Source organism: Elephas maximus, chromosome 10 (genome assembly GCF_024166365.1).
Source record: "Elephas maximus indicus isolate mEleMax1 chromosome 10, mEleMax1 primary haplotype, whole genome shotgun sequence".
NCBI classification, from domain to species: Eukaryota; Metazoa; Chordata; class Mammalia; order Proboscidea; family Elephantidae; genus Elephas; species Elephas maximus.
Genome location: NC_064828.1, coordinates 89,626,282 through 89,698,101, shown reverse-complemented (window position 1 = coordinate 89,698,101; position 71,820 = coordinate 89,626,282). Strand labels below are relative to the sequence as shown.

The following is a 71,820-nucleotide window of genomic DNA, read 5'->3' as shown; positions in this document are numbered from 1 at the left end:
GAGGGGTTAGGGGGAGGGGGGATAACCGAAGATACAGAGAGAATTGTTGAAGATTTTTGGTAGAAAACTTCCCTGATATTGTGAAAGATGAGAAGATACCTATACAAGAAGCTCATTAAGCCTCACACAAGGTAGGTCCCAAAAGAAAGTCACCAAGACATATTATAATCAAATTTGCCAAAACCAAAGATAAAGAGAGGATTTTAAGAGCAGCTAGGGATAAACAAAAAGTCATCTACAAAGGAGAGTCAATAAAACTAAGCTTGGGGTACTCATCAGAGACCATGTGGGCAAGAAGGCAATGGAATGAGATACCCAAAGCCTTGAAGGAAAAAGATTGCTAGCCAAAAATTATATATCCAGCAAAACTGTCTCTTAAATATGATGGTGAAATTAGGGCATTTCCAGACAAACAGAATTTTAGGGAATTTGTAAAAATCAAACCGAAACTACAAGAAATGCTAAAGGTAATCATTTGGTTAGGAAATCAATAACATCAGATAAAAACCCAAGACTAGAACACAGGGCAGAACAAACAGATATCAGCCCAGATAGGGAAGTCACAAATAAATCAAAGCTAAAACACTGGAAAATAAGGAAACAGGTCAATATATAAAAAATGACAACATTAAAACAAAAAAGAGGGACTAAGTAATGTAGTCATAGATCTTTCATATGGAGAGGAAGTTAAGGCGACATAAAGAAATAAAACATTGGTTTAAACTTAGAAAAATAGAAGTAAATATTAAGGTAAACACAAAGGAAACTAACAATCCTACACATCAAGATAAAAAACAAGAAAAACAAAAAGACTCAGCAAATACAAAATCAACGACAATGGAAAGGATAAAAAGAAAATACATACAGAAAAATGACTCAGCACAGAAAATTAAGTGGGACAAAGAAACTGACAACAACACACAAAAAAATACATCAAAATGACAGCACTAAACTCATATCTATCAATAATTACACTGAATGTAAAGGGACTAAATGCACCAATAAAGAGACAGAGAGTGGCAGAATGGATTAAAAAACATGATCTGTCTATATGCTCCCTACAAGGGACACGTCTTAGATTTAAAGACACAAACAAACTAAAAATCAAAGGATGGAAACAAAATATATGAAGCAAACAACAATAAAAAAAGAGCAGGAGTGGCAATATTAATCTCTGACAAAGTAGACCTTAAAGTAAAATTCACCACAAAGGATAAGGAAGGACACTGTATAATGATTAAAGGTTCAATACACCAGGAGGATATAGCCATGATAAATATTTTACACACCCAACGACAGGGCTCCAAAATACGAAAAAACAAACTCTAACAGCATTGAAAAGAGAAATAGACAACTCCACAATAATAGTAGGAGACTTCAACACACCACTTTTGGTGAGGATAGAATGTTCAGAAAGCAGCTCAATAAAGGCACAGAAGATCTAAATGCCGCAATCAACCAACTTGATCTCATAGACATATACAGAACACTCTACCCAACAGTAGCCAAGTATACTTTCTTTTCCAACACAAGTGGAGCATTCTCCAGAATAGACCCATGTTAGACCATAAAGCAAAGCTTAACAGAATCCAAAGCATGGAAATATTACAAAGCATCTTTTCTGACCATAAAGCCTTAAAAGTAGAAATCAATTACAGAAAAAGCAAGGGGAAAAAAAAAAATCAAACACATGGAAACTGAAAACACCTTGCTCAAAAACTACTGGGCTATAGAAGAAATTAAGGATGGAATAAAGAAATTCACAGAATCAAATAAGAATGAAAATACATCCTACCAGAACCTTTGAGATAGAGCAAAAGCAGTGCTCAGAGGGCAATTTATAGCAGTAAATGCACATATCCAAAACAAGAAAGGACCAAAATCAAAATAGTAGGCTTACAACTCGAACAAATAGAGAGCAGGAAAAGAAGCCCTTGGGCACCAGAAGAAAGCAAATAATAAAAATTAGAGTAGAGTTAAATGAAATAGAGAATAGAAAAACAATGAAAAGAGTTAACAAGACCAAAAGCTGGTTCTTTGAAAAGATCAACAAAATCGATAAACCATTGGCCAAGGTGACAGAAGAAAAACAGGAGAGGAAGCAAATAACCCAAAAAAGAAATGAGATGGGCAATATCACAACAGACCCAACTGAAATTAAAAGAATCATAACAGAATACTATAAAAAATTGTACTCTAACAAATTTGGAAGCCCAGAGAAAATGGACAAATTTTTAGAAACATGCTACCTACCTAAACTAACACAAACAGAGGTAGAACTAAAGAAACTTATAACAAGAGATTGAAAAGGTAATTAAAAAAACTCTCAACAACAACAAAAAAAGCCCTGGCCCTCATGGCTTCACTGGAGAATTCTACCAAACTTTCAGAGAAGAGTTAACACCACTACTACTAAAGGTATTTTAGAGCATAGAAAAGGATGGAATACTCCCAAACTCATCCCATGAAGCCAGCAGAACTCTAATCCTAAAACCAGGTAAAGACACCACAAAAAAGAAAATTATAGACCAATATCCCTCATGAACATAGAAGCAAAAATCCCCAGCAAAATTCTAGCAAATAGTATTCAACAACATACCAAAAAAATCACCACGACTAAGTGGGATTCACACCAGGTATGCAGGGATGGTTCAACATTAGAAAAACAATCAATGTAATCCATCACATAAATAAAACAAAAGACAACAACCACATGATCTTATCAATTGATGCAGAAAAGGCATTTGACAAAGTTCAACACCCATTCATGATAAAAACGCTCCACAAAATAGGAATAGAAGGAAAATTCTTAAACGTAATAAAGGGCATTTATACTAAAGCCAACAGCCAACATTATCCTAAATGGAGATAGCCTGAAAGCACTCCCCTTGAGAACAGGAACTAGACAAGGATGCCCTTGATCACCACTCTTATTCAACATTGTGCTGGAGGTCCTAGCCAGAGCAATTAGGCTAGAAAAAAAAATAAAGGGCATCCAAATTAGTAAGGAAGAAGTAAAAGTATCTTTATTTGCAGGTGATATGTTATACACAGAAAACCCCAAAGAATCCTCAAGAAAACTACTGAAACTAATAGAAGATTTCAGCAAAGTATCAGGATACAAGATAAACATACAAAAATCAGTTGGACTCCTCTACATCAACAAAGAGAACTTGGAAGAGGAAATCACCAAATCAATACCATTTACAATAGCTCCCAAGAAGATAAAATACTTAGTAATAAATCTAACTAGAGACATAAAAGATCTCTACAAAGAAAACTACAAGACACTACAACAAGAAACCAAAAAGAGACCTAAATAAGTGGAAAAACATACCTTGCTCATGAATAGGAAAATGCAACATTGTGCAAATGTCAATTCTACCCAATGCTATCTATAGATACAATGCAATCCTGATCCAAATTCCAATGGCATTTTTTAATGAGATGGAGAAACAAATCACCAACTTCATATCGAAAGGGAAGAGGCCCTGGATAAGTAAAGCATTACTGAAGAAGAAGAACAAAGCGGGAGGCCTCACACTACCTGATTTTAGAACTGATTATACCACCATGGTAGTCAAAAACAGCCTGGTACTGGTACGACAACAGATACATAGACCGGTGGATCAGAATTGAGAATCCAGATGTAAATCCATCTACCTATGAGCAGCTGATATTTGACAAAGGCCTTAAGTCCCTTAAATGGGGAACAGACAGTCTCTTTAACAAATGGTGCTGGCATAACTGGATATCCATCTGCAAAATAATGAAGCACGACCCATACTTCACACTATGCACAAAAACTAACTCAAAATGGATCAAAGACCTAAAATATAAAATCTAAAACAAAAAAGATCATGGATGAAAAAATAGGGGCAACACTAGGAGTCCTAATACATGGCATAAACAGAATACAAAACATTACTAACAGTGCACAAACTGGGAGCTCCTAAAAATCAAACACTTATAAGCTCATCCAAAGACTTCACCAAAAGTGTAAAAATACAAACTACAGACTGGGAAAAAAATTTTGGCTACAACATATCCGATCAGGATTTAATCTCTAAAGTCTACAGAAACCAAAAAACCAAACCCACTGCCATTGAGTCAATTCCGACTCATAATGACCCTATAGGACAGAGTAGAACTTCTCCGATAGAGTTTCCAAGGAGCGCCTGGCGGATTCGAACTGCCAACTTCTTGGTTAGCAACTGTAGCACTTAACCACTACACCACCAGAGTTTCCCTAAAATATACAGGATACTGCAAAACCTCAACAACGAAAAGACAAGTAACCCAATTTAAAAAAATGGGCAAAGGATATCATCTTAGACATCTAGTGCTGCTATAAAAGAGATACCAAATATGGATGGCTTTAACAAAGAGAAATTTATTTCCTCACAGTAAAGTAGGCTAAAAGTCCAAGTTCAGCTCCAGAGGAAGGCTTTCTCTTTCTCTGTCAGTTCTAGAGGAAGGTCCTTGTTATCCATCTTCCCTTGGTCTGGGAGCAACTCAGCACAGGAACCTCAGGTGCAAAGGACGCGCTCTCTTCTTGGCACTGCTTTCTTGGTGGTATGAGGTCCCCAACTCTCTGCTTGCTTCCTTTTCCTTTTCATCTCTTGAGAGATAAAAGGTGGTGCAGGCCACACCGCAGGGAAACTCCCTTTACATTGGATCAGGAGGTGCCCTGGTAAGGGTGTTATAACCCCACCTTAATCCTCTTTAACATAAAATTACAATCACAAAATGGAGGACAACCACAGAACACTGGGAATCGTGGCCTAACCAAGTTGATACACACATTTTTGGGGGCATAGTTCAATCCATGATAGATATGAACAGGCACTTCACCAAAGAAGACATTCAGGTGGCTAACAGATACATGAGGAAATGTTCATGATCATTAGCCACTAGAGAAATGCAAATCAAAACTACAATGAGATATCATCTGACCTAAACAAGGCTAGCGTTAATCCAAAAAACACAAAATAATAAAGGTTGGAGAGGTTGTGGAGAGACTGGAACACTTACGCATTGTTGGTGGGAATGTAAAATGCTACAATAAAAAGCTAGAAATAGAACTACCATACGATCCAGCAATCACTCTCTTTGGAATATATCCTAGAGAAATAAGAGCCTTCAAACAAATAGATATATGTGCACCCATGTTCATTGCAGCGCTGTTCACAATAGCAAAAAGATGGAAACAACCAAGGTGCCCATCAATGGACGAATGGATAAACAAATTATGGTATATTCACACAATGGAATACTATGCAACCATAAAGAACAATGACGAATCCACAAAATAACTCATAACGTGGATGAATCTGGAAGGCATTATGCTGAGTGAAATTAGTCAGTTGCAAAAGGACAAATATTGTATGAAACCACTATTATAACGACTCAAGAAAAGGTTTAAACACAGAAGAAAACATTCTTTGGTGGTTACGAGGGTGGGGAGGGAGGGAGAGGAGTATTCGCTAACTAGATCCAAAAACCAAACCAAACCCATTGCCGTCGAGAAGACTCCAACTCATAGCGACCCTAAAGGACGGAGTAGAATTGCCTCATAGAGTTTCCAAGGAGAGCCTGGTGAATTCCAACTGCCGACCTTTTGGTTAGCAGCCGTAGCACTTAACCACTATGCCACTAGGGTTTCCACTAACTAGGTAGTAGACAAGAATTATCTTAGGTGAAGGAAAGGACAACACACAATACAGGGAAAGTCAACACAACTGGACTAAACCAAAAGCTAAGAAGTTTCCTTAATACAACCAAACACTTTGAGGGACAGAGTAGCAGAGGCAGGGATCTGGGGACCATGGCTTCTGGGGACATCTAAGTCAATTGGCATGAGAAATTTTATTAAGAAAATGTACTGGATCCCACTTTGGTGAGTGGCATCTGGGGTCTTTAAAGCTAGCAAGCGGCCATCTAAGATGCATCAATTAGTCCTAACCCACCTGGAGCAAAGGAGAATGAAGAATACCAAAGACACAAGAAAAATATTAGCTCAAGAGACGGAAAGGGCCATATAAACCAAAGACTCCATTGGCCTGAGAACAGAACTAGGTGGTGCCCGGCTACCACCTATAATTGCCCTGACAGGGAACACAACAGAGAATCCCTGATGACACTGTAGAAAAGTGAGGTGCAGAACTCAAATTCTAGTAAAAAGACCAAACTTAATGGTCTGACTGATACTGGAGGAACCCCAAAAGACATGGCCCCTGGACTCTCTGTTAATCCAGAACTAAAACTGTTCCCAAAGGCAACTCTTCAGACGAAGATTAGATTGGACTATGAGACATAAAATGATACTCGTAAAGAGTATGCTTCTTAGTCCAGTAGATACATGAGACTAAATAGGCAGCTCCTGTCTGGAGGTGAGATGAGAGGCAGAAAGGGACAGGGGCTGGTTGAATGGAACACAGGAAATCCAGGGTGGAAAGGAGGAGTGTGCTGTCACATTATAGAGAGAGTCGTTAGGGTCACATAACAATGTGTGTATAAATTTTTGTATGAGAAACTACATTGAGCTATAAACTACACTTAAAGCACAATAAAAAAAAATTATTGTCATTTCAATCTCATATAGGTTATTCTTCAATAGGGTGCAAAGCTCAAGACAGACATTATTTACTGAGCTAAATTGTTACTAGGTTTAAAGATGCCTTCATGAGATAGTTTGGGCTCAGTGTTCAAAAGTTGTTTCCAAGGAGCAGCTGGTGGGTTCGAACTGTGGACCTTTTGGTTAGCAGCCAAGCTCTTAACCACTGTGCCACCAGGGCTCCACATATGCCTATAGATACATCTGTCTATACACACATATATATCCATATAGTCATACCCATACACATATGCCTATATACATATTTGTGTAACCATTCACATATTTTTTGTTTGTTGTTGCAAAATCATATTTGTCGTATCCTTTACCAAAAACGTCCTTTTCTGTTATACACTTACTGACATCATTTACCTTGGTCAAGCTGTGTGTACACTTCACCCACATTCAATGCCCCCTTTCGCGTTACCAAAAATAACAAGTATCTGCTAAGGGGTCACTGTCGGTCAGAACCGACTCCATTCAACGATACCTAACAACTATCTCGAGAGTGCTTTCTGCTCCCACCCCTGCCAATTCTGCATTCAGCTCTGCCATTAATAAAGCTGACCAGTGTGCAAGCCCTGCTTCACTGCTTCTACCTGTTCTGGATGGGCCAAGCGCCCTAAGGGGAAGAGGAGTGAGTGCACTCCCTCATACCTTCCGCAGTCCACTAAGATGGCTATCAAGGCAGTGGGAGAAGGAAGTACAACATTCAGAGCAAGGGAGGTAAACAGTCCCAGTGAACACAATAGAGTTTTGTGTTCCATCTTAGGACTACCTTTTAAAAGAAACTCTTGAGCAGATCCTGGGAGCAAGTCCAGGAGGAAAGAACTAGAATGATGTCACATGATGCACAATTACAGGAAGTGAGAGAAGAATGAACATTTGTTGAGTATCTGAAATGTTAAGGCACTTTGCTTAAAGGTCTCTAATCACCCTAGAAACCCTTGAGAAAAGCACATTTATCCTGATTTAACAGGTGAGCAAACAGGTACTCAAAGTACTTAAGAATATCTCCTAAAGTCAGACAGGTTAGGAAGAGATGGGGCTGGACTTAGAGTTGGGGTCTGTCTGACTCCCCAAGTCTCGCTCCAATGCTGCTTCTCCATAAAAGAATTTTGCCCGGAGAAAGCTTTTGAAGTACCTGCTGGTTGCCTACCCAATACCCATTCTCCCTTTCTTCTTTATCAAAGCACCATCATCGTTTTATTTGAGGCAGCAATGTGTCTAGATTTAAACAAACAAAAGGTAGCCTCTTTTCTTTTGCAACTTGGGGAGGTCATGTGACAGTTCTGTGCCCACAGTCTAACTAATCACCTATGGTTGGTTGAGGCCACATCGTTCAATTTCTGCCTCTGTGGTCACATTGCCTTCTCCTCTTCCATCTGTGTCAGTCTCCCCCTACCTCTCTCTTACAAGGACACATGTGATTGCATTTAGGACCCAAGCAGAAAATCCAGGATAATCTCCCCACATCTCAAGGTCCTTAACTAAATCACATCTGCAAAGAACTTTTTCCAAGTAAAGTAATATGAACCAGTTCTAGGAATCAGGACCTGATAGCTTTGGGGGCCATTATTCAGCCCATTACAGTGTGTGATGAGGTCATAAAAGGCACTGCGGCTCCTTGTTCTTTCTTGGATTGCTCACTCTGAAGTTGTGTGCAGCCCTGTGGAGAGGCCCAGGTGGTAAGGAACTGAGGTCTCCTCCTGCCAGCAACGATGAGAGCGAGCCATTTTGGAAGCAAGTCTTTCAGCCTCAGTCAAGCCTTCAGACAGCTTGACTGCAACCTTATGAGAGATTCAGAACTAGAACCACCCAAACGAAGCTGCCCTCAGATGACTGATCCTTAGAAACTATGTTTGTTGTTTTAAGCCACCAAGTTTTGGGGCAATTTGTCATGCAGCCATAAAAAATTAATGTACCACTTTCCAAATTACCCTCCAAACCTCTGCCAAAGTTGTTTTCCAAAAGTGAAAATCTGATCAATTCATCTTCCATCTAAAATCCTGTTGCTACCCAAAATTTTCAAGCTAAAGTCCTAAGTGCTTTGCTTAGCACATAAGGCCCTTCTATATCGTACGTGGTCTCTCTGCCCAGCTCCCAGGCTTCATTTCCAGCAATCCCCTGCACTCTCCTTCATCTAGAACAACTAGCAGTTCCTTCCCAGGTCATGCACTCCTTGGGCCTTTATTTAAGTTGTTCTCTCTACCTGGATTGCCCAAAATTTTCCTCTTTCTTCAACTAACTAACAAACCAACCAGCCAGTTAACTAGCAAGAAGGGCTTAGAAGCTGGTGGATCCTGAGCTCTGCCAACCCTTGGGGTCTGTGACAGGCAAACTCTAGGTAGCCTCCGTTGACTTCTGCCTTTTGATATTCCCACCCCTGGGCAACCCCCTCCCCTTGACTGTGGGCAGGACCTCTGGTTTGCTTCTAACTAAGGGAACATGGCAAAGAAGGTATTGAGGGTACCTAGAAATGAATTCCTGATCTGAAACCCTTTGTGACTTGCTGAAAGATAACCGTGAGATGCTGGTTGGTTGTTGGGCATAGTTGGCTCAGTAACTGCTCTCAAGTCAGTTCATGTCTGTGCATTTTATTTCCATAGCTACAAGCTCCATGGTGATATCTATTTATTTTAGCCTTTCCTCCCCTGCCATGGGAAACCCTCAGTGAGACAGACTGACACATCGGCCACAACAATGGACTCAAACATACCAACAGTCATGAAGGTGTCACAGGACCAGGCAACATTTCATTTTGCTATACGTAAGGTCGCCAGATCTGACTCAAGGGCAACAAACAACAACCCTGTCCAAGTATGACTTAAAATCAAAACAAAAAACTATATTTCAAACAAAAAGAAAAGGTTCTGGTGCTTAGAAATAAAAACGGTAAAAATACAGAGAGGAGTTTCCTTGCTCCTCCCTTTCCCCACCTGCTGTCACCCCCGGCTGTCCCACTGCTGGGTTTTCTCCACATGTGCCGTTGGCAGTGCCTGGGCCGACAGGGTGGGAGCTGCTGCGAAGTGTGGACGGTGGGCTTGTCACCCAGGATTCTCCGAGCTGATGGTGAAGGATTCCACATACAAGCAATTGTGGCAATGGAGGCTGAAAAAGTGCCACACAAGGCCATGAAATGGGACCAACACTAGGAAGCTTGTGTTCAATTTCATAGCATAAAGCCTGGCACTTAATCATTAATTTTTAAAATTAGATAAATTGCCAAGTGAGTAGTGGGGGCAGAAGGTCTTATGGGTTCCAGGGAAGGAGCAGGAGCTATGACCTGGGATGACAAGGAGGGCTTGGTGGAGGACGGTTCCGAGCTGGGCTGGTAAGATAGCAGAGGGGACCAGAGTTAGGGAACCGCCGGAGGCTGGGGATGGGAGCGTTTTGCCCCACCCCTAGCACTGTCTCCCCCAGTGGCACCTTTTAAAGTAATATGTTGACATTATGGTTGCCAAGACCGAGATGGGAAGACATCTGGAGCGGAGCTTCTCCAGCTCTCTATGGCAAAGGGCCAGTTTTTTTCTTTTTAATTTCTAATTAATCATGGGCTGATTCTTTTGTAAAATATAGTACAAAAGAATTACTAGAAAAATGAAATGAAAAAGAGGCATACAAAATACAAGCCAATTTAAAAATTATCATTAGATTAAATTTACATCAAATTACTCTGTCAAAGTGCTATAAAAGTACCTAAATGCTTCTTCACCATTTCTGTACTTACCTCACCCTGGGCCTGCAGCAGGCACTTTGCAGATGGGAGGACCACACTTTGATTAGTATTCAAGATGGTGAAAGATTCAGAGAAGGTGGCCAAAGGGTGGGGCCTTGAAAACATCACTTCCCAGCCCCTCTACCTGGCCCCCTGCCTGTCCGGGTTTGCTCCCCCATGGTGGAATCTGGCTACCCTTCTGGGAGGACAGGCTTCTGGGGAGGCAGCTGGGCCAGGCTGAGAGGTGTGGTGTCCTGGTACGTTAATAAGTCAGAATGCCACCACACTAGTGGAGTCCCTGGGTGGTGCAAACGGTTAACATGCCCAGCTGCTAACTGAATGGTTGGAGGTTTGAATCCACCCAGAGGTGCCTTGGAAGAAAGGCCTGGTGATCTACTTCCAAAAATCTAGCCATTCAAAACCCTAAGGAGCACAGTTCTACTCTGACATACAAGGGAGTAGAGTCGGAATGGACTGCATAGCAACGGGTACTGGTCAAAAAAAAAAAACTGGTCAAGCTGCTATTATTTAAGCATTTGTTCAACGTTTGTTTGGAGAGGAAGCTGAGCCCTGCACAAGGCTGGGGGGTGCGGGAGTGAGGGTTGGGAGGTGCAGGGTGGAGGAGGGGAGACTGAGCCCTGCACTGGGCGGGGGTGAGGAGGACACATAGGGTAGAGGAGGAGGCAGCCTCCGTTTCTCCTCTACTCTCCTCAGCAATTTGGCTCTGCCCCAAGCTTGCTGAGCCCTCTCCACAAACAAATGCCCTGCGGGAGACACGACATCCTCCTTGGAAGACGGTTTATGGAGGAGCTCTTGTATTGAGCACATCCCTTGGTGAGGGCCTCTCCCGGCCCCCAAGTAGCTTGTCAAAGTGGGCCCTCCAGCTGAGAACAGCCCTCCTCCAGGGCCAGACAAGCACGGGCAAATAAACCTCCTCCATGCCATTACAGGACTGGTGCTGTTTTAGCATCCCTGGGGAGCATCCGTAGTGAACAATTTCACATTTTTTTACCACATCAAAGATTCCCCTTCTAGGTATGGCTGACATCTGTCTTTCTCCCAACCCCACAGCACCTTCGTACAAAAAAAAAAAAAAACAAGAAAAATCCAAACCCATTGCCATCGAGTCTATTCTGACTCATAGTGATCCTGTAGGACAGAGTAGAACTGCCCCATAGGGTTTCCAAGGAGCGCCTGGTGGATTTGAACTGCCGACCTTTTGGTTAGCAGCTGACCTCTTAACCACTATGCCATTGGGATTTCCAGTTTACAATCCATGACAGGAATGGATGACCCAGTAAGCAACGTAACCAGGGGCTTACTTGTGTTTACTTACTACTCCATATGATCTGGTAAGCAAGGTAAGCACAGTGCTCACCTACCTATTGGATTATCCACCCTTGTCTGGAACAATGATATCAATAACAGCACTGACTCTTCGCCAGGCGCTGCACTCAGCATTTGACAGGCACCATCTCCGCTCAGTCTCATGACCACCCTAGGAAGGAAGGTTGGGTATTGGGCCCATTTTACAGACAAGCAAACCATGGCTCAAAGTTTTAGGCACCCTGCCCAAGGTCACATAGGTAGTAGATGGTGGAGGCAGGTAAACACAATTCTAGCTGACTCAAAGGTCGTATTCAGAGCCAGATCTGGAGGTCTGGAGCAGGCAGAAAAGAGAGCCCAGAGCAGTATCCTGGTGAGTTTCTCTGAAAGGAGCTGGGTGGAAGACAGGCTGCAGAGCAGCTAGGCAGTTCTCCCCGCCTTTGGGGAGGGTGCGGGGCCTTGAGACGTGTGTCTTCTCCATTTCCTTGGAAGAGGAAGGGGCAGCTGTCAGCCTATGCCCTCTACAATTCATAATTTGGCTTTGGGCCCAGGCTTGCTGCACAGGACGGTGGCAGGTACTGAGCACACAGTCCTGACTTCCACCAGGTGATTTTCCACTCGGTCCCTCTCACTGGGTGGTGAGATGACAGTCAGTCCTCGCTGATAAGCTCACTGTACCCTGTCACCCTAGGTCCCTCCTCAGCATGGAGCTGCATAACAATGGATAACGTTGTCAAAGGTTAAAGATACAAAGATTTGGGAGAAATGATTGGGCAGCCCTAATTGTCCCCTTCCTTTGCCCTTTGTAGGACAACACGTCCCGCTCAACCATCACTGTGAGACAAAATTCCAAACCTATGTGGCGCTCATAGGTTGTACCCAATTTCTAGATAGCCGGGAGGGCATTAGAAAAAGGGCCCCAATAACTAATGTGGATTGCTCCCCAAGTATCACATCCTTCCCGTCCCAGCCTGAACACACATTACCCATGGCTGTCGAGTCCGTTCTGACTCATAGAGACCCTGAAGGACCAAGTAGAGATGCCCCATAGGGTTTCCAAGGCTGTAATCTTTATGGAAGCAGATTGCCACATGTTTCTCCTGCGGAGCGGCTGGTGGGTTCGAACCGCCGGCCTTTCAGTTAGCAGCCGAGCGCTTAACCACTGTACCACCAGGGCTCCTTGAACACACGTTAGCACATGGAAAGTAGCTTTTATTACTTACAAGAATCAGGCAGTTTATGACAGGAAAAGTTCCATCACCATCTGTCTCCCCTTCAAAAGCTGTCTGGATAGAGATGACAACCCTTCCTTGCACACTCTACTTTGTGTCCGGTCTCCCCCTGGTGGGTAGGTCCACTTAGGTGGACTGTAAACTTAGGTTATACATGCCCCATCTGCACCATACCTGAGGAGACTCCCAAAACTTCCTCTTCCAGCTAGTTTATACCACCAACCTAAGTGACTAACTGTATCTTTTTTTTTCCCTCACAGGTTCCTCCAGATAGTTTCTTTTGTTTTTTTAAATTGTATTTAGGTGAAAGTTTACAGAGCAAATTACTTTCTTATTCAAAATTTTATACACAGATTGTTTCACGGCGTTGGCTACAATCCCGCATTGTGTCAGCACTTTCCCCCTTTCCCTGTCCACCTTGGGTTCCTGTCCATTCATCCAGTTTTCCTGTCCTCTTCCGTCTTTGTTCCCAGGCCAGATGTTGCCTACTTGATTGTATATTTGATTGATGTAATAAGCACGTTCCTCATGGCTGTTATTGTTTCTCTTATAGGCCTGCCAGTCTTCGGCTGAAAGGTGAACTTCGGGAGTGGCTTCAAGTCTGAGCTAGAAAGGTATCTGGAGGCCATAGTCTCAGGGGTTCTCCCAGTCTCTGTCAGACCAATAAGTTTGGTCTTTTTTTAATAAATTTGATAGTTTGTTCTACATTTTTCTTCCACTCTCTCTGGGACCCTTTGTTGTAATCCCAGTCAGAGCGGTCAGTAGTGGTAGCTGGGCACCATCTAGTTCTTCTGGTCTCAGGGTCATGTAGACCGTGATTTATATGGTCCATTAGTCCTTTGGACTAATTGCTCCGTTGAGTAATTAGTTTTTTTCCCCTCTCCTTTGCTCCAGACTAGAAAAGACTGACAGTTGTATCTTAGATGACTGCTCAAAAGTTTTAACACCCAAGACTACTGACCAAAGTAGGATGTAGAACGTTGTCTTTAAGAACTGTGTTGTGCCAGTTGATGTAGATGTCCCTCCATGATTGTATCTTTTTAACCCTGCTGTCAAACGTCCTACTGCATTATGCCCCCCGACTGCCTGAGGAGGGGGTAGTCACCTCAGAACTGTATCTTTTTAACCCTGCTAACAAATATCTGGCCTCAGTGTGGGGAGGGGAGGTATTTTTTTCCTAAGGCCTAAAGATGCCCGCAGGGAGAGGAATGGAGATAACCATGGCTGTCTGGCTTCTCTGAAGGCCTTATTCCTCACACCCTCTTTTCCACCAATTTCCAGGATAGATAAGGTCATTTGGTCAGGGAGGAAGAAGGTAGCTGGAATAACTGGGCATAGGGTGGAGATATTCTCTTCTCTCCCCTAACCAGAAACCAGTTGTTGTCAAGTTGATTCTGACTCATGGTGACCCCATGTGTGTCAGGGCAGAACTGTGCTCCATAGCTGATTTTTTGGAAGTAGATCACCAGGCCTTTCTTCTGAGGTGCTCCTGAGTAGACTTGAACCTCCAATCTTTTGGTTAGCCGCTGAGTGAGTTCACCGATTATACTACCCAGCGACTCCAGCTAGGTCAAATTCTTGGAAGGAGGGATACTGGACTAATTGCTCCAGTTATGTTTGGATAACCAAGAGTAGAGGGGCCAGCACCCTGCTTCCTGGCTTCACTCTGGGAGGGCAGGCAGCCCTAGAGAATTCCTTGTGCTGCCATGGATTATGTTAGTGATGCCTGCGTGGGGACCTGCACAGGGGATGTCTTAGTCTGAGTTCTCTAGAGGAGCAAAACCAGTGAGACATATAATCATATAAGAGAGAGATTTACTTCCAGGAAATGGCTCATGCAGTTGTGGGGGCTGGTAAGTCCCAAATCCATAGGTCAGGTGGCAGACGGGAGACTTCTGCAGGCACTGGAACTGGAGTCCTAGGAACTGGGGCTCAGACAATGAGAAGAGTGCAGGATCGAGAGAGAACGACCTTTGCCAGAACATACATTTATGTACTAGAGGCAAGCCACACCCTCAAGGAAACTCTTCTTTTGACTGATTGGCTGCTCACGTTGGATCACGGCATGGAACATGATTCCATTACATTACATTATGGAAGGGCAACCAGTCCAGAATCTGCCAACCCCCTGAGAATCATAGCCTAGCCAAGTTGACCCATAACATTAACCATTATGGGGGGCTTAGGCAGCCCCACTGGAGTCCTTGCACATCCCCATGGGATGCAAAGTTCTTTCTGTGTGAACGAGCCTGATGCACATTTGATGCCGAGGGCTGGAGGGTCTCTATGAGGGAGGCAGGTCAGGGATGGCAGCGCGAACCCACACAGGGCAGAGCGGAGACCCAGCTGCGGCCCCTCCCCACACCAACCCTCTGAGAGAGGATCAACCACCAATTAGAATGGGGAGGAGCAGGGTGAGGAGAGAAATCTTGACTTTAATGGCTTGTTAGCATGAAACATCAGGGGCATCAGTCCCTGGAGAAGGCCATCATGCTTGGCAGAGTATAGGGTCAGCGGAAAAGAGGAAGACCCTCAATGAGGTGGATTGACACAGTGGCTGCAACAATGAGCTCAAACATAACAACGATTGTGAGGATGGTGCAGAACTGGGCAGCGTTTCATTCTGTTGTGCATGGGGTTGCTGAGTCGGAACTGACTCGACGGCACCTAACAACAATAACAACAACAAAGCATGAAACAACCTTGAAATCATTGCAGCGACCAAGCTTGTCTAAAAGTCACTAGATTAAATTTTATGTTATCAGAAAGAGTGCAGGGTTAAATGTGGTTTAGGATAAAAACTAAGCTTTAGTAATGGGAAACAGAAGAGTTACATGTTTGCTTGCCACAGTGTGGGGACTGTAGAATGGTTCAGTCTGAGGAGAGGGTCCCTCCAGGCTGGGGCTTCTGCCCACCCCAAGATGCCCACCCCAAAATCCCTGTCTGAGTTTCCTGGTGGGGCCATAGAAGAGATAACACAAGTGGGTGGCTTTAAAGAACAGAAATTTATTTTCTCACAGTTCTGGACATGTCTCTGAAAGTCTAAATTAGGGACAGAAGGTGGGGGTGAGCCAGTCTCTGCCAGGGAGGCCAGGCTTTGCGAGTCTGGCTTCCAAGAATGAGGCCAGGCTCCAGGCAGGCCCAGAAGCTAAGCTCTAACCCTCCTACAAGGGCACTGGGCTGGGCCCCCCTCCAGCCTCCCCGGCCCTGGCCCAGGACCCAAGGCCTGCTCCCCTCCTGCCAGCTCCTTTCCCGGCACCGCCTGACTGTGGACCAGCTGTGAGCTGCAGGAAAGACAGCGGAGCAGCTGGCTGGCCTCTGGAGGTGGGAACCAGGAGTTGGGCCAGCCCAAGGAGGGCGGCTCAGGGAGCAGGCAGCAGTACTCTGGAGGAATTGCTGAATTACCTACTGCCGGAAGACCATAGCCAGAGCAGGCCTGGGCTGGCTCTGCTGGTTGAAGCCCTTGAAGAGCCCTTTCTCCTGGCTCTGAGGCCTCACCACCACTGCCCTCCCCTTCCCTTCCTCACCCTCCCCTCCACCCTGCCTGCCTCAGAACCAACCAGCGGCCTCTTCCAACTAGGAGGAAGGGAAGGTCAGCTAGCTAGCTCCCTCTACGACAGTTGGTGGAGGAGGCCACCGGGGAAGGGGGTATCCTCCCCACCCTGCCCTTCTTTCTTTCTTACTTGCAGCCTGCTGAGATCAGTGCTGTTCTTCAGATCCTACCAGGCTAGTCAGGAGGCCACCTCAGAATTGTTGAGGGGAGCCTGGGGCGGCGGGGGGAGTGGGGGGAGAGGATGGGTTGTCTGTGCCCTCCAAGTCTCTTTCCCAGAGAGAAAGGTCCCTTGTGATAAATGTTCTAAATCCCAGACAGGACTGGCTACAGAATTTATGGGGCCCAGTGCAAAGTGGCAGGAGCCCTGGTGGCGCAGTGGTTAAAACGCTCTGCTACTAACTGAAAACTTGGCTGTTTGAACCTACCAGCCACTCTGCTGGAGAAAGATGTGGTAGGCAGCTTCTGTAAAGAGTTACAGCCTTGGAAACCACATGAGGCAGTTCTTCTCTGTCCTATAGGGTCGCTATGAGTTGGAATCGACTAGACAGCAGTGGGTTTGGGTTAGTGCAAAATGACAAGGAGGAGCCACTTGTTAAAAAATTATTAAGAATTTCAAGATGGTGGCAGCAGAACATTGAGCTACGTGGAGCTCTATGAAACTGGCCCTTCCCTTCTGGGCCCCACCCATCTCCCCTGGAATAGAGAACGTGTCTTTGAGACCTTGGCTGTGGGTCGGTCAGAACAGACACCCAGCCCCTGCTCCTTCACTTACACTGTCCTCTGCGGCAGTGTCTAAAGTCCTTCCTCTCAGGGAAACTGAGGCAGCAGGAAGCCTGGGTCTTCATGAGCCCATGCAGTACTACCATCCAGAGCACCAGGGACTCCCATCGGCTGCCCATTGCGGGCCAACCCCATGTTCTTGGAGTGGTGGGTCAGGCTGCAGAATTCCTACCCTGTCTTTTATTGTCCGTTGGCACCCATCTTACCTGTGAGGAAGGAGCGGAGGGCGTCCAGGTTTGCTTTGCCAGTTCAGACCAGTCCCTCTGGGCAGCCAGGTCTCAGCAACTTTATTCTTTGCCTTGGCCTCTGCACTGTGGCTAGCTCAGCAAGGCTGGGTGGGGTGATGGCCTTTGCAGCTGGCAGGTCTCCAAGCCAGAGGGAGGGTGGGACCAGGGGAAGATCCAGGAGTGGACTGATGAGGAGTGTAGCACTCTGGCACTGCAGCTGGGCCAAGGTCAGGGACAGCAGCAGGCTCTGCCCTGGGCTGGAAACCACCCTTCCAACTGCAGAGAAATGCCAGGCCTAGAGGGCAGGTGGGCCTGAGGAAACCTCCCCAGCTCACAGCCCCCAGCCTGATAGGTCCCTTAGGGTGCAGTCCCCGCTGAGACACTTCTTTCTACAGCTTCATCCCCAGGCTCTGGAGGCTTACTACCAGCTTTGGGATGATACCAACAACCCCTCCGATTGTTGTCGTTAGCTATTGTCAAGTCAGCCTAATTCATGGCAATCCCAGCTTATGGCGACTCCATGCACAACTGGACGAAACGACCTGAGCCTACGCACAACAAACCAAAATGCTGCCTGGTCCTGTGCCGTCCCCATGATCAGTGGCAGATTGGATGTTTGTGATCCATACGGTTTTCATTGGCTGATTTTTGTAAGTAGATCACCAGGCCTTTCTTCCTAGTCTATCTTAGTCTGGAAACTGTTGAAACCTGTTCAGCATCACAGCAACGTGTGAACCTCCACTGACAGATGGGTGATGGCTGCACTTGAGGTGCATTGGCTGCAGTAGAACCTGGGTCTCCCACATGGAACGTGAGATTTCCACCACTGAATCACCAGGCCCCAGATCTCTCCCGTTAAACCAAAACCTTCTGCCAGTCAAGTTGATTCCAACTCATAGTGGCCCTATAGGACAGAGTAGAATTGCCCCATAGGGCTTCCAAGGAGCAGCTGGTGGATTTGAACTCTGGACCTTTTGGTTAGCAGCCATAGTGCTTAACTGCTGTGCCATCAGAGTCCACTTCTCCCATTAGGGAGTGCTTACTTAGGGCCTGGCAAGGGGCTAAACTGTTTGTGAGCATTATCCCATCTATCCTCCTAACAATCAAAGGGGATAGGCCCCAGCCTCCAGCCTCCACTTCTGTTGTCTCAAGCATCGGTGGGCGTTCATCCCAGATCTGTTTACACATGGGCACTGCGAGGCTGCCATGGTGCTCTGTCTGACTGAGCAGCTCTCAGGAAACCCCACAGCTGGACTGTTGAGAGCAGAGATCCATTCACTCTTTCTTCAATTCCTTAGACATATTCTCCAAATATTTCTGAGCCCCAGGCATGGCACTAAGCATGGAGATCTACAGACGAGGAAGCACAGCCCTGGACTTAAGGAGCTCAAGGTCCAGTAGGAAAGGGCAACATGCCACCAGACAATGAGCACACAGAGGGATGTGTGTGTACAGGGATTATGGGAGGACGGGCTTGTATCTCCTAAGATGCTTTTGGCTGCAAGTAACGGGGAACTCAACTCAAAGTAGCCTAGACGTAAGGACATTTATTGGCTACTTCACTGGGAGGGGTTGGGGAGGGGCTGGCTAGCAATTTAGCCATGTCTTCAAGGACTCTGGGTTGTGCCTTTGTGCTCTGCCATCCTTGGTGCTTTTGATGATGCCACATCCAGTCCACACGATGGATGCCACAGCAGCAAGCCTCACAGCCTCATGCAATCGTGTCCAAAATCAGAGTGAAATGGTGGCTCTCTTCCTGAGCCTTGTTCCTTTTATCAAGTAGGAAAATCTTCCCCAGAAGCTCCCAGTAGACTCCCTTTACATCTCTTTATGCCAGCTGGTCACAGGGCAAGACTACCTGCAAGGAGTCGGGAAAGCAAGTACCAGGCATTTTATGTTCTGCCTAGGAGGAAGGAGGGAGAGGGTGGTGGCTATTGGGTGGAGAAGAGATCATTTGCCACCTGCTCCACCTACAGCAGGAGCTCTCAACCTCTACCCTATGGACATGCCGGGCTGGATTGTTTTGTGGGGACTGTCCTGTGCATGGCAGCATCCCTGGCTTCTCCCCACTAAAGGCACTCCTCCCCCAGGTTATGACAACCAAAAATATTCCCTGTGGAGCAAAATTGCCCCTGGTGGAGAACCACTATCTACAGTCTTCACTAAGCCATATTGAGGAGTCAGGGAAGGCTTCCTGGAACAGGCACTAACTGAACCGAGACTTGGAAAATGAGGCGTTATGGAGCTGAGGAAGGTGGGGAAAGACCTTCTTTCAACAAACATGTGCCCATAATTCCTCACATTTTTATACAGCTTTATAGTTTGAAATGTGCTATTGTTTATATGATTTTATTTAACCCTTGCCATGGCCCTGAGAAGGAGCCCTGGTGGCGCAAACAGGTAAGTTCTTAGCTGCTTACAAAAAGGTTGGCAGTACGAACCCACCCAGCCACTCATCGGGAGAGAGACCTATCAATCTGCTTCTGTAAAGATTACAGCCAAGAAAACCCTATGAGGCAGTTCTATTCTGTCACATGGGGTCAATATGAATCAGAATTGACTTTATGGCACCTAACAACAACATGACCCTGAGAGATAGATGCTATGATCCCATTTTATAGACAAGAAAACTGAGGCTAGAGAAACTAGAGCCTTGCTACCTGGCCAGTGAATGGTGGCTCAAAGGGTAAAACCCTTGGGTTTGAAGCTCTTCGAGCCCTTTTTCTTGGCAGGATGGGCTCAGGAAGCCAATTGGCCTCTGCCTGAGAAATGTGTCTGGGCGGCTTCCCACTGAGAAACTAACGAGGCTTCAGCTGCAGGGACCTCCACTTCAGTGAGGCCACCTCTGAGGCATCGTCAGTTTTTAAATCTGTGTCATTTGTTGTGATTTCTTTTCTCATTCTAAATCAACATCTACTTTCTATACCTAATGTTATATTTGTACATTTTTTAAAGTATTTTTTTTTTTTTAAAAAAGATGACTACCAAATTGTATAAGCTCTGGTCCCACGGAACCTGGATCTGCCCCTGGGTGGGGAACCTGCACCCAGGCAGGCAGAGGGCTCTGGCCCCAGCTCCCACTGTGGTCTGGGGTCCCTGAAGACAGCTGGGTTGCAGCCTTTTCAGGGACCTATAAAAATATGATTTTCCTGAGCTGGTTTGGGGTCCTATTTTCTTTTTCTGGGCTTTCCCCAACCAGGTCTCAGAGCTGGAAAAGCAGTGCCAAGACGGAGGACTTGTGAGATCGGATTGCCCTCTGCTGGGCAAACGGAGGCACGGCTGGGAGTGGCTTCCCGCGGCTGTTAAGACAGCCGGCGAGAATGTGGGCGGGTGTGGGAGTGACAGCGCAGACGTCCTCTTTTGGGACGTGGACTTTCTGTAGACTTTGCATTAAGGTAAAGATGCTGAATGATCTCCCTTAGCAGACAGTGATAACCAGTTATCTAGTGAATTCAAATTAGTGGTCTGCTTCTTGTTTCTCTTCATCAGTCTACCAAATGTGGATGGACATCGAAGTGGAAAAGAATGCTAAGATACCATATAAAACTTCATTATTTTTGGAAATCAACATTAGCCAAGGTCCTTTGGATAATAATGCGTCTCCGTAATTCAAACGTGAGCACGCTCTGATTTGACACAAGAGTCAGCCTCATCCAGCATCAGCCAGCTAGCTGTCCCCATGCCAGTTCCTCCATGGACTCCCCAAGGCAGCGGCAAAACATCAGCAAAAAGCCCTGTGAGGGTCACACCACTGTTCCTCCACCTCCACAAAAGCCACCGCTGGGCACCCGCACAGCCCTGCCCCAGCTGTGCTTGGCTTCTGCTCCCCTTTGGGATGTCTGCTTCCTGAGGGAGAACTGACCTCCAACTCTTCTCGGCTCCTTCCTCTAGTTCAAGGCTGCTGGTTGGCAGCCAGTGTTTGAGATGCAGGCTTGCCTTGCCAATGGCTGTTTTCTTTCTCTCTTGTTTTAAATCCCAACTTGGGGTGGAAAGGGGGAGACCGCTGTCACATGGGAGGGATTACAACCAATGTCATGAAATATTATATGTATATATTGTTGAATGAGAAACTAACTTGAGCAGTAAAGTTTCACCTAAAGCACAATAAAGTTAAAAAAAAAAACATTCCAAGCCCCAAATTGACAAGGTAGTCCTGGTCCACTGAGGACACCACAGCCGCCACCCCCACCAGCTGCCAGAGGCTGAAGCTTGCACTGCTGACCTGCGGGCCCCGGGTGTGGATAACACCACTGGCACGGCTACCAGCATTACTCCGGGAGCTCCTCCAGCTGCCGTACCGCAGATGTTGGAAGGAAGGAATTCTCTGCAGTCCTTGGTTCTTGGGGGCACCAGTTCCTGAATCTAGAAGGGAGTGGATGTCTGGTGTAGTCAGGGTCCTCGGGCCCAGCTGCAGGGAGACCTTGCCTCCCCCAAGACACAGAAGGTGGGTACTCCCCAGCCTGGGAAGGGGGGTTGACCTCAGCAGCCAAGAAAAATGCCAGATGTCTACTGTCTGTCCCTGTTCTAGCTGGCCTAGGAATCTGCATTGTACATACCACATCCACCAGTGCTGCTGGCCCTGCTACCTCCCTCCAGTTCTTCCTAAGACCTGGGCAAAGTCTTTTGTTTTTACACAAGCTTGAAGCCAAAGCCCGAGATGGGAACGTCCACCCCTCCACCCCCCCAGCCCCAGTATTTCAAAGGCCCAGTACTTGGGCGTTTTCAAAGATGGCTGCTCAGGTCAGCCCCTAAGGTATCCTGCTGGAGCTGAAGCTTCCCCCACCCTCCTGTCTTAGGAGTGGCGTGCCATGTTTCATGGGGTCATGTTTACATGAAGTATTTGTATGCCAGGCCTCAGGCACAGTGTTTCACCCAATCCTCACTACGACTAGATGGGGAGGGGGTACTAGTATTATCCCCATTTACTGATGAGGAAACTGAGATTCAGAGAGGTTGAGTGACTTGCTCAAGGTCACTAACCTGGTAATTGTGAAGGCAGACACAATTCAAACCCAGGTCTGTCAAATGCCAGAATTCACAGGCTTAATTAACCACTTTCTGGTCCCTGGGTGGTGCAAATGTTTAACATGCTGAGCTGCTAACCGAAAGGCTGGAGGTTTGAGTCCATTCAGAGGCACATTGGAAGAAAGGCCTGGCCTTCCACTTCTGAAAATTAGCCATTGAAAACCCTGTGGAGCACACATGGACTTGAGTCAAATTGACAACAAACGGTTGGAACCACTTTCTGGTTCTGGCACACAGAGATATTCCACACTCCTTCTCTTCTCCTGTTTCCTCAGGGCATTTTCTCTGTAATGGGGCTGGGGGTGGGGTGGGGAGGGCACATCAACCTGACCTTGAGAATTTGGCCACAAGAGAGTATCACCGTCTCTGCCTTTGCCTCTCCCCCATTGGTCAGTCCAGCCTGGCCTGGAGCCTATGCTTGCTTATCCATTTAGCATTCCTCACCTGGCTACAGAAAGAAAGGCTGTTAACAGGGCAAACGCATTTAAACTTCCCCCTGTTGATACAAAGCTCACTGGAAGTCACAAAGGGGCAGGAAAGCATGTTGGTTAAGATCTCGGGGTGCCAGAGCCACACTGCCGAGGTCTGCACAGCCATATTTCCACTTGCTAGTTGTGGGACCAAGGAGCCCTGGTGGCACAATGGTTAAGTGCTCAGCTGCTAACTGAAAGGTTGGTGGTTCGAGCCCACCCAGTGGCTCCATGGGAGATCCTGTAAAGGTCGCAGCCAAGAAAGCCCTACTTGTTCTGCTGTGTTATATGCAGTCAATATGAGTCGGAATCGACTGGACGGCACCCAGCAACAACATCTGTGGGGCCTTGGGCAAGTTGTTTAACCTCACCATGGTCCCACTGCCCCAGCTGTAAAATGTGGCTAACAGTCTTCACTGCATAGGGTCACTGCGAGGAGGCTGACTTAGTGCCTGAAACCAAAGTGAGTTGGGCACAGAGGAGGGTTAAGGCCAGGTGCCATTTCCCAATTTCCCAGGCTGCAGCCTGACCCCTTCAGAGGCTGGGCTTGTGGCCTCTGGGCCATCTTTGACCATGACCTACTCCTTCAAGGTCTTTCTGCCTCCACCTTGGTCTGTGGAAATGCTGTAGCTCCTGCTGCTGTCCTGCCGGACTTGTCAGGTGGATGAAGTGCAAGTCCGCCCTAAGGGTGCACGTCTCCTCTTTGTGGCCTTATCCAGCTCCAGGGTGGGCTGATGGGGGAGAGGACTGCACGTTTGTGCAGCTATTCCTGTGTGCCTGCTACTTCTTCACAATAAGGGTGCGAGGTAGCCACTAAACCAAAAATCAGTTGCCGTTGAGCCAACTCCAACTCGTGGAGACGAATTCATGACACCTTTGACTCTTCTACTGTCCCGGACCTTAGGCGACAAACCTGCAGCTGCTTTTCTAACAAACTGTCGATCAGCAAGAATGAAGGGGCTACAGAAACACTCATTTTACGCTGTTCCCTTTTGGGCTTCATGCAGAGACAATTCTGTATAAATGTACAGTTGACTCTGATTTGGAAATCTGAAAATCAGTCCATCGTTGTTACAATTTTTTTTTTTACGATTATAACTATATTGATGTTCATATTGTGTAAAATAACTCATTTAATAAAGTAGTACTTTGATTTTACAATATCACACGCACACAAAAAAGTTGAGTTGTGGTTGAGTCAACTCCATTTCAGGGCGACCCCATGTATGTCGGAGTAAAACTGTGCTTCATAGGGGTTTCGACGGCTGATTTTTTGGAAGTAGATCGCCAGGCTTTTCTTCCAGGTAACCACTAGTAATCTCCATTCACAGTGATCCTTGGAGAGGTCTACCCAGGTACAAGGCTGCCGGACCCTGGATCCCAGGCACTACCTTCAGGGCTCAGATTTCATGCCAGGCTCCTTAGACCGAAGAGGTTGGAGATAAGAAAAAGTGCCTGGCAAAGACTCCAAAGCGGTTTAGGAAACGTCTGTAAGAGCTCGAGGCACAGCTCTCAGTAGGACTTTAGGAGCTGGCCTGACACCTAGTGGCCACAGGTAGGAATGACTCAGTCTTTGGGAGGGCTGTTGTTTGGGTCCGTTGTTGGGGGCTTGGCCATCCCTTCATTCACTTGGGGGTGGCGGTGTCAAGGGGTGGCCTGGAGGGTTGAGGGTTGGGGAGATATTTTACCTTCTCTATAATTTCCATCATTCTTCCAACAACCCACTGCCAACCCACTGCTGTCGATTCCGACTCATAGCGACCCTATAGGACAGAGTAGAACTGCCCCAAAGCCACTCAAATAAAAATAACATTTGATAAGAACAATTGATGCCTTTCAATCTTACGCAAAAGATGAATAAAGGCATCTTGAGAAAAATTTGCCGTTTTTGTTTATACATAACCTGTAGTCCATAACAAATTTTGATACTTCATGGTCTCTCCTTCCAGACCACACATAATCCTCATGGTTCCACCCTAACCAAAACCAAACCTGTAGCTGTCGAGTTGATTCTGACCCATAGCGACCCTATAGGACAGAGTAGAACTGCCCCATAGAGTTTCCAAGGAGTGCCTGGTGGATTTGAACTACTGCCCTCTTGCTTCGCAGCTGTAGAACTTATCCACTACTCCACCAGGGTTCCTGGTTCCACCCAGACACCAACATTTATTGGATGCTCAGTTACCGGCTTGATGGAGAATCGCGTGGGTTATAACAGACATTAAGGACACAATCCCTGATGTCAAGGGGCTTTGATTTACTTGGGCAGATAAAGCCATATTCGCCCCCTGATGTGCATGGAGGATATGAGTTTCAGCCCACAAACTCCTTATTGCATTTCTTTGTTTTCTTCTTTCTCAGCCTAATTTTGACTCTGAGCCACGTTCCACCCAGGCAATGGGACTTTCAACCTGAGGAACACGCCCAGGGTTGTGCCAGTATCTTGACCGTTCTGCTGTGCTGAAGTGCTGGGGAGACCCCTCTGGTCACTGTTCATCTGCTGCTGTCCAACCCACATAGTCTCATCGGGGCTTCTGATCTGCTGCAACCATGCCCTGGTTGGGGCAGGGGAGTTGTGATGAGGCTGGGAGCCCAGGCCAAGAATCCAGCCCCTAGATCCAGCTGTTTGCTTGGAGGTCCTGTGGGAGAGCAGCCTGGTATAGGCACCCTGCTTTCTGCAGGACCCACAGCCTACCTCTCCTCCTTCCAGTGGGGGAAGCACCTCTTAGTGCCCTGTGCCCTCTCCCTTTCTCTTCTCTGCCACCCCCCTCAAGTTCTGTTCTCCCCAGTGAGCTTAAACCAGTTGCCATCGAGTTGATTCTGACTCATGGCAACCCCACATGTGTCAGAGTACAACTGTGCTCCATACGAATTTCAATGGCTAATTTTTCAGCTGTAGATCGCCTGGCCTTTCTTCCAAGGCACCTCTAGGTGGACTCGAACTTCTAACCTTTCAGCTAGTAGCTGAGCATGTCAACCATTTGCTCCATGCGGGGACTCGACCCTTGTTGGAAACTTACTCATTGGCGCTAAACCCCGTAGAGGCTAAGACCTTGAATAATGAAGAGAAAGGGGAAACTATGGTAAAAAAAAAAAATTACTTCAAATAATTATTCTGTCCCAGGTGCAGAGAGGCCTCAGGACTCACCTCCTGAGTGAAGCAAAGTGAAACCCACAGGCTGGTGACTTGATCCTAGATGCCTCCACTGTGATCCAAAGAATTGGTCTTGGATATTGTGGCCTTCCCCTCTCCCTCAAAATTTCCCAGTTTTCCACCACTTGCCAAAAAAAAAAAAAAAGTGCCAGGTGAACGTATTCATTTATTCAACAAGTATTTATTGTGCCGGGCACTGTGCTTGTGCTACTGTGATGACAGCTGGCGATTTAATAAAAACGCAACCGTGAGGTATCCTTTCTGCCCACCTGAGCTTAGCTATTCCTTTTCTACTTTTGCTAAGCTCTTCGTGCCTTCTCAGTTACCCATGGGATTTAAAAAAGAAATCCAGAATGATAGCCTCTTAGAATAGAATGGGAAATCTCTATTTTAGCTTTTCTGGTTTTCAGGTGAAACCAGTGAGGTCCCAAGGGCACGTGGTCATTTAGCCCTGGGGCCATGGCTAGGCACTTTCTCCCTGTTACCCTTGACATTTGTCTCTGAAGTCTCCTGTCGTTTCCACAGGATCTGCTCCCTCTGCTGTCTGAATCTTTGAAATCTCTCCCCTTGACCCGGTTTACAATCACTATGGCAACTGCTGTTGTCCACTGACCTTCTCATCCCTCAGCTCCTGCCCTGCCGCCTAGCACCCCCCCTGCATCCCCTGTTTGTCCGTGCGGCTCTCCGCAAGGCTGGAAGGGTGCGCCCCCTGGTGGCCGCTAGCATCCGAGCGTGCACCCGCGGTGAAAGGGCACAGCAGCAGCAGCCCAGGGAGCGGAGAACAAAGCCAGACTTTATTCGCTCGCTCACAGCCCTGGCCTTGGCGTGCGTTCACCGAGGTTTCGCCGTCTCTGAGCCTTTTCGCTGCTACCATCCGACTTGCCAGGACTTCTCTCGCGCCATTACTTCTTTTCAGAGCAGACCTGTTGCTATGGTGCTTTCAAGGAACTGTTTTGAAAGGTAAGGGAATAGATATGAACACACCAGTCCGGCCTCCAGCCTGCTTGACGAGAACGTTAAGGCAGGTTCAAATTCAAAGGAGACCTTTTATAATTTTTATCATTCTGGCAGCAAGTGGAACATGGGTCACGTTCAGTGTTGGCATGGGGCTGGGGGAGGGCGCTGGTTACATTGTGGCAAGAGTGAAAGAAAACTGGTTGGTCTTTTTGGAGGGCAATTAAATTTTTTTTCTTCTAGCAATTTTTATAGTTTTATTTCTATTTAAATCTTTTTAAAAATTTTGTTGGTGTTGTTCAACCATTTCTACATGTACAATTCAGTGACATTACATTGTTCCACCTGGGCAACCCTTCTCACCCTCATTTGCTGAGTTGTTCCTCCCATTAACATACATTCACTGCTCCCTAAGGTTCCAATCTAATCTTTCCAATTGCTGCCGTCACTTTGATGCATGCAGTCCTTAACGGAGCAAAATGCTCAAGGCAGACATTTTTTAACTAGTTTAGCTAAACTAATCGTTTTTAAATGTTATTGTGTTTTAGGTGAAAGTTTACACAGCAAATTAGGTTTCTATATTGTTTGGTTTTAAGAAGACTTCTGGGGATATTTTTGGCTTAAGTTTTAAAGGTTATCTTGGGGCCACCATTTAGGGATTCATCCAGCCCCCATGGCTCTAGAAATCTATGAGAATTTGAAATTGTCCTACATTTTTCCCCCTTTTGATCAGGAATCTTTTCCAGTCTCATGGCAAAGGAGCCAGTTGTTCTTGGAGACAATTTTAAATTAAAAAAAATTTTAAATTTAAGTTTATATTATAGTACCTCAGTTGTGCCAGGTCTATTCCCCTGAGCCTGTTTGAGAAAAACAGTCGCATGTGTGCAAATGCTTATATGTGTAAGGATGTTTTATTTGTAGAAGGCAAAAAAACTAGAAGTAGCATGTATGTCCATAACAGTGAGATTGAAGTGCGAGACGGCTGTACTATGGAACACCCATGCAGCTGTGTAAAATACTGAGACGGATCTGAGTGTTTTAGCAGGGAAAGATCTCCAAGACATACTGTTAAAGGAAAACAAGTTACAGAAGAACGTGGTAACACGATTTCACTTCTGGTAAAGAAGAAACTCTACGTGTGTGTGTTTGTGTATGTATAATCATCTATAATAAAAACACATGTGTATTGTGAGCCTACTGCATGCCGGGTAGTGTTCTAAATGCCTTCTAGGCATTAACTCATTTAATCCTAAAAAAAAAAAAAACAAAACTGTGTGACACAGATTCTGTTACTAGCCCCATGATACAGATGAGGAAACTGAGACACTGGGAGATTGGGTAACTTGCCCAGGGTTCTACAGTCGTGGAGCCTGGATTGAAATTTAGATGGTCTGCCCTAGAGCCCCTGTTTTTAATCATTTTCTCTCTGCCTCTCTCTCTCCTTCTCTGTCCTTCACCAATGCACACGTGCACACATTTGATTACATGGGAAAAAGTATGGAAATGTGCACCTGAAATTACTCACGTGAGCACTTTGAGGAGGGAGTGTGAACTGTGGGGGGAGATAAAGAGAACCTTCAGTTTCTCCTTGCTGTACTTCTGTGGGTTTAGCATTTTTACGAGTAGATGCTATTGCTAACAACAACAACAAAAAGATTGATGCAAAAATACAAATGATATGTCTGCTTCTCAATCGGAACTAACAAAGCAGCAGTGTATGATCCGAGGGGCAATTTGAGGTGCCACGAGAGCCTCCCACCTGGGACTGCGACTCAGGGGCCCCGGTCCCGCTTCTGCCTTTGATGATCACATGGCCTCACTGGCAAACCTGGAGAGTTGGTGCCCCTCCAGCAGGAGCTGCACTTGGAATCTGGCCTCTTGACCTCTGCCTCAGGCACTTGCCCCCAGCTCCCCAAGGGTTAAGAGGCACCATTTTAGGGAGGGCAGCCAGGAGGTAGAGGACTGAGGCATCTGAGCAGCACAAGAGTGAGGGCCAGTCTTGGAGGGGTGCAAGACCTGAGCCCTCCTCTGACACCCCCTTGTCTGGATGGCAGTGCCACCCCTGAGAGACAGCACCAAATGCCAGTCACTTTACATGTGTTTCCCCATATAGCCCTTCAATAACCCTCTGGAGCGCTGTGGTTATCATCCATATGTTAAAGACAGGGAATTAAGGCTCGAAGATTGAGAGCCCGCCCACAGTCACACTACAACTAATAGCAGGGCAGAGTTTGCACCTGGGCCACATGAAAGACACTCAATAAGGCAAAGGAAAAAGATATCAGGGGAAGGGGTTGTGCAGCAGGACCCCGTAGGGACCTCTTTCTAGTAGAGTTCCTAAGCCACAGGGACCCAGTGGAAGCCCCAAACTCCAGACCGTGTTTGGGTGGCAGGCAGCTGGTGGTAGTGAGGAGGTCTAGCTCAGTGGTTGTGAACGCGGGCTGTGGGGCCACTCAAGCCTGGGTCAAAGGCCAGTGCTGCCCTTTTCCAGATGTGAGGCCCAGATACTAAAGCTTAGCGTCATCGTTTACAAAGTGGGGTTGATCACAGTGCTATCATTGGACATTGTGGGAATCAGGTCCCAGTGCCTGTTGAGTGAGGAGCAGAATACTTGGCACATGGTGAGGGCACAGCGGGTGCTGGTTGTTATGATTGCTGTTATTGTGGCCTTTTCCATCTCATCGAGGAATTCAGTGTAATTCATAGCCCACCTCACTCCCCAAGCTGCAGGGGAGCAGAATGGCCTGTGGTTCCCCCGGGGCACCAAGCCAGCCCACTCTCACTACTGTGTCCTTGCTGCCCTCTGCCTGGGCAATCACCCCTCTTGTCTGTGTCTGTCTATCCCGCCAGACTCAGCTGAAACATCACCACCTTCTACCCAAGTGGTAGCTCCTCTTTGGGCTATGATTGTACGCAGTCCCCATTACTGCTCCCTCCATCCTGTGGCCCAGCAATCTGCTTCCTGGTCCTACCTCCTATCGGGTGTGAGCAGTGCGCTGTGGCTGCTTCTGCCCTGTGGCCCCAGCAGCCAGCACACGGTTGAGGCTCACTAAGCTAAATGAGTGGACTGAAGATGAGAAGGACAGTAAAGAGTGGGCCGGACTTGGGAACCAGGAGAAAGGCAGCCACTTGCTGCAGGGTAGGGGAGGCCCTAATAAGAAGCTCAGGCCAACACAGTCAGGGCCCCTTATAGAGAGACCAGGCCTTCGTGAGCTGGGAATTGGGTAGGGGCAGCCAATGGGTTTGGGCTGACCTGAAGTCCACCATGCCTGTCTTCTTCTCATCCAGCTTCTTTATCAGCTCCCTGATTTGGTACCGGTTCACAGGTACCTTGCTTTGCTGAGGAGGGAGGTGGAACATGTGAAGTTAATGGAGCCCTCTGCTCAGCAGCTCTTTACCAGGCCTCCATCTCTCTCTCTCACTCTCACACACACACGTACATAGATACACACACGTGCACACACACACAATGCCTCCCTCTTCTTAGGACCATGGATGACAGCTGAGGGCTCAGAGGAGACTGAACCCACAGTATGGAGGGATAGGAAGAAGCCCGGCCTAGGGGTCATTGCCCAGACTCCAGAGGGTCTCTCTTCTCTGAGGAGCAATAAGGGTGAAGGAGACCAGAGGTCAGTGAAGTAGGTGGCCCTGGGGTGGACAGGAACTGTCCTTTGTAGCATGGTGAAATTCATTCTCTTTTCCTATTCTCTAGTTCTGGCTGGCCCTCTTCACCACGGGCCTGGGTACTGAATGGCCATCTGTCTTAGTCTGGGACCCAGTTGGACCTTCCCTTCGTGAGTCCTGTTATTGCAGGGCCCAGCTCCCTTCTAGGGCTGCTCTGAGGGCCCTCCTTAAGTCTGTATCTCAGGGGGCCTTCAGCACCTCATCACCTGGGTTGAGGAACATGGGGTTTCTGGCACAATGGCCAAAGGTAGAAATATTGGGTGTTTGGGATGTGGTCTCACTCCCTTTCTTATCTGCCCAGTAAGCAAACACAATGGGGAGAAAGAGCTACAAGAAGAAGAATATGTATCTTCAGGTAGCATCTTGGCTCAGAGGATGACTCTCAGCAGGGGTGTTGAGGGAGGTCTGAGGTTTCCCTCCTGGCCCAGATAAATGAGGTGAGCTGCTCACAGCCAATCCCAGGAGGCCCTATGAAGCACTTTCTCTCTCTCTCACACACACAAACACACTCATGCACGCACAGCATCGGGGGTCAACACACCTGTAACATCGCTTTCCGAAACTCCCCTACAGGCATCTTCATCATTCCACGAGGGCTCAAACTCTTGAAGAAGTCCAAGGCTGTGATCTTTTGCTGTTCCACATAGCTCTGCGAGAAGTAGGAAACACCAGGAGTAAACACGTGACCTTATAACCACTCTAACAACCCCTCACCAGCTGCCAAAGGGTAACCCGAGCTCCCAGACATAGAAAGGCTGAGGAGATGGTAAGAAGGCTTGAGTCTCCCATATCTTATAAAAAAAAAAAAAAAAATTTTTTTTTTTAATAAGATATCTTAGCAGTTGTTTAATATCAAGAGCCCTGCGTGGGCCGAGGCACAGCAGCATTGCATGTCATGATAGTTCTTGTGTGCTTGCCCAGTTTTGAGTTGCCCCCACCTGCCACTGAGCAAAGTCTCCATGCCATTCTAAAGGTGGGAGCATTGAAGTCAATGCTGTGAAGGTCCTACAGGATCAAGGGAATAAAGACTGGTGGTCATATTTACATATCATATTTAGTTTTGAAGATGCTACACTGATGGTGGGTGAGCTCTTATGAGCTTAGAGATCAAAAGACCAAATCACAACCATGTACTTATCATACCTTGTGATGGGTTGGACAGATGCAAAGAATTCATGAAATTCTCATAGTTCTCACACAAGTGCTTATATGGAGACATACCTTGTTAGGATGTTTAAGATATAATATTTCATTTTTTTTCATTTAAAGATGGACCACTGCCATTGAGTTGATTCCGACTCCTAGCGACCCTATAGGACAGAGTACAACTGCCCCCAGAGAGTTTCCAAGGAGCACCTGGAGGATTCAAACTGCTGACCTTTTGGTTAGCAGCTGTAGCTCTTAACCACTACGCCACAAAGGTTTCCCATTTAAAGATATTACCTATTAATTGTAGGATGATTTTAGATTAGTAGAAAAAGAAGAATAACCCTTAAATCCAATCCCATCACTCAGAGCTTACATCTGGTTGTGTATTCTTTTATCTATTTATCTGAACCATCTTTCTTTTGCAATACTGATTTATAAAAGTTATCTATACTGTATTAGTACATCGTGAATACCTAAAATATTCTTTTGGAGTCCTTTTTTAGTGTCTTCTTATTTCTCTTCCCACTCTCAAAAGACCTCAGGCAAGGCTCTGCTGTACTGATATATACTCCTGTAGATAACCTTATTGTTGTTGTTGTGTGCTATCCAGTTGATTCTGACTCATAGTGACCCTATATAACAGAGTAGAACTGCTCCACAGGGTTTCCTGGGCTAATCTTTATGGGAGATCACTAGGTCTTTTCTCCCTTGGAACCTCTGATGGGTTCAACTGTTGACCTTTTGGTCAGCAGCTGAGCACTTAACTATTGCCCCACCTTGAGTAGGGCTCCTTGCAGATGCCCTACTCACATGGAATCCTCAGGGGTCATTCCCTAGTCCTCTGCTCTTGTTCCCCACCCCTGCCTTCCTGGAGCATACTTGACTCTCGCCCTTCTGGGATGAGCCCCAAGCCTACATGTCCAGTTCTCTTTCAGCAGCTGTTGGACAGTTCATGCTGACACCACACTGGCACCTCCATCCAACATATCCAAAGTGAACCTCATTTGGCTGAGTTCTACAAGCTGTACTGACTGCCATGGTGGACACTGTGGGTGAGCCCTCAACCCCACTCCAGTTCCTCACAGCAGAGGCTGGAAAGCTAAAAATGGACACTTTCCAAGTCCCCTTGCTGCTGGGGTTTGGAGTAGGATGGGTCCGGTCAAGCAGTGTGTGAGACGTACACGTGAGACAGTTGTGGGAAGCTGCAAGGGTGGGTAATTTGTGGTTGTGCAGCTTCCTGTTTATGGCAGAAGCAGCAGCCATCTTGACAACCTATTTCGGGTGTTTTGCAAACCAAGTTTCCCCTTGGTCCCAGCTGAGGTTATCTTACCTGTAAAAATACTTGATACCCCTTTGCCTTTTAGAACTTAGACACAATATGCTAGAACGCCTCTCTTTGGTCCTGCAATCTGAGGCACAGAGCAGACCAGTCAGGGCCAGGGAGCAGACCGAGGGGCTCAGGCACTGCAGAATCTGCATTTGCACAGCAGCATCCCTGTCCCTGGTCTGCAACCATGGGGGGCTCCGCACTGCCACCGCGTGGAGAGAGGCCAGTGGTGGAGAACACCAGACCTGGGTTTGGGAGCTGCTCTGCGAGGTGATCACATTAGATGGGCTCTGACAGCCCTTTCAGCTCTAGTATGCTCTGGTTTTTTATTTCCACTGTTACGTCTTCCTCCTGTGCTTCCCAGAGACAATCTAACAAAAGACTGTAGCCAGTCCAGGTTACCTCAAGAGATAAAGGACTTGAGAGTCCCTCTTTAACTGAAACCACCACAGGGGTGTCTAAGCATCCTCACCAGCTGTTGGAAGAGTCGGAGTTTATTGGGTGCTTATTATGAGCCCTGGCAGTGCAATGGTTAAGCACTTGGCTGCCAACTGAAAGGTTGGTGGTTTGAACCCACCTTGTGGCTCCACTGGGGAAAGACTGGCAATCTGCTTCTGTAAAGAGTACAGCCTAGGAAACCCAATGGGGCAGTTCTACTCTGTCACATTGAGTTGCTATGAGCCAGAATCTACTTGACAGCACCTAACACATAACAAAAATTATATACCAGGCATGGTTCTAAGCACTTTGCATACATTACCTAATGTAATTTTCACAGCAACCCTATTATGGTGGATGCTACTGTGATCCCCTTTTTACAGGTGAAGAAACTGAAGTACAGAGTGCTTCAGTGACTTGCCCTCGGTTGGTCATACATTTAGCAAGTGGAGGAACCTGGGTAGTAGACTCCATCCTGTTCCAGACCCTCCCGCTTCCAACAGCTCTCAGCTTTTCCCTTCCTCTGGGAGTGGAGAAGCACTGTGAAGAAGTCTGGAATCCACAGGGAACATTCTGTGTCTGCAGTCCAGGGAACTGCTATGTTTCTTGGCAGAGAGGATAGTACAGATCCTTTGGGGAGGGGACACTCTGGGTGGCAGATTTGGCGCTAAAGGTCAGCTTTCCCCGAGGGGTCTGAGAGGAAGGCCGAAGCTCACCTGGATCAGTTTCATGGGGTTCGTGCACAAGAGGATGTTTTTCTTGCTGGAGAGGCCTTGCACTGACTTGTAGATCACGTCCAGCTGGGGGTGAAGGGCACATACCCCATCCAGAATTTTCACGAACTGCTCAGACACCAGCACATTCTGGGGGAGAGGGGAGAGGGGACCCGTCACGGGGGGTGGGCCTTGCCTTTGTGCCATTTTCCTGCCTAGGCCAGCGGGCACCCCCTTCCACCCCAGCCAAAGTCAGAGTGTGTCGTCCTTTCTTGTTTGTCCTGCTGTGCTGCTTCTAGGTTTTTCAGAGCTTCTGATTTGCCTTGTCAGTTTCTTTCATGATTTTGATCAGATGTTTTAATCAAGTGCTGGTGGCTTGTTACACACTGTCAGCTCAGCTCTGCTTCCAGACGGTGACCGTAAGTGCCTATATGTGACAGATATGTTACAACTATGGAGTTGCAACTGGTCTTTAAACAAATATTCTGAAACGTCCATATCTACGTGAGTGTTTTTCTTCTGAGCAGGTGCCCTGGGAAGAAGACCCTTTATTCCAACAATCCCGTCATGGTTCAAGACGAATTGGGAACTCTCTTTTGGAAGTGCCCTCAGAGCTGGCTTATAGGCCACAGGAGAAAACATGCCCTGTGAAAGAAAGAGTTCAGCCCAACTTGGCTCAACCAACTCGATCAACTCGCTTCGTTCCTTTGATGTGGTTCTGGGTAGCTTTTGGCTTTTCAAAAAATTAAACCTAGACTTACGGGTTCAAGAACTACCCCCTTCGTAGACATTCTAGAGAGAGTTCTAGAAGCATCTACAATGGAGGAATTCCCACACTGTTTAGAGTTATGGCAGCAGAGTTGACAAAAGGGAAGGAAAGGGTAGTTGAGACCTCTTTCTTCTGGTAGGCTTGTTATGTGGCATGTGATCACAGCTCATGGCTCTATGTGCCATCTAGTGCCGAAACAGCACCATTTCTAAAGCTTCCCCAAACACACCAAGGCAGTGCCTGGGTCTGTGCCTTCCAGCCTGCACTGCAGGGAAAGAAGCAAATGCCACCAAAATCTGGACTCCTGTCCGAGGCAGGGTGGAGTTGGGGCCAGGTAGCATCCTGGGTGCAAAGTCAGAGCTGTAGGAGTAGGGTGGGGAGAGTGTCTCAGAGGAGAAAGACCCATGAGTGGGGGCGAGGAGGAGGAGGTTAGAGGACAAGGTAAAAAGAAAAGCAAGTCCTTTTTGTAATGTTTTATAATCTGTGGCAAATATAAATTCAAATTTTACTCACCGTTCAGTTCTAAGGAGCTTGAATTTAAGTATTCAGAATATCACTGATATTGCAAGGCACTAAAATCGTATTAACAAAACATCATATTCATGTATGTAAAAACACGTAGAAAGGCTTTAACACCATACCTTTACAGAACTCCAGTACCCTACAGTACGAGGTAGAAGCCCTGGGTTTACTCCTTGTTGTGTTTCTCACTTGCTGTGTGGTCCTAGTCAAATGACCGAACCTCTCTGTTTCAGGTTCCTCATATGTGAAATGGAAAAATGAGGAAAAGTACTTGACCCACCTCTCAGAGTAGGATCAAATGAGATGACATATAAAAAAATCACTTTCGTGGAAAATGTATAAAAATTGTAGATAAGCACAGGGTATGATTGTTATACAAGCTACCACTTCTGAGATTAGTCAGGTTCATTGTGCCAAGAGTATCTGGCAGGAGTCTGAAGTCACCTCCTTGGGTTTTCCACCTTCATTAAGTCATTTTCACCATCAAATACTACTCTGAGTACAATAGGCCAAGTCATGAAATGAAAATACAAGAATGTATATTCTTTAATACCCATATTCTAAAATTTTGTGATTCTGGAACAATTGTGAGATCCAGGACCACCCATCAGCAAAGCTGACTGTAAATGAAATCTTTTTTGGGGTTCTCCTGCCTTCCGAGTTGGTGTCTCCTTATTTTTCTTCTCATGCCCACTCTCAGAAGGTGTTCATGTGTTGGGATCCCAGGATGTAATAAATTATTTCACACTGTCATTAACTAAATGGCTACTCCCTCTGAATGGACCCCTGGAGAAGGCACAGTTGTACCAAAAGGAGTGACTTTTTCAGGGAGCATGTGTGGGAGGGCCTGTGGGGGGTAGAGGTGCTGGCACGGCAGACATAGAGTGGCATGGTAGCTGCCTCGCTCTCTGATGTGAGCCACTGCCATTTAATTACTTACAGAAATGTCTAGCTCTTCCATCTTGGATTTAGGGTTCCTCTTGATGGATGTGATAAGTAAAACAGCCCCCTCCATTGTCAGAGGGTTCAGGAAAAGCTGTGGGAGGAGGGATAAGACAGGAGGAGGCTGAGATGGGGCCAGGAGAGGCTGGCTGAGGTCGTGGCTTTATTTTTTCCCACCAAACCATAATCTTTGTCTTCCTCCCGGACTTCTCTGTAAGCACTTATCTCCTCATCCGTCTGTTCGTTCATTCATCTGTCCACCCATCCATTCATCCATCTATCCATCTGTCCACCCAGCCACCTGTCTATCTCACTGCTCATTCTTTTATCCAACAAACATTAATGGGGGCCTGTCCTGTGCCCACCACTGGGTTAAGCACTGAGGGACACAAGCAGTCATGACAAGGTCCGGCCCTTAGGTAGCTTACATTTGAGCGGGAGAGACAGGCAAGCAAGAAAAAAATGTCAGTCTCTTTTCTCTGAGTTACACCTGGCCCCACTCTACCCAGGCTGGGGCTCTCCCAGCTCTCCTGGTCTGCGCATGCTCTGTGCACCAGCCCGAATCTGATTTCCTCCTGTCACCTTGCCAGTTCTGAGGTGGCCATCCTCTCTGATGGCTGGCTCATCTTCACTGATTCCTAACTCCCATTCTTCTTCCACCAGGAACCCCTTGTCTGTGGTCCCCATGTAACACCCCCACCACGAAGGAGAAGGAGTTGCAGTGGAAAGCCAGGTGTAACCTGAGCAAGTCACAGAGCCTCAGTTTTCTCATCGGACAAATGGAGCTAATAGAGCCCACTTTGTAGGTTTGGGCAATGAGTAATGAGGCAAATCACTTGGCTCATGGTAGGAGCCCCAGAAAGGGGAACTTTTAACAGAAAACCTCATCCTTCACCTGTTTTCCCACTGCTCAGAAGCTTTCATATTATCAATTGGCATCTGTAAGCAAATTAATTTACAATGAAATAGGCATTCATACATTCATTTAATAAATATTCATGGAGACCTGGTGGCACGCTGGTTAAGAGCCTGGCTGCTGACCAAAAGGTCAGCAGTTTGAATCCACTACCAGCTCCTTGGAAACCCTGTGGGTCAGTTCTACTCTGTCCTATAGGGTCTCTATGAGGCGGAAGTGACTTGATGGCAACAGGTTTGGTTTTGGAGCATCTTTTATACGTAAAGCACTATGCTAGTGCCAGTGGTATAATAACGAGCAAAACCAAACACAATCTTTGTTCTTATGAAGCTTTCACACTATGGAGGTTTCAGACAGGAACCAAATAGTCACTCAAATGAGAGTGTCATTAGCAGGTGCAGTCAGTTCTGTGTGAATGAAGTGAGCGTGGTTCTTGATAGCAGAGAGCCTAGACTGAGGATTCCACGGGGTTCCCGAGGAATAGCAGCTTGGGCCGTGCTCCGAAGCAGAGAGGTAATTAAAGCTAGTGGAGGGAATGAAGGGACAGAAAGCACTCAGGCTGAGGAAGCAGCGTGACAAAGACCCCTGGTAGGAAGAAGGAGATGAAAGACCAGTGAGGCCTTGTGTGGAGAGCAGAGAGCATGGGGTCAACTGAGACTAGAGAGGCATGCAGGGGTCAGAGAATTGGACTTGAGCAACAGGAAGCCATGGGAAGTTTTAAGCTGGAACGTGGGGTGGGAGGTGCGGGGGGTCAGCTTTGTGGTCACAAAGCATGCTCTGGCTGCAGGGAGAAGACCCTGGAGGTGGCCCAGATGTAAGGAAGGAAGACGGGTTAGGAGATGACAGCAGGGCACCAGGTGACAGACGAGGGTGACATAGAGTTTACAGCAGAGAGTCAAGAATATAGGCGTATAGAAAGGACGAGATAGGTTTTCCTGAGGATTCTGTCTGCAATATCCAGCCCCATCACCCTGCTGTCTCCACTCCACCGAGCGCACGCGCACACACACACACACACACACACACGTGCACACTCAATGGCCTGTTCCCAGCTTAGGTAAAGACTGTACTTTCAGAACTTTGAGGCTTTCATTGGACTCCAGTCCTCTGCTGATCTTGGCAGCTCCATCATTGGTAATGTCATTGCTGTTGAGATCTAGGTAGGCCAGGGAGTTGTTGAGTTTGAGGACCTCCCCTATGGCCTGAGCCCCGTCGTTGCCAAATCCATTCATGGAGAGGTCCAGTGTCTTCAGGGTCACATTAGCCTCCAGAGAGAGGGGAGAACAGTACGAGCATCAGAGTTGCATGTGGCTCCTCCACCCACGCTGGCCCCGATTCTATCCCCTGCCTGCGTCCTGACTGGGCTCTCAGTGGTCCCTGGGAGAGGCACGTGGGCCAGATCTTTCCAGATCCCTCCCAGTTGGGCTCAGAGTCCCAAGTACAGGGACTCCTTTGTGTGTTGGTCATTCCCTACCCCCTAATCAAACTGCCCTCTTGAGGTGCCCCCAAAGATGCCTCCCCAGCCGCACAGGGTGAATTTACTTGGGTAGGATTTATACTAAACTATAAAGTGTATCCAGGAATCGTGGAAGAGAGAGCAACAATATGAAAAGCAATTGATAAGAGCTTAGTATGCCCTCGTCAAGGGTGACCATGAGGAGCAGAGTCAGGATGACGAGGATGGGGGTGCCCTGGGCATCCTCACCAGGGCTCAAAACTTCACTCCCAAAGGGCGTCTTACCCGGAGACCGTTGCACAGGGCCACAGCTCCCCGCGTACGGATGTGATTCCAGCTCAGATCCAGCACCTGAAGCCCTACATTGAGGGCTGTAAGGAGGGGGAGTCATTTTAGCATCCCCTGCATCCCAAAGAACCGAGTCTCAGAGTTCACAGAAGTCCATGACATTGAGACAAAGATTGCCCAATGATCAGGCAAAGTAAAATAGTGAGGTACTATTTTTCTCAGTTATTAATTTAAACACAAAAGTGTTAGATGATCTCCAACACTGGCAAAGATGTAAAAATACTCATATTGCAGGTGACAAGTAAATTGGTAGAATCTGTTTGGCAAATATCTGGTCACAGGTATTTTCTCATTAAAATGTGCGTGCCCTGGAATAATGGACCACAACTACCATGGCCTCCACCAGACTGAGTCCAGTACAACTGGATGGCGCCCGGCTACCACAACTGACTGCTCTGACGGGGATCACAATCGAGGGTCCTGGACAGAGCTGGAGAAAAACGTAGAACAAAATTTTAACTCACAAAAAAAGACCAGACTTACTGGCCTGAGAGAGATGGGAGAAACCCCAAGAGTATGGCCCCTGGACACCCTTTTAGCTCAGTAATGAAGTCACTCCTGAGGTTCACCCTTTAGCCAAGATTAGACAGGCCCGTAAAACAAAACAAGACTAAAGGGGCACACCAGCCCAGGGGCAAGGACTAGAAGGCAGGAGGGGACAGGGGAAAAAAAAAAATGCGCATGCCCTATCATCCATCAGTATCACCTCTGAGACCGCACTTGAAGGAGACAATGTGGAATATGGGAAGTGCTCCACGCCTGTAGGTATTTACCACAGCGTCACTTATAAAAGGAGCATTTGTGACTCCCAGAGGAAGGGGTAAGTTGTACTTTTTTTCTCCAGTTGCTGTTGCATCAGCTCTGACTCATGACAATCCCATGTGTGTCAGAGTAGAACTGTGCTGCTGTAGGCTGCTGACTGAAAAACTGGAGGTTCGAGTCCACCCAAGAGATGCCTTAGAAGAAAGTCCTGATGATCCAGTTCTGTAAAATTAGCCATTGAAAACCCTACAGAGCACAGTTCTACTGATACACACGGGATCACCATGAGCTGGAATGGGATGGCTGGTAACTGGTTTAAGGGCTAAGCATGTAAAACATGGAGCCCTGCTGGTGCACTGCTTATGCATTCAGCAGCTAACCAAAAAAGGTCGGCAGTTCAAATCCACCAGACGCTCATTGTTACTTTTATCTGAGGGCGAGCTATTATGCTGAGGACATCCTTGGAAGGAGAGGCTAAGGCACCTTTGAGCCATTACTGAATGGGAGGACTCGCCTTCAGGCCTCAGGTCGGGGAGAAATGTATTCTATTTATTTTGTTTCATTTCATTTTATTTACAGTGTATGGTGTACCCAGGATCTTGTTTCTTTTTCACCCACCAGGATGTACTTATAGTAAAGTGCACAACATCTTATATTCATTTTGAACAAACTTTCTTCTGTCTTCTCTATCCCTCCAACCCCTTCCTACTTCCTTCCCTCCCCCCGCCATTTACCCGTATTTCGTCTTCTCTGCCAATCACCTCACTTAAGTTATACCTTTCACACTTGCATCTTTTAGTAAATGGCCATAAAATTTAACTTTTAATTCTCATCTCACTACTTTCTAGCTGATGCCCTCGGAGGTTACTTATCCTCCCCTTACTTCCTGGTCTTTAAGATGGTGATATTAACCTGTATAGGGCTTTTGTGAAGACCGATGTAAAATCGTCTATAATGGTGCTTGTCATGTACCGTCCTACCGATACCAGCGGCCAGTGAGTCAGTTCCAACTCACGGCGACCCCATGTGCCTCAGAGTAGAACTGCGCTCCATAGGGTTCTTAGTGGCTGATTTTGCAGAAGTAGATCACCAGGCCTTTCTTCTGAGGTGCCTATGGGTGGACTTGAACCTCCAACATTTTGGTTAGCAGCCAAATACATTAGCCTGTTGCCCCATCCAGGGACCCCTGCCTGTCATGGTAATCAATAAATAGCAGCTTTAATAATAATAAAAATATTTCTAAAAGCTGCATGTATAAGCATGTATAGTAGGGTTATATGCCAAGCCCAAGCCAAGCCCATTGCCGTCGAGGCGATTCTGACTGATAGCGACCCTATAGGACAGAGTAGAACTGCCCCATAGAGTTTCTAAGGAGTGGCTGGTGGATTCGAACTGCCAGCCTTTTGATTGGCAGCCACAGCACTTAACCACTATGCCACCAGGGTTTCCAAGGGTTATATAACCACATTAAAATAGAATGTGCTCTATCTCAGTTTACATTTATGACCTCAGTTTTCAAGTGGAGACTCAAACCGCCCAGTAATTCTTCTATATTTTCCTTAGTGCATTTGCTCCTTCGCTCCTAAATGCTCTTTTATAACTTCTCTCCCCTCAAATCTGTCAACCTCCACCCCACTCTCAGCTAAGGATCTTACCTTGCATTTCACTGTGAGAATAGCAGCAGTACAATGGGAGGGTCCTTGGCTTTCCAACAAGGAATCTACCAACCTACCTGCACCTGTACCCACTCTTGGCCTCCTACTCTTCCAGTGAATGTACTGTCCCGCCTGCTCTCCAAGGGCACCCCTCCATCTGGTTCTGGACACCGTTGCCTCCAGTCTTTTCATGGACTTTGCTCTTGTCCTCAGTGACCTTCTCTCTCTTCTGCATCATCAGTTTCTTCTTCTTTCATTGATTTTTTTTTTTCATATTAGCATCTTCACACTTAAAATCCCTCCCTGTACTCGATGGTACTCTGCTATCACCCCCTCATCTTTCTGTTCCAGCCCTCTTAGCGAGACTTCTGGAAAGACTTGCCTATGTTGCTGAGTCCACATCTTTGCATCCTATTTTCAACTTAACCAACTCCAGGTGGATTTCCACGCTCATCTACTTCCCTAAAATACTGCTTGTCAAGGTCATCAGTGATCTCCATGTTGCCAAATCCTGAGGCCACTTTTCTGTCCTCATCTGACCCCTAAGTAGCATTTGACACAGCTGGTCACATTCTCTGCCTTGAAGTACTTCTTTGATACCTCACTTTCCTGGTTTTCCTCCTACTCCTCAGGCTTCTCCTTCTCTTCTGTGAGCCCTAAAAATGTTGGAGTGACCCAGGGTTTGGTGCTATGGCTACTCACTCAGCTCTGTGTCTAAATGACCTCATCTTGTTCCATGGTTTTAAATACTTCTGTATGCCTAGGACTCCCAAACTTGTGTCTCTAGTCCAGACCTCTTTGCCAGATCTAAACTCATGTAGCAAGCTATCTACCTGACATTTCCATATGGGTGTCAAATGGGCATCACAGTCATTACATGGCCAAAATGGAGACCTTGATTTATAACTCCTGTCCCTCTGTACCTGTTACCTGAGTTTTCCCCATTTAAGTAAAAGATACCACCACCCAACTAGTAGCTGAAGCAAAATAGCCATGAGTCAATCTTTATTTTTCCCTTTCTCTCATTCTTCACATCAGCAAGTCCTTTTAGACTTACCTCTAAATTCACCCACTCTTTCTATCACCACCTCCACCTTTAGTCTAAGCTATTATCATGTCTTGCCTGAACTTCCACAATAGCCTCTGAATCTGTCTCCCTTCTTCAATTCTTGTCTTTCGGCGCATTCTTCATACAGCAGACAGAGTAGTCCTTCTAGAATGCAAATCAAGCCACATGACCCCTCCCACCTAACATCCTCCAATGACTTCTGACACATGAATAATAAAATCCAAACTCTGTTCCTGCCATGGCCCATGAAGCCTGACACAATCCCAGGCCCCTCCGTGACCGCATCCCCCTCTTGTATCCTCCCTGTCCACTCTGCTGTAGCCACACTGTCTGTCCCCCATGTTTCTCAAACTTGCTAAGCTCTGCTCTTTCCACTTGGAATGCTTTGACTCTAGAATTCAGCGTGGTTGTTTCCTTTTTGTTCTCCAAGTCTCAGCGAAGAGCCACCTTCCGTGTGGGGTTTTCCTACACTATCCTGTCTAAATTAGCTCTGGTGGTTCAGTGCTAGAGTTCTTGCCTCCCACGTGGGAGATCTGGGTTTGCTTGCTGGCCAGTGCACCTCATTTGCGGCCACCACCCATCTATCAGTGAAGGCTTGCGTGTTGCTGTGATGCTGAACAGGTTTTAGTGGAGCTTTCAGACTAAGATGGGCTAGGAAGAAAGCCCTGCTGATCGGTTTCCAAAAATCAGCCAATGAAAACCGTATGCATCACAACGCTCCAACCTGCAACCAATCGTGGGGATGGCAGAGCACCAGGCAGCAATTCGTTTTGTTGTGCACGAGGTTGCCATGAGTCCGGGGCCAACTCTACGGCACCTAACAAGAGCCCTCCTACCGGCTCATAGCATTCCCCTCATTTCTTTAGGAAAGAACACTTGTTTCTACCTTTTTGAAAATCTTTTATAGCAGTGCTGCAAGGAACCTTTCTGCATATCACTCTGTGTATGGCTGACAACTTCTCTGAGGCATGTGAAGGAAAACTGCAGGATCATAGGATACATGTATTTTCAATTTTACTAAATACTGTCAAGTTGCTCTCCAAAGTGCCTTTCCCTAGAAGCTTGTGAATATTCTTATTTCTTCACAGCGCCCACAGTGTTTGATATTCACTGGCGTTAAGATTTCTGCAGCTTTAGTAGGTAAGGGGAATCTTCCTTTAGTTTACATTTCTCAATTACTAAAGAGGCTGGGCATTTGGGTGTCTTCTTTTGCTATCAGTATGATTTGACTATTGGGGTACTTAGCATTGTCTAATTGATCTATAGGATTTTTTAAACCAGTATTTTGAACCCTAGTCTTTTAAGTCCTACAAATGGTGCAAATATCTTCTCCCTGACTGTTGTGTACCTTTTAACCTTGTCCATGGTGTCTTTTATCATACGTAAATTTAAAATTTATTGTTGTCAAATATAGGAATCATTTTTGTTATAGTTTATGCTTGCTGTGCCACATTTAAGGTTCCTGGGTAGCACAAACCATTTGCCTTCCACTATTAACCTAAAGGTTTGCAATTTGAACCCACCTAGCGGTGCCTTGGAAGAAAGTCCTGGCAATTAGCTTCCATAAAGTTTGTTGTGCACTTCAACAGTTGTCATCAAGTCAGTTTCTATTCATAGCAGCCCCTGTGTGCAGAGTAGAACTGTGCTCCATAGGGTTTTCAAGGCTGTGACCTTTTGGAAGGAGATCACCAGGCCTTCCGAAGAGCCTCTGAGTGGGTTCAAACCACCAACGTTTGGGCTAGTAGTTGAGCACTTAACCATTTATGCCACTCAGGGAGAGTCAAGGAAACCCCATGGACTGGTTCCCCATGGACTGGTTCTACTCTGTAGCACATGGGGTCGCCATGAGTCAGAATTGACACGATGGCCGTGGGTTTTTGGTTTTGTGCTGCGTTTAATAATCCTGAGCCTTCCTGAGTTAGTCCTGGTTATTTCTCTGTATGTTCTTCTCATCATTTTAAAGTTTAACTTCCCACATCCGGTGCTGAATCCATTTAAAATGTATCTTGGGTGCAGTTCCCATAACTTTTATAATCTGAACATCCAATAATAAAAGAAGAAGGAAAAGAAGCAGCAGCAGGAGCTCTGACAAGGGATCCTCCCCAAGTCCCTCCCATCTGCTGGCCTGCTCTCTGTGGGGGAGACTTACCCAGCATCTGTCCCAGCTGTTCTCCTCCCTTATCAGAGAACTGATTGTGACTCAGGTCCAGTTTCTTAATTCGATAATTGGACTGAAGAAACAGTGGTAAGGGAGATTGTTTTTCTCTTCTGTCTGCAAACATCTCACTTATCTCAGGCAGCACGATGAAGGGCTCCCATATACCAAAAGTTATATGAGCTAGGGTGCTAAGACTGAAGGCAATTTCCCATTATTTTTCTTATTCATTATTTATTCAACTGTTGATGGCCGCTGGGCGAATTTAGTTCCATCTGAACAGGCCCACCACTTACTGTGGCTTTTGCAAGGAACAGCAGATCCAAACACTTACCAGCTCCCCTGAACCATGCCAGTGGCCACACTTCACTGTGCCCACACAGCCACCAGGACCTCCACCCCAGGTCTCCCAGGGATCTTCCCATTGGACTCGGCTGCGCCCCTGGCTTCTTACCGACATGGCTTGGCAGAACAATACTGCGGATTCTTCTTTGAAGTTATTTCCTGCAGCGAGGGAGGTATATTAGCAATGCACTCCAGACTAGGCTCCCCTTCCCCACCCGGATCCAGCCCTGCCAGTCTCTTCCCTTGGAACAATCAGATGAGAAAACAGTGGCAAGCGTTCAAAGCAAATGTTTCATGGTCACAGAGAAACCAGGAGAAAAAAGACAACAATTTACCATCTCCTTTAATTTCTCTTCTGTCTCTGTCAGGACTGCCCAGGAAGTTCGAGGAGCTGGTACATTGTACCCTTGGCATACATGGCAGCACCAACTCCTAGCCTAGTGCCTAAAGTCTGTACCATTATAGAAAATGCTAATACAACATCGCAGCAGCAGGGCCAGGACTAGGGTGAGGAGAGGAAGGCCCTTGCCATGGGTGTAAAATTTAAGGAATGCCAAAACTCAGTAGTCCAGATAAAGAATTTTTTAATGCAGCATTATTAAAAATAAAAAATAATGTAAAAACTCGGATAAACACAATTTGAAATAAAGACAGAATCTGACCCTGCAACTTGCCTAAGTAGGTCTTGCTCACTTTACCCCAATCTTATTCCTCTCAGATTCTGTTTTTATTTAAATTTTTGGTATTTTGTTCATCATGATTTTTTTTTAAGTTTTAAAAAATTTTTATTGTGGTGAAATAAATGAATCAAAACATCTCAACCATTCTTACACGTGCAGTCCAATGATTCATTGAACATCCTGTATGACAATTCATCATCTTGTACGACAATCACACTGTTTCCAAATTTTTTCATCGCCATTACCGAAAGCTCTCTATTGCTTAAGTAATACCGCCCCCTTCCGCTTCCCTCACCCAGCTAATCACTCATAAACTTTGGTCTCCATGTATTTGCCTATTCTGAATATTTTATGTAATATTCGTCCTTTGTCTGACTTTTTTCATTCAGTATAATGTTTTCAAGGTTCATCCATGTCATAGCATGCATCAGAACTTTATTTCTCTTTATAGTCGAATAATGTTTCATTGAATGGGTATAACACATTTTATTTATCCATTCATCTGTTGATGGACAATTGGTTTTTCTTTTACCTTTTGGCTATTGTCATTAATGCTGCAGTGGACACTGGGGTACAAGTCTCTGTTTGCATCCCTGCTTTTGGAATTGCTGGGAGTGAAATTGCTGGGTCATGAGGTAGTTGCTGTGTGTTGGAATCGACTGGATGGTAACGGGTTTAAGGTAGTTTAACTCTTTCAGGACTGCCAAACTGTTTTCCATCGCGGTTGCACCATTTTACAAGCCCAACAGCAGTGGACAATGGTTCTTGCCAATACTTATTATTTTCTGTTTTTCTGATCATAGCCATCCTAGTGGGTATGAAGTAGTATTTCATTGTGATTTTGATTTGCATTTCCCTAATGACTAATGACGTGGAGCATCTTTTCATGTGCTTATTGGCCATTCATCATGTATTTTTACATTAATTTTGATTTTAAATATATTACATTAAGATATCACTTATCTTAATTACTGAGTTATCCAGCACCCCCTTACATTCTGAACCGAGGCAAGTGCCTCACTGCCTTCACCTTCCTGCCAGTCTTGCTCCCTGCTAAGCAGTCTAAAGGAATGGTGATTTCTGGGTAATAAATGACAGAGCCTTGTCCTCAAATTTCTTCTCTGAACCCTGAAAAGAGCAAACTGTAGAAGTTCTCAGGGAAAATGAAATCAAAACTCATTCATTTATCTTTACCTGAGGGGTTTTTGCAAGTTGCTCTAGAGTTCAAGAGATCCACCTTTACCCAGGTAATTTTTATAATACTTTCAAATTAAGGCATTGTATTTGAAAATCTAGCTTTACTGGGTGGTGGCGGTGGTGGTGGGTTGGAGGCTTTCTTTTAAATGGTGGTTTCTTAAAAGGCAGAAAGGAAAGGGCAATGGTTAAAAACGCAGTTAACCTGATAACAGACCAGCAGACCTTTGCCAAATCTTTCCCACATGCCACTAGCTCTGTGAGAACAGAGACCATTGCTTAACGATCTTTGTATCTCTAGCACCTAAACAGCACTTGGCACATGACAAAAAGGCGCTCGATAAATGCTTGCTGAGTGAATGAATGAATAAATAAATAGATTCATCTATGAAAACACAAATACTTCTTTGGCTGTGTCTGGTACCAGTGCAGTTACAATGAGATAATAAGTTAGTCAATGCACAAAATGAGATAAGTTATTCAAATTATTGTGCTTACAGCAGTGGTTACAAATAGTGCAGGGCTGGCTATACGAGAATCATCTGGGAAGTTTGACAAGGTACAGATTCCCAGATTTCCCCCCCCTAAAGATTCTGGTTCTGCAGCTGGGATAGGGCTGGGTAATTTGTATTTTTACAAAGAGCTGTTAGCATTATGTCAACATTATGTTAGAAGTCTTAGCTAATGCAACTAAAATCAGTCATTAGGAGTTATAAATATTAGAAGAGAAGAGCAACACTCTCTCATTGTCTGCAGACATCATAACCTACATAAATAATACAAGAGAATTAACTACAAAATGTTAGCACTAATAAGGTAATTCAATAAGTGGCTAGATAAAGGATCAATGTACAAAAATTAATACCTTTCAGACATACCAGTTATAACCAGTTAGAAAATGCAATAGAAAAATATTCCATTCACGTAAGAATAAAATGTTAAAAGACCTAGAATTAACCTAATATGCAATATGCGAAACCTATATTGAACATAACAAAGACTTAAAGAAATAGAGAAGTTGGTGATTTGTTTCTCCATCTCGTTAAAGAATGTCATTGAGATTTGGATTGGAATTGCATTAAATGTATAGATCACTTTTGGTAGAACAGACATTTTTACAATGTTAAGTCTTCCTATCCATGAGCAAGGTACGTTTTTCCACTTATGTAAGTCTCTTGGTTTCTTGCAGAAGTGTACTGTAGTTTTCTTTGTATAAGTCTTTTACATCTCTGGTAAGATTTATTCCTAAGTATTTTATCTCCTTGGGGGCTACTGTAAATGGCATTGGTTTGGTGATTTCCTCTTCGAAGTTCTTTTTGTCGGTGTAGAGGAATCCAACTGATTTTTGTATGTTTATCTTGTATCCCGATACTCTGCTGAACTCTTCTATTAGTTTCAGTAGTTTTCTGGAGGATTTCTTAGGGTTTTCTGTGTATAAGATCATGCCATCTGCAAATAGAGATACTTTTACTTCTTCCTTGCCAATCTGGATGCCCTTTATTTCTTTATCTAACCTAATTGCTCTGACTAGGACCTCCAACACAATGTTGAATAAGAGCAGTGATAAAGGGCATCCTTGTCTGGTTCCCGATCTCAGTGGGAATGCTTTCAGGCTCTCTCCATTTAGGGTGATGTTGGCTGTTGGCTTTGTATAAATGCCCTTTATTATGTTGAGGAATTTTCCTTCTATTCCTGTTTTGCTGAGAGTTTTTATCATGAATGGGTGTTGAACTTTGTCAAATGACTTTTCTGCATCAATTGATAAAATCATGTGATTCTTGTCTTTTGTTTTATTTATGTGGTGGATTACATTAATTGTTTTTCTAATGTTGAACCATCCCCGCATACCTGGTATGAATCCCACTTGGTCATGGTGAATTATTTTTTTGATATGTTGTTGAATTCTATTGGCTAGAATTTTGTTGAGGATTTTTGCATCTACATTCATGAGGGATATAGATCTATAATTTTCTTTTCTTGTGGTGTCTTTACCTGGTTTTGGTATCAGGGATATGGTGGCTTCATAGAATGAGTTTGGTAGTATTCTTTCCTTTTCTGTGCTCTGAAATACCTTTAGTAGTAGTGGTGTTAACTCTTCTCTGAAAGTTTGGTAGAACTCTGCAGTGAACCCCTCCGGACCAGGGATTTTTTTGTTGTTGTTGGGAGTTTTTTGATTACCTTTTCAATCTCTTCTTTTGTTATGGGTCTATTTAGTTGTTCTACCTCTGTTTGTGTTAGTTTAGGTAGGTGGTGTGTTTCTAGGAATTCATCCATTTCTTCTAAGTTTTCAAATTTGTTAGAGTACAATTTCTCACAGTAATCTGATATGATGGTTTTAATTTCAGTTGGGTCTGTTGTAACATCGCCCATCTCATTTCTTATTCGGGTTATTTGCTTCCTTTCCTGTTTTTCTTTTGTTGGTTTGGCCAGTGGCTTATCAATTTTGTTGATTTTTTCAAAAAACCAGCTTTTGGTCTTGTTAATTCTTTCAATTGTTTTTCTGTTTTCTATTTCATTTAATTCAGCTCTAATTTTTATTATTTGTTTTCTTCTGGTGCCTGTGGGTTTCTTTTGTTGCTCTCTTTCTATTTGTCCAAGTTGTAAGGATAATTATTTGATTTTGACCCTTTTTTCTTTTTGTATGTGTGCATTTATTCTTATTGATATAAATTGGCCTCTGAGCACTGCTTTTGCTGTGTCCCAAAGGTTCTGATAGGAAGTGTTTTCATTCTCGTTGGATTCTCTGAATTTTTTTATTCCATTCTTAATGTCTTCTATAATCCAGTCTTTTTTGAGCAGGGTATTGTTCAGTTTCAAACTGTTTGATTTCTTTTCCCTGCTTTTCCTGTTATTGATTTCCACTTTTATGGCCTTATGGTCAGAGAAGATGCTTTGTAATATTTCAGTGTTTTGGATTCTGCTAAGGCTTGCTTTATGACCTAACATGTGGTCTATTCTAGAGAATGTTCCATGTGCACTAGAAAAGAACAGCACTTGGTTGCTGTTGGGTAGAGTGTTCTGTATATGTTTATGAGGTCAAGTTGGTTGATTGTGACATTTAGATCTTCTGTGTCTTTATTGAGCTTCTTTCTGGATGTCCCGTCCTTCACCGAAAGTGGTGTGTTGAAGTCTCCTACTATTATTGTGGAACTGTCTATCTCACTTTTCAATGCTGATAGAGTTTATGTATCTTGCAGCCCTGTCATTGGCTGCATAAATATTTAATATGGTTATATCTTCTTGGTGTATTGTCCCTTTAATCATTATGTAGTGTCCTTCCTTATCCTTTCTGATGGATTTAACTTTAAAGTCTATTTTGTCCAAAATTAATATTGCCACTCCTGCTCTTTTTTGATTGTTGTTTGCTCGATATATTTTTTTCCATCCTTTGAGTTTTAGTTTGTTTGTGTGTCTAAGGTGTGTCTCTTGTAGACAGCATATAGATGGATCTTGTTTTTTAAACCATTCTGCCACTCTGTCTCTTTATTGGTGCATTTAGTCCATTTACATGCAGGGGAATTATGGATCAGTATGAATTTAGTGCTATGATTTTGATGTCTTTTTTTGTGTGTTGTTGACAGTTTCTTTTTCCCACTTAATTTTATGTGCTGAGTAGATTATCTTTATACGTTGTCCTTTCCTCTTATTTGTTGTTGTTGATTTTGTTTCTGCTGAGTCTGTATTTTTCTCTTATGAGCAGGATAATTTGTCTCCATTGTGGTTACCTTATTATTTACCCATATTTTTCTAAATTTAAACCTAACTTTTATTTCTTTGTATCGCCGTATCTTCCTCTCCATATGGAAGGTGTATGATTACATTTCTTAGTCCCTCTTTATTATTTTAATGTTGTCTTCTTTTATATAATAACATTGCTGTTACCCTGTTTTGAGCTTTTTTTTTTTTTTTAAATAATCTTGCTTTGTTTTTTTGGATTTCCCTGTCTGGATTGACTTCTGGTTGCTCTGCCCAGTGTTCTCATCTTGGATTGATACCTGATATTATTGATTTTCTAACCAAAGAACTCCCTTTAGTATTTCTTGTAGTTTTGGTTTGGTTTTTACAAATTCCCTAAACTTGAGTTTATCTGGAAATATCTTCATTTAACCTTCATATTTAAGAGACAGTTTTGCTGGATATATGATTCTTGGCAGGTGATTTTTTTCCTTCAATTTTTTAAATATGTCATCCCATTGTCTTCTTGGCTGTGTGGTTTCTGCCAAGTAGTCCAAGCTTATTCTTATTGGCTCTCCTTTGTAGGTGACTTTTCGTTTATCCCTCGCTGCTGTTATAATTCTCACTTTATCTTCGGTTTTGGCAAGCTTGATTTTGTCTTGGTGACTTTCTTTGCAGATCTACCTTATGTGGAGTTCGATGAGCCTCTTGGATAGATATCTTCTCATCTTTCACAATATCAGGGAAGTTTTCTGCCAACAAATCTTCAACAATTCTCTCTGTATTTTCTGTTATCCCTCCCTATTCTGGTACTCCAATCACTCGTAGGTTATTTCTCTTGATAGAGTCCCACATAATTCTTAACTTTTCTTCATTTTTTAAAATTCTTTTATCTGATTTTTCTTCAGATATATTAGTGCCAAGTGACTTATCTTTGAGTTCAGAAATTCTAGCTTCTACTTGCTCAATTCTTCTCCTTTGAATTTTATTGTTAATCTTCTGAATTTCTGATTGCTGTCTGTCTATGGATTTTTCCAACTCATTAAACTTTTCTTTATGTTCCTGAATAATCTTTCTAATTTCTTCAGTTGCTTTATTTGTGTGTTCCTTGGCTTGTTCTGCATATTGCCTCATTTCCTTCCTGATGTCTTGAAGGGTTCTGGATATTAAACTTTTGTATTCTGGCTCTGGTAATTCCAAGAATGCTCTTTCATCTAGAAGATCCTGGGTTCTTTGTTTTGAGAGCCTTTTGAGGTGATCGTGGTCTGTTTCTTTATGTGACTTGATATTGACTGTTGTCTCCAAGCCATTTATAAGTTATTGTATTAGTTTATGCTTGCTTACTGGGTCATAGCTTCTTCCTTTGTTTTGTTTTGGTATACCCCTATGGGTTTCTTGAGTGAGCTAGCTTGATTATTTTCACCTTTGGAGCTCTGACGTCCTGTCCCCAGATGGCTAGAGCTGTTATCAGGTACATCAGTTTAGGAGACCATTCAGTTTTCTTGTATGAATTCAGCTCAGGTTTCCAGGTAGCTGATCATCAAGTGTGTGGTACAAGCTCTGTCCTACAGTCTAAGAGGGGCAGGGGTGGTTGGCGTATATACTGGTATCTGATTGCAGCAGGGGGTCACGCTCTGAACAAGGCAGGGAGCTGAGAACCGACCCCCGAGTGTCTCTGAGGAAAGAGCGTCCCTGTTCCCTAGAGCATGCAGGTGGGTGGGTTCTGCAGACGGACCATGGGCACCCAAAGTTTTTGGTTGTAAGGACTGGGACCTACCAGTTATCTTTGGACCCCTGTTACGGGTGGCTGGGTGACCTGAGTGGAGCTACCAGTCCTTAGGTCCCTGATGTGGGTAGGTGAGGACCTTGTTTAATAGGCAAAGCAATGTCAAACACCAAACACCCACCTCTCCACCTCACAGCTGAAACGGTTGGAGCCTGCCAACAAGGGCCTATTTTCCTGAATTATCTTTTCCCCAAATTGCAATTTTTTTCCTTCCCCAAGGCTGGGAGGATGGCTTTAGGTGCTCAACAGTGTCTATCTGAGGCCCAGGGAATTCAGCCGCTGAAGCTGGCTTGGGGGCAAGGGGGCAGGGTAAAATATACGCAAGTACTTAGCTTTTGCCGAAAGCGCCTTTCTTCTCAGGTTCTGGAGGTGTGAGTAGGCTGTGTGGCTGGCTGCTTCTCTGTGAGGAAACTGCGGCCAAATGCTAGTACCAGCCCGCCCCCACTCCGGGAATGGTGCCTGAGGGCTCCCCATGATTCAGGTCTGGTAATTCCTCTCCGCTTCTGAACGGTCTTTTCCTTCCCCTACCCCTCAGTTCGTTTTCTAAACTTGCCTTTGAAGCTCAGGGCTATGAGCTTGTCACAAATGTACTCATTTCACTTGTTTTTTCGGGTCTTTGTTGTAAAGAGGACTTGCCAGAAGCGTCTGTCTATTCCACCGTCTTGGCTCCCTGGTACAATCTTCTTAAGGAGCCCTGGTAGCACAGTGGTTAAGCACTCAGCTGCTAACAGAAAGATCACTCTGAGGGAGAAAAGACCTGGTGATCTGCTCCCATAAAAATTACAGACTAGGAAGTCCTATGAGGCAGTTCTACTCTGTCCTATAGAGTTGTTATGAGTCAGAATCAACTCGACAGCCTACAGCAGTCTTCTTAAAAGGAAATTTGGAAATTAATTTTTTTAAACATTTAATTGTGTTTTAGGTGAAAGTTTACACAGCAAGTTAGGTCCCCATTTAAAAATTTTTATACAGATCGTTCTGTGACATTAATTACAATTTTCACAACGTATCAGCATTCTTATTATTTTCATTCTGTTTGTTCCGTTTCCATTGATCTAGCTTCTCTGCCCTTCCTTGCCTTCTCATTTTTGCTTTTGGGTAAATGTTGACCATTTGGTCTCATGTAGTTGATTGTTTTAAGAGACACATTACTCACAGGTGATATTGTTTATTTTATAAGCCAATTATTTGGCTGAAAGGTGACCTCCAGGAATAGCTTCAGTTCCAAGTTCAAAGGTTATCTTAGGGTTTTTTTTTTTTTTTTTTTTTAGGAATTTGAATTTTGTCTACATTTTTCTCCCATTCTATCAGCAACCTTCTGTTGTGTCCCTGGTCAGAACGGTTGGTAATGGTTGCCTGGCACCATCTAGTTCTTCTGATCTCTGGCTAGAAGAGTCCATGGTTCATGTGGGCCATAAGTCCTGTGGACTAGTTTCTTCTTTGAGTCTTTGTTTCCTTCATTCTCTTTTGCTCCAGATGAGTAGAGACCAATAGTTGGAAATTAATTTTTAACTTCACAAAACTGGGTGTATCTTTATATTCAGTAATTTTGCTCCTGGGTATCTTTCTAGACATACTAGAACATGTGCCCAAAAGATATATGCACAACAGAGTTCTTGGAATTATTATTTGAAAGATTGAAAAATTGGAAATGACCTAAATGCTCTCCTCCCAAATAAACTATGCTGCATCCAACCATGGAATACTACCCAGAAGTTCAAAAGAACGAGATAAACCTATTTGTTTTGTCACGGAAAGAAATCCAAGATATATTTAGAGTAAAAAAAAGGAAAACTGGAGAATAACACCTGACATGTAATAACATTTATGTTAAAAATATATACAAACTCTAATTCCGTATATTCTCTCTAGATACTTCTAATATCTCTTTGTCTTAGGTATTTTCGCTATGACATATTCAGGTGTGGATTTATTTTATTTACCTTGCTTAGGACTCACTAGAATTCCTGTATCTGAGAATTCATCAATTCTGGAAATATCTCAGTATATGTTTAAATATTGCTTCTCACACATTCTCTTCTCTTTCTGGAACTTCTTTTAGATATATTTGGGTCTACTCATTCTCTCTTCCATGTCTATTATCCTATCTTTATATCCTCTATATCTTTATCTTTCTATGCTGCAAAGACAGATAAAATATCCTTTCAGGTTATTAATTTTCAGTTCAGCTTGTTGTCGTTAGGTGTTGTCAGTTTGGTTCCGACTCATAGCAACCCTATGTATAGTGGAATGAAACACTGCTGAGTCCTGTGCCATCCTCACAATTGTTGTTATGCTTGAGCCCATTGTTGCAGCCACTGTGTAAATCCAACTCGTTGAGGATCTTCATCCTTTTCAATGACCCTATTACTTTACCAAGGATGATGTCCTTCTCCAGGGACTAGTCCCTCCTAATAACATCTCCAAAATATGTGAGACTGAGTCTCCCCATCTTTGCTTCCAAGAGACATTCTGACTGTACTTCTTCCAAGACAGATTTGTTTGTTCTTCTGGCAGTCCATGGTATATTCAATAGTTTTTGCCAACCCCATAATTCAAAGGTGTCAATTCTTCTTTGGTCTTCCTTATTTTTTTTATTTATTGTCCAGCTTTCCCATACGTAACAGATGATTGAAAGTACCATGCCTTGGGTCAGGTGCACATTAGTCCTCAAAGTGACATCTTTGCTTAACACTTTAAAGAGGTCTTTTGCAGCAGATTCGCCCAGTGCAATTTGCTGTTTGATTTCTTGACTGCTACTTCCATGGGCGTTGATTAAAGTTGTCAAGAGCTTCATTTTACTTGGATCCACGATCAATTCAGCTATGTCTAGTAATTTGCTGTTGAACTTACCTATTGAGATTTTAATTTCAATGACTATGTATATATTTTTCATTTCTAGAAGTACTATTTGGTTTTTTGGGGTCTTTTGAAAATGATGTTTTGTTCTTTTCTCATGTTTTTTCTTTTTTTTTTTAATTAATGTCATTAATCTACTTTACAGTTGGGTGTACTACATCTTAGTCTGTTTGGACAATTCCAGTTAATTAATAATGCCCTTCCTTCGTTCAAATGATAAATTATATGGTTACTTTCTTTATAGTCTATATCTGATAGTTCTATTTTCTGAAGTTTCTGACTTTGACAGCTCTTGTGATGTTCTGTTTCCTTGTGCATTTTGCAAATTTGGACTACAAACCCATCTTTAGTAAGGCTTTATCTGTGGGAATCCCTAGCACCTGGGTAGAAAGTGTGTTCCTCCAAAGAGGTTTTATGTTTGTTTCTCTTCCATGCCACAGGATACTTTTTCATGTTAATTTCTTGGCTTAGGGGTTCCAGGATGCTGTGGATAGTATGAATTCAAACCCCAAACCTGAGTGAGGGCAGGTCTATAGGTACTGGAATTCTCAAGTGACTTTTTTTTTTTTTTAACTGATTTAAAACAAGTATATAATAGAAGGCTAGGTAGTAATAAATGCTATGAAGAAACATCAAGCAGGGAAACAGGAGAAGGAGTGATAGTGACAGAAGGTGGTATTTCAATAGGGTGATTGGGGAAGTCCTCCCTAAGGAGATGCCATCTGAGAGGATATGTGAATAAATAAGCCATACAGGTATCTGAGGATGGAGAATTCCAAGCTGCATTTCAAGAGGGAAGCCTGTGTGCAGAGTGAGACAGAAGTGAATGTTGAAGACAGTGGAGAAGCCAGGTGTGGCTGTGGAGTGGGAAGAAGGAGGACTGGAAGGCTTTCACAGGGTGTAGACACAGTGTTCTGGTCTCTGAAACCGAAAGGACCTGGTCTAATTCAATCAGACCCTGCATCTTCTCAGCTCCTCTCATTCCTCTCTCTCTGATTCCCAAATGTTCTCTCCCTCCTCATTCCATGGGCTCACCTGAAAGCTGAATATTCCAGAGTGAAGAGATATTTCTCTGGAGAAAGCCTGAAAGGATTCCAGCCCCTTCCAAACCAAGATCATTCTCGGAAATATTCTAAAAGGCAACAAAACACTTAAGTATGTAAAAACCCTTCCGAAGGGCCCTCATTAATAAACAATGTCAGCGTGAAGTTACTCGAGGTCTGCACCAAGGGAGGAGCCCTGGTGGCACAATGGTTAAGAGCTCGGCTGCTAACCAAAAGGTTGGCAGTTCAAATCCACCAGCTGCTCCTTGGAAATCCTATGGAGCAGTTCTACTCTGTCCTATAGAGTTGCTGGGAGCAACAGGTTTTGGTTTGCACCAAGGGAGTAGGGTTGGGGTGGGTAGGGGGCCCAGGAGGTAAGGATTAGAAGGATTGAGGCTGTGCAAAGAACATAGCTATCGAAAATCCTATGAAGGGCAGTACTACTCTGAACCATATTGGGTTGTCATGAGTTGGAATCAACTCTCTGGCAACTGGTTTTTGTTTGTTTGTTTTTTAAGTACCAGGGTTAAATTAGGCAAGTGGGAAGTCATTGAAGCCAACTTCAGGGAAAACAGACCAGCCCAAGGGTCTCACTGTGGCAGCAGAAGATGTGGGTTTGGAAGCTGGTTTCTGGCTTCCCTTCTTCCTGTTCTTTGCACAACCTCAATCACCAGGCCTTTCTTTCAAGGTGCCTCTGGGTGGATTTGAACTGCCAACCTTTCACTTAGTAGCTGAGTGCTTAACCGTTTGTGCCACCCAAGAATGCCTTAAATCAGTTGCCATCAAGTCAGTTCCTACTTATGGCAACCTAGTACTTCTGTACTAGCAACCTATAGCAGGCCCATAGGACAGAATAGAACTCTTTCAGAGGATTTCCTAGGCTATAATCTTTACAGGAGCAAATCGCCAGATCTTTTCTCCCACGGAGCTGCTGGCGGGTTCAAACCGCCGACTTTTTGATTAGCAGCCGAGTGTTTAACAATTAGGTCACCAGGGTGCCTTCCTAGTACTTTAGATAGGCAAATAATATTTTATAAAATTATCATGCCTTTATTTTCCTTGAAAAAGTTCACTTTAAGGCAACTAGACAGAAGTAAGATGATCTATGTAGGGGCTTATAAGGTCCCAGATGGAAATGGTTCCTTAGGGTTTTCCATGGTCACAGGGAGCGTGGTCCCCCGGCCAGCTCTCATACATGGCACTCCTCTGAAAAGCCACTTCTAGAGGAGAGGAGCCTGCGGTGGGATCGCAGACAGCCTGGGAGCCAGTGTGGGCTTGGGCAGGAGCCTCTGGGCTGGTCTTGAGTGGGTTCCGAGCCCCGAGGTGTGGTGGTAGCAGCAACGGAGAAGGCACAGTACCAGCTCCTGGATGTAGTAGTTCTCATGCAGCATCTGCATCAGGCTGGTGACGCCCTCCTCCATCATACAATTGTCTCCCAGCTCCAGGCTGATAATAGTCGTGTTGGACTTCAGCCACCACAAGGGAAGGGGGAGAAAAACACAGAGTTGGTTGGTGACCTAAGTCAGTTCCCTGCCATGGCCAGAACTTGTCCCCTCTCTTGAACAGCCCGTTCAGATCAGAGGGGATGGAGGTGCAGGCTAGGAGTTCCAGAGGAGTAGATAGGAACAGGAGATTTGCACAGAGGATGCTCCATCTCAAGGAGCCTCGCTAGAATAATGTGCTTATTCTGGGCACTTCCCTGGGGGAATTTAGACGAGAAACGTTCAAGTAATTAAAGCCCTGAAAAGAAAGAGGTACAAGGATGAACTGGACAAATTTGAGCTATTTAGCCAGGAGGACAGAGAACCATTACCTACTTCAGATTAAGGAAAACGTGATACGTTTAATAAGGGTATTTAGCAGAAAGTTCTTGCAAGGAGGGTTTGTAAATCATTACTTTGTCTGCTTCCTTCAGAAGTCTTTATTTTAGTTGTCCGGCACTTTTTTTTTTAATCAGGAAGCTGTCTCAAGGCTGTTGGGAAGGAGCTGGACTTAAATCAGTGCTCTTTCAGTTACATCCAAACTAGCCTGCATTTCCACTGGGAGTGAAAGCAGAGGAAATTATTTGCGTTGCAGCAGGAGGAACTGGGATTAACTCTAACCAGAGTTTTTTCTACCCACCCCTTCCCACAAACCAGTTGCCGACCAGGTGATTCTGACCCAGGGCAACTCCATGTGTGTCAGAGTAAAATCGTGCTCCATAGTTGTTCAATGGTTGGTTTTAAGAAGTAGATTGCCAGGCCTTTCTTCTGAGATGCCCCTGGGTGGACTCGAATCTCTAACCTTTTGGTTAGCAGCCTGGCATGTTAACCGTTCGCACCATCCAGAGAGTTCAGTGGCAGAATTCTTGCCTTCCATGCGGGAGACCTGGGTTAAATTTCTGGCCAATGTACCTCACGCATAGCTACCACCCATCTGTCAGTGGTTGCTTGTATGTTGCTATCATGCTGAACAGGTTTCAGTGGAGCTTCCAGACTCAGACCGACTAGGAAGAAAGGCCTGGCAACCTACTTCCAAAAATCAGCCAGTGAAAACCCTGTGGATCACATTGATCCACAACTGATCACAGGGTGGTGCAGGACCAGGCAGCGTTTCCTTGCCTTGGGTGCCATGTCCACAGTGGCTAACAATAGTTTCCTTTTCCCAGAACAGAAAGGTACAGAGAATAGGCCAATCTTTGGACGCAGTGAGTGAAGTAACAAGTATGGCAAGGATCTCTAGGGGCTGTTTCCCCTTCCAAGAAAAAGGAAAGTGTGACAGTGCATGGTACTGCAATGTGGAATGGCTCACCCAGGAGCTTCATGGAATGTCTTTTGGTCTCAGCTCTCTGGGCAAAGTTCCCTGGTGCTCAAGGGCAAGGGCAATAGCTCAGGTGATCTCTCAAGTCCTCACAGGCCTAAACGTCTAGGTCTTATTTAGCAGTGTGCAGAAACCTAGCTTGCATTACCACTTCCAGAGCCACCCTAGGGACCAGCTCATTGCATGGTGAAACAGGAGGCCCAGTCACCAACTCCATCCACGTTCATGACACATGGCCCAGTTATCTACTTGTCACCCCCTGTGCTAACTGCTGAGGAAAAGATGATGATCACAGAGAATCTCTGCTCCCCAGGGGCCTTTGCTGCACCATGTGTAAGGGCATAGTGCTAGGCCCCAGAGGGACAGATACAAAGAGAATGAAGTATGATCCTTACTATCAGGGTGATTTAATCTGAGCCAAGGAAACACAAACATGTAAAAAATTAAATAGTACAGAAGGTAAATAACAGTTCGGTTGTGACACCAGAATGTCACAATGATTAATTGTCCAATGAATGATACAGAGAATCAGAGGAGAAACTTCCCCAAAACAGACACTGCTGTTACTAAGAAACGAGCGGTCCAAGTTCTGAGAGGACCTTGTCGTTATTATCTATTTTTTCCAGGAAACTCATGAGGTAATGGTGTGTCCCAAACACTTTATTAATCAGTATTTCAACCCTCAGTGAATTTCACCATGGCTTTGTTCTTTTTCTGCTCTTCCCTCCCTGCTCCCCTTCCCAAGAGAAATAGTACAATCTCGAATTTCATGTAACTTCTTAATGGTTTGTGCTAAGCACAAATGCTGTTGTTATATCCTTCTCCCTCCCTCCTCGCCCCTAAAATGAGCTATATTGAACTTTCTCTTTACCTTCCTAACTGACAGTGCTGTGCTGATATACAATTGTTAAAATTTCTGAGTGTTGTGTGTCAAGGGAGTTAGTTTTGCACATCATTAATTATAATTATATAAAGCTATGAACAGTTCAAGGTCAAGTCCTTGTTTGGCCATGCCAACCCAAGAGACAACATTATTCCTGTGGGAAAACCATCTGTTGTACAGTGTGGTCTTCAAGAATTATAACGTTCTAAAAAGCATACATCGAATGAACTAGCGAACCCTTTTATAGCAAAGGTGAACTTTGGAATTAAGACCCAGGCTAATACTTTGTAATGTGCTTTCACTCAGGCCCAAGCCCAGCCCAGCCTAGCCCCTTTCCTGGGCCCATGGGCTGGTGCCTTTGCTTTCTGAATAGGAAGGAGTATAGACTTCCAAGTCCCGGGACTCCAACAGCCTCTTTCCTAGGTGCTAAAGGGGAGTCCATGCCTACTGGAGAAACCGACTGGCAGTGAAGCAAAGCCAATGGCAGGGTGGGTGTAAAGCTTGCAATTTAAGCTTTCAGAGGGGAGACCTACCACCTTGTCAACCCCCCACCTCCTCCAAGTCTCACGTGTCCCCATGGCATGCTCACCACCAGGGCTATAGCAATCGCCTTGGTACCCTTGGGGCCCAGCCCATGGTGATTGAGGTTCATGTAGGACTCCTCCATGTTCCGGATGAAGTAGGAGACGGGCACTACACCCACCAGTTTGCAGGCCTCCAGGTACAGCTCCTTTTGTCCAGTGGTGAAATATTTCTCAGAATCTGTGAAGAAAGACAGGGTAAGGTAGGATTTCTCTTCCACCTTTGCCTCATCTCCCTCTAACCCGGGCGGAACCCACTTCTGAATGCCAGCTCCGATGACAGAGGATCTGTCCCCATGGGTATGAAGTCTAGAGGGCAACTCCAATCCAGGAAGTCAGCCAGAGGCGGGAGAGGGAAACTCTAACTCCAGGAAACCCCAAATGATGTCTCCCTTTGGGTAGGAGATGAGGACCCTGGTTTTAGGCCCCAAGCTTTCCTTGGAGAAGAAAATAGCATGCTGCCACCTTCCCAGGCTGGTATATCCCATGACTGACCATCAAGGATGTGCAAAGTTCCAACCCTCTTGCCTATCTTGGGTCAACTCTCAAGGACCCAAACCAGACAAAAACAGATGGTTTTTGAGGCGGTGGGAGTCTCCATTTCAATTTCAGTTTCATTGTTGCTGTTAGTTGCCGTCTAGTGGATTCCAACTCACAGCGACCGCATGTGTGCAGAGTAGAAGTGCTCCATAGGGTTTTCAAGGCTGTGACCTTTCAGAAGCAGATCACCAGGCCTATCTTCTGAGGTGCCTGTGGGTGAGTTCCAACCGCCAACATGACAGTTAGTAGTCAAGTGCTTAGCCATTTGTGTACCAGGGGAGTCAGGGATAAAGCTTTACTAAACATTTAGATAGGACCTCTCTTTAGGTAAAGCTAATTCTTCACTACACAGGGGGTATTTCCATCTTGCAATGATTTGTATCTTAAGAAGCCCTCTCTGTCCTACTTGGGCTTCTAGTTGGTACTTCCTCTCTAAATGTTTAGTAAAGCTTTATTCCTGACACCCCTGGTAGCACAAACCGTCAGGAGACCTGGTGGCATCACTGGTTAGATGTTCAGCTGCTAACCGAAAGGTTGACAGTTGAGATCCATCAGCCGCTCCTTGGAAACCCTATGCGGTAGTTCTACTCTGTCCTATAGGGTTGCTATGAATCAGAATCGACTCAATGGCACCTAACCACAACAACAGCAAAGAGAGGTCTGGCTTTGCCTTCGGCCACTGGGAGGTGATCTCTAGGCCCCTGGAGTGTCCTATCTGATAGGATCGTCTTTGTTGACTGGGGGCTTTGGCCAATGGAAAGTCTAACAATGTGATTTATGATGGGGCTTTAGGACATGCCGTATCAGTTCTGACCTCCGGAGGAACTGGAGACTAAAGATATTAGCCAGAACCTTTGGGAACGGCTGGAGGTTAAACAAAGGTCAGCTATGCAGGTAGTATGTGATTGAGTCCCAGTAAAAAACTCTGGACAGCAAAGGCTCAGGTAAGCTTCCCTGGTTGGCAATACCCTGCGTATTGCCACACATTGTGGCTGGAAGGAGGTAGCGTTGTCTGCGACTCTACGAGGAGAGAATGACCAAAGGCTCGCATTTGGACCCCTCCCAGACCTTGCCTTATGCATCTCTTCCTTTGGCTGGTTCTAATTTGCATCCTTTCTCTATAATAAAACTGTACTTATACATATAACATATTCGGTGAGTTCTGTCAGTCATGCTAGTGAATTATTGAACCTGAGGATGGCTGTGGGGAATTTGTAGACAGCTGGCCCGAAATGAGAGGGGTCCTGGGGACCCCTGAACTTGTGGCTGGTGTCTGAAGTAAGGGCAGTCTTGTGGGGACTACTCCCCGAGACTGTGCAGTTTTCCCAAACTGATTACACCCCTAAGTCACCAGGAAACAACAAACAAACTTGCATTTAAGTGGGCTTTTCTGTTTTCAAAGGCTTGCGTGTCATTTTTCCTCATATAAAAGATTGTCATCCTTCTTTTACCCATGACAAATCTAGCCTAAGATTATACACAGCTGATCTGCGCTAAAGCCAGCCAACAGAATCAGATCGGGGACACCACCAATCCATCCCAACCTCTTTGGGGCCTTTATTCCTTCAGCTTTAGACCAGCCTGGCTTGTGGTCACTGGGAGTCAGGCTTCCCTGGATCCTGGCTGGCCCAGCAGCTGCGCCCCCATTAGGTAAGCCCAGTCCATGGCAAGACTTCCTCTCGCCTGCTTGGGTCTATGTCTGCATCTGTTTTCCTTTGGATCCCAGGACTTTTGGCCAATCCATCCCAAACATTTCTAAGGCAGACAATGAGAGCTTTGTTGGTTAAAGGACAACACACTTACAAGGAAGCTGATTTTTGCATGCACAGCTACAAAGTGACCTTCTCTTTGGTTGTAGAACAGGGTTTCTTAACCTTGGCCCACTGGCATTAGGGCTGGATAATTCTCTGTTGTGAGGGTTTGTCCTGTGCATTGTAGGATATTTAGTAGCATTCGTAAGGTCGCTATGAGTTGGACTCGATTTGAAGGTAACAGGTTTGTTTGTTTTTTCTGGTCTCTACGCAGTAGATGACTCTAGCAATCTGCCTAATGTCCTCTGGGGGGCAAAACTGCCCCTGGTTGGGAACCACTTTTGTGTAGGAAAAATGGCCAGCAAACTGCTCCCTTCTCCCCCTTCTGTAGCCTCACCACCAGCTTGCTACTTCCACCTAGGCTCACGCCCTCCCAGAAAGCCCTTCCTGCCCTATGCTCAGCATCTCAGCACCAACTGCAGGAGTGCCAGGAGCCAGAGCAGCTGAGGCCAAGTTTCTGTTCCAGCACAGTGTCTTGAATTTTTTTACCTAATTTTTTTTGTGTTTTAGGTGAAAATTTACAGCACAAATTAGTTTCTCATTCAAACATTTATATACACAAATTGTTTCATGACATTGGTTATAGTCCCCACAATGTGTCAGCATTCTCCCCTTTCCGCCCTGGGTTCCTTGTGTCTGTTCATCCAGTCTTCCTGTCCACCCCGCCCCCGCCGCCTTCTCATCTGTGCTTTTGGACAGGTGTTACCCATTTGGTCTCATACATTTGATTGAGCTAAGAAGCGTGGTCCTCATGTGTATTATTGTTTGTGTTATAGGCCTGTCCAATCTTTGGCTGAAAGAAAGGTGGACTTCAGGAGTGGCTTCAGTTCTGAGTTACCAGTGTGTTCAGGGGCCATAGTCTGGAGGTTCCTCCAGTCACTGTCAGACCAGTAAGTCTGGCCTTTTTTTTGTCAATTTGAATTTTGCTCTACATTTTTCTCCGCTGTATCCGGAACCATCTATTGTGATCCCTGTCAGAGTGGTTGGTGGTGGTAGCCAGACATCATCTAGTTCTCCTGGGCTCAGGCTGGTGGAGGCTGTGGTTCATGTAGTCCATTAGTCCTTTGTGTCTTTGGTTTTCTTCATTTTCCTTTACTCTGAACATGATGGGACCAATAGATGTATCTTAGATGGCCACTCATACACTGTTAAGACCGCAGATGCTACTCACTGAAGTAGGACTAAGAACATTTTCTTTATGAACTGTGTTATGCCATTTGCCCTAGATGTCCCCCGAGACCATGGTCCCAAGCCCTCAGCCCCAGTACCTCTGTCCCTCAAGGTGTTTTAGATGTGACTAGGAAGCTTCTATAACTTTGCCTTAGTCAAGTTGTACTGACTTCCCCTATATTGTTTTGTCTTTCTCTTCACCAGAGTTAACACTTGTCTACTATCTAGTTAGTGATTTTCCCTCCCCACTCCTTCCCTCCCTCCTAACTATCATAGACTGAGTTATATTCTATGTGTAAAACATTTAAGTTTGTGTAATAAGTAGACTAATACAATATTTATCCTTTCGTGATTGTCTTATTTCACTCAGCGTAACGCCCTCCAGATTCATCCATGTTGTGAGATATTTCTCGGACTCATCATTGTTCTTTATGCTGCAGTGAACATGGGTGTGCATATGTCTATTTGTGTGACAGCTCTTATTTCTCTTGGATGTATTCCTAGGAGTGGGATTGCTAGATTGTATGGTATTCCTACTTCTAGCTTTTTAAGGAGGTGACATATCATTTTCCATAGTGGTTGTACCATTTTACATTCCCACCAGCAGTGCATAAGAGTTCCAATACCCCCACGACCTCTCCAACATTTGTTATTTTCTGTTTTTTTTTTTTTTAAATAGTGCCAGTAATGTCAGGGTGAGATAGTATCTCGTTGTGGTTTTGATTTACATTTCTCTAATTTTAATGATCTCAAGCAATTTTTCATGTGTCTGTTAGCTGCCTGAATGTCTTCTTTGGTGAAGTGTCTTCGCCCATTTTTTAATTGGATTATTTGTTTTTTTGTTGTTGAAGTGCTGAAGTATTTTATAGATTTTAGCACTTCCTCATGTGTCTGTTAGCTTCCTGGATGTCTTCTTTGGTGAAGACATTTTTTAAATTGGGTTGTTTTTTTGTTTTTGAAATATTTTATAGATTTTATAGATTAGACCCTTGTTAGATATGTCATAGCCAAATTTTTTTTTTCCAGTCTATAGGTTCTCTTTTTACTCTTTTGGTGAAGCCTTTTGATGACCGAAAGTGTTTAACTTTTAGGAGCTCCCAGTTATCATGTTTGTCTTCTGGTGTTTGGGTGTTGTTAATTATGGCTTGTATTGTATTTATGCCTTATTTTAGGGGCCCTTACTGTCCCTATTTTTTCTTCCATGATCTTTATTGCTTTAGATTTTGTATTTAGATCTTTGATCCATTTTGAGTTAATTTGACATCTAGTCATGCCAGCACCATTTGTTAAAGAGACTGTCTTTTCCCCATTTAATGGACTTTGGCCCTTTGTCAAATATCAGCTGCCTGTAGGTGGATGGATTTATGTCTGGGTTCTCGATTCCGTTCCATTGGTCTATGTGTCTGTTGTTGTATCAATCCCAGGCTGTTTTGACAACCATAGCTGTATATAAGATCATGTAATGTAAGACCTCCCAATTTGCTCTTCTTCAATAGTACTTTTCTTATCCAGGGCGTCTTTCCTTTCCATATAAGAGTAGCAATTAGTTTCTCCATCTCATTAAAGAATGCTGGTGGAATTTGGATCAGGATTGCATTGTATTTGTAGATCGCTTTGGGTAGTATTGACAGTTTCACAATGTTGAGTCTTCCTATCCTTGAAAATGATATGTTTTTGAATTTACGTAAGTGTCTTTTGGTTTCTTGCAGTACTGTTCTGTAGTTTTCTTTCTATAGGTCTTTTACGTCCCTGGTTAGATTATTTTCCTAAGTAGTTTATCTTTTTTTGGGAAGCATTCCGCTGCTAACAAAAAGGTTAGCAGTTCGAATCCACTATCTGCTCCTTGGAAACCCTATGGGGCCATTCTGCTCTGTCCTGTATGGTCACTATAAGTCAAAATTCACTCGATGGTAGTGGGTTTTTTTGATGAGTTATTGTAAATGGTATTGATTTCCTTTTTGAAGTTCTCTGTGTTGGTATAGAGGAATCCAACTGATTTTTGTATGTTAATCTTGTATCTTGCTACTTTGCTGAAACCTTATATTAGTTCCAGTAGCTTTCCTACAGATTCTTTGGGGTTTTCTACATACAGGGTTTTCATAACATCTGCAATAGGAATAGTTTTACCTCTTCTTTACCAATTTGGATGCCCTTTATTTCTTGTCTTGCCTCATTGCTGTAGCTGGGACTTCTAGCACAATGTTGAGTAAGAATGGTGATAAAAGGCATCCTTGTCTGGTTCCTTTTCTCGGGGGGGATGCTTTCAGCCTCTTTTCATGGAGAATAATGTTGGCTATTGGTTTTGTATAAATGCCCTTTATTATGTCGAGGAATTTTCCTTCAATTCCTATTTTGCTGAGAGTTGTCTTGAGTTTTTGGCATCAAATTCAGTCCCTAGCGGTTTTAGTCCATCAAAGCAGAGCAGGTACTCCTTGGCTTTTCCCTTGGGACTCACACTGCTCTGTTCGATGCTGGCATCAGATGTGTCCAGAGTTTGGCCTTTTCTAGTTGTATTTACTATGGTTATATATGTATACATATATACATATATTTTTAACTTGTATTGTGCTTTAAGTGAAAGTTTACAAATAACGTCAGTCTCTCACACAAAAATTTATATACACCTTGCTATATACTCCTAGTTGCTCTCCCTCTAATGAGACAGCACACTCCTTCCTTTCGCTATCTATTTTCGTGTCCATTTGGCCAGCTTCTGGCCCCCTCTGCCCTCTCATCTCCTCTCCAGACAGGAGCTGCCTACATAGTCTCATATGTCTACTGGATCCGAGAAGCTCACTCTTCACGGTATCATTTTCTATTCCATAGTTCAGTCCAATACCTGTCTGAAGAGTTGGCTTTGGGAATGGTTTCTGTCTTGGGCTAACAGAAGGTCTGGGGACCATGACCTCTGGGGTCCTTCTAGTCTCAGTTAGACCGTTAAGTCTGGTCTTTTTATGAGAATTTGAGGTCTGTATCCCACTGCTCTCCTGCTCCCTCAGGGGTTCTCTGTTGTGTTCCCTGTCAGGGCAGTCATTGGGTGTAGCCGGGCACCATCTAGTTCTTCTGGTCTCAGGCTGATGGAGTCTCTGGTTCATGTGGCCCTTTCTGTCTCTTGGGCTCATAATTACCTTGTCTTTGGTGTTCTTCATTCTCCTTTGCTCCAGGTGGGTTGAGACCAATTGATGCATCTTAGATGGCCACTTGCTAGTGTTTAAAACCCCATATGCCACTCTCCAAAGTGGACTATGGCTATATTTTATTTATTAAATATTTTATTGTGTTTTAAGTGAAAGTTTACATAGCAAATCAGGTTTCCATTTAACAATTTCTATGCAACTTGTTCCATGACATTGGTTACATTTTTCATAAAGTGTTGACGTTCTTATTATTTTCATTCTTTTGTTCTCTTTCCATTAATCTAGCTTCCCTGCCTCTCCTTTGCTTATCATTTTTGTTTTAGGGTAAACGTTGACCATTTGGTCTCATATAGTTGATTATTTAAGGGAGCACAGTATTCACTGGGGGTATTGTTTATTTTATAATCCGATCTATTATTTGGATCAAAGGTAATTACCGGAAGTAGCTTCAGTTCCAAGTTCAAAGGGTATCTTAGGGCACTAGTCTTTGGGTTTCTCTAGTCTCTGTCAGTCCAGTAAGTCTGGCCTTTTTTTTTTTTTCAGGAATTTGAGTTTTGTTCTACATTTTTCTCCCTTTCTGTCCAGGACCTTCTATTGTGTCTCTGGTCAGAACAGTCAGTAGTAGTAAACAGGCACCGTCTAGTTCTTTTGATCTCAGACTAGATAGATGAGGCCGTGGTTCATGCAGGCTATTAGTCCTGTGGACTAGTTTCTTCTTTGAGTCTTCGGTTTCCTTCATTCTCTTTTGTTACAGACGAGACTGATAGTTGTATCTTAGATGGCTGCTTGTAGCTTTTAAGACTCCAGGCACAACTCACCAAACTAGGATATAGAACATTATCTTTATGAATGATGTTATGCTAATTGATCAAGTTATTCCATGAGACTAGGTCCCAAGACTTCAACCCGTGTAAACTTATCCTGCAAGGTGTTTGGCTGTGTTAAGGTAGTATCTGTAACTGTGCCCCCATGTGGTTTATTGTATATATGAATATATACGCAGTGCATATAAACATGTATATACATATGCCTGCAGATACACTTGTACATGCACACCCATGTACTCACGTGTGCCTTCTATGCACATATATGCATACATTTGTATATGGTTCTGTTTTAGAGGCAGCTTGCAACAGTGCCACCACTAGGTGGGGGCATGGGAGGAATGAGATAGAAGGGGGAACCTAATGTAAAACACCCAGTGTTTCTATTGCCACTTTCTCCAACCAGGCAAAATCAGGTGTTAAGAGCAATATTAGTGGCAATCTTGAAATGGAAAAGAAGTCAGAAAAAGCATCAAGAAAATGGGTAGGGGGATGGAGAGTAGGTCTGTGTAGGAAGGTGAAGTCGTGTGTTGACCACAGTGGGGAGGGTTATGAGTTGACTCTATGTAGATGAGTTTCACAGTTTAATTTGGCAGAAGACCCTTTCCCATCTCTGCTGCTTCTGAATCACTGCCCAGCACCCAGATGCAAGAACCCAGGAGAGGTAGGGCCCCTGGGCTAGTCTCAGCCTGGGAAGTATGAGGTGGACTGCATTAGGCATGGCCAGCATCATTCTCCCCTTGCACCATGAATGTACTCCTTGGCACTTCCCTCCTTGGGGGAACTAGGAGGAAGAAGAGGGTGGAAGTGTTGTCTGCAATAATGGAGTCTTTGCTCCAGCAAAGCCAGCCCCTAGGACACACTTAGATTTGCCTGGGGGAGACTCCAAGCATTCAAGTAGGGGAAACTAGAGCTCTAAGGGGGTGGAGGAAAGTGACCCAGATGCAGATGGTCCACAGAAACACTCCAGAGCCCCTGGAATATGGAATATGGAAGGCAGATCGGCAGGGTGGGGTGAACATGAGATCGGTGAACCACGAGATTGGCAAGTTCCTGGTGGCATTGGGCAACTCACGTGCTCTCTTTGAGCCTCAGTTCCCACCTCTGTAAGAAAAACAAAAAAACCAAACTCATTGCTGTCAAATTGATTCTGACTCATAGCGACCCTATAGAACAGAGTAGAACTGCTCCATAGGGTTTCCAAGGATGTAATGTTTATGGAAGCTGACTGCCACATCTTTCTCCCTTGGAGCATCTGGTGGCTTCAAAGCACTGATATTTTGGTTAGCAGTCAAACGTGTAACCATAGTGCCACCAGGGCAGTGGGTAAGTTAGTTAAGAGGGGTATGATAATGGCGACCTCTTGGGGCCATTGCAAAGATCACGTAAGATGCCATATATGGAAACATTAGAAAACCAGAAATCCCTGTTCCTTTATTGGTTCAACTTTCAACAGGCTAATGGAGGACACAGTGAGGCAGGCTGTGAGCTTGGGCAGGCCAGCCTTGAGGAGGACGTGACATAAACTCTGCACAGGCATTTCTGGCCACATTCCTGTTACAGGATGTCCCGCTGGGCAGGGCCATGGTCACTGAGGAAAAGAGTGATAGGGCAGCTCCCAGGAAACCAGATTCCTCCAGTTTTTGAGGAAGGAGGCCAGCCTGACACCACTCCTAGATACCCCCTCACCTTCGATCTCGAGGTCTGTTTCTGAACTCTCTCGGGCTGGTTTCTCTTTTTCAACAGTCAGCGGGACTTCAGCCTCACAGTAGAGTGTGTCATCACTATCTTGTGATGCCGGCACAAGCTCGTTCTCATCTGGAAGAAACATTCATTTCCTTGATTCTGGGAATGCATCTTGCCACCAGATTCCCTCCGTCTCTGCGTCCTTCCTCTGGGTCCCAGGTCCTGGCTGGGAATCAGTCTTCTGTGGCTTGGGCAGAGGGCCCCCAACCCCTGCTAGGGAGACTGTGTTCTGCAAGCCCTCCCTTCCTACCATAGGGCGGTTTGCCACTGAATCCTCTATGGTCCGTGGGGTCTCAGGAGATCTGCTGCTTCTGCCCCCACTCGTTGTTTAGGGCCTACCTCGGAGATCAGCTCCTTGCTCCCTCTTTTGGCTTCTTATTTGGGTGGGGTCAGGGTCTGCTGTTATTCTTTCTGGTGAAGGGATGTGTCCTAAAGCCTTGTCTCCCTCATTGTCAGGCACAAATGGTGGGAGCTGGAGGGAGGGAGGCAAAGGACAGGGGAGATGGTGGCTTGGTTCAAATGTAAAACAAAAATGGAACGGGAGCAGTCCAGGCAGTAAGAGGGGTAACTTCATTCTTAAAAATTTGACCTAGCTTCTCTTCCTTCCAATCCAAAATTTATTTTATGACCAGGAAGAAGACGGGCTTGCAAAATCTGCCTCGGATTGGAATTAACTGCTATACAAATCCTGTTTGAGGGGAGGTTGGTGAGGACAGCAGAGCTTCCCTCACGTCAGTCCCCTTGAGCTGCCAGATGGGGGCTTTTCCACCACTGGGTCACTGATCTGGGACCAGACATGGGCTCCCGAAGGTCATGTACTGGGTTCAGAACTCATTCGTCCTCCATCCGCAGGCCTGGACAGTTTGGGAGGAAGCCACCCTACTCTTTGAGTGGGCTCAGTTTTGACCACCCAAGTTCTAGGATGGTGGGGTTCCAGAAGAGTCCATACAAGTCTGTGTCTTTCTTAGTCCTTGTCCATAGACTCAGCCCCAACATTTATTTCCCAGCCTGTGAGACAAGGTCTGTGTGACATGGGCTGGGAGTAGCAATCACTGGCAGTTAGAAGTCCACCATTTTTGTTGCAGTTCAGCCACCAAACTGCTGTGTGCCATCAGGAAAGTGATACTTTTCTGAGTCTTAATATTCCATTAGTCAAACACTTAAAATTCCATGCAACCAGTGGAGTACTGATAAATGTTTAACAGCTGGCTCTCCCCAAAAATGTCCTGATTTTGTTGTGTTAGCCAATTTATGTGGTGTAAATATTCCCAACATGGCTGATTTCAAACTGCTAACATGATGTCAAAAATGAAAATTAAAGTTGGCTAGAGCCAGTAGGAGCCAGTTCTAACACAGCACTGCAAGCAACTCTCTTATTCCCTGCTTGCCAAGCCCTGAACCCAGGTCAATATAACACCTCATACCAATTCTAGAGGGTCCCAGGGGAGGAGAGATGGGGGCTTCGGGGCCCATGTAATCACTGGGTGTGATACTGAGGGAGCCTGAAAGACCTGAATGGTCAGATATGGGATGCCTTTTCACCTTTTGTCTCAAATTCAAGAGGTTCATCATTGTCCATGGTGCCAGGACCCTCTCGGGAGTTGCTGCCAGCTTCTCACCACCTTTCTGCTGCTTCCCTAAGAAGCACACCTGTCCGTTCACTTCTGTCTCAAACTTTGAGCACCCTGCCTTCACATAGGCAAATCCCAGGGGGGTCTGTAGTTATCCTTCCATCCCAGCAAGCCCTAGGGAGAGTGGGCTTTGTTGGGAATTGGTCATGCATGGAT

General features: G+C 45.0%; 1 protein-coding gene across 1 annotated transcript; it reads right to left on the bottom strand.

The window, feature by feature from the left end:
• Window positions 1-30,030: 30,030 nt before the first annotated feature.
• Window positions 30,031-71,612, bottom strand: LRRC74A (leucine rich repeat containing 74A). Its single transcript, XM_049897539.1, has 14 exons — window positions 71,576-71,612; window positions 69,977-70,105; window positions 60,814-60,986; window positions 57,901-58,008; window positions 56,535-56,631; window positions 45,415-45,464; window positions 44,955-45,036; window positions 39,257-39,342; window positions 38,586-38,780; window positions 36,598-36,693; window positions 34,370-34,516; window positions 31,281-31,388; window positions 30,309-30,394; window positions 30,031-30,187 (listed from the first exon to the last, which is right to left on the bottom strand). The coding sequence occupies exons 1-14, from the start codon at window positions 71,610-71,612 to the stop codon at window positions 30,031-30,033; spliced, it is 1,551 nt and encodes a 516-aa protein (XP_049753496.1).
• Between the last annotated feature and the right edge of the window lie 208 nt (window positions 71,613-71,820).

Excerpts from the sequence above, each read along its gene's own strand:
- LRRC74A (XM_049897539.1), bottom strand. The coding sequence starts at position 71,612 with ATGGACAATGATGAACCTCTTGAATTTGAGACAAAAG. Across the intron at positions 70,106-71,575 it reads TCTTGAATTTGAGACAAAAG|ATGAGAACGAGCTTGTGCCG; the intron begins GTGAAAAGGCAT and ends TGTTTCTTCCAG. Across the intron at positions 45,465-56,534 it reads CTGGAATATTCAGCTTTCAG|GAAATAACTTCAAAGAAGAA; the intron begins GTGAGCCCATGG and ends CCCTCGCTGCAG.